The sequence below is a fragment of the Aotus nancymaae genome, unplaced genomic scaffold (genome assembly GCF_030222135.1).
Source record: "Aotus nancymaae isolate 86718 unplaced genomic scaffold, 86718_ANA_hifiasm-v0.15.2.pri h1tg000089l, whole genome shotgun sequence".
NCBI lineage: Eukaryota > Metazoa > Chordata > Mammalia > Primates > Aotidae > Aotus > Aotus nancymaae.
In genome coordinates this window covers 23,361,590-23,432,698 of record NW_026988504.1, presented here as the reverse complement: position 1 = coordinate 23,432,698, position 71,109 = coordinate 23,361,590, and the positions used below count along the sequence as shown (strand labels likewise).

The 71,109-nt window shown below is 45.0% G+C and overlaps 1 protein-coding gene and 1 non-coding gene across 3 annotated transcripts; both read left to right on the top strand.

Annotated features, from left to right (window-relative positions):
• Positions 1-23,758: 23,758 nt before the first annotated feature.
• Positions 23,759-23,864, top strand: LOC135271775 (U6 spliceosomal RNA). Its single transcript, XR_010339902.1, has one exon. It is a non-coding gene; the product is annotated as a U6 spliceosomal RNA (small nuclear RNA).
• Positions 23,865-31,967: 8,103 nt separating this feature from the next.
• On the top strand, positions 31,968-68,699 carry DHX8 (DEAH-box helicase 8). Of its 2 annotated transcripts, none has more exons than XM_021673678.2 (23): positions 31,968-32,265; positions 35,289-35,374; positions 35,931-36,003; positions 36,772-36,851; positions 37,923-38,032; positions 38,430-38,771; positions 39,146-39,290; positions 39,384-39,587; positions 41,573-41,660; positions 45,168-45,265; positions 46,574-46,721; positions 50,536-50,717; positions 53,036-53,230; positions 53,535-53,720; positions 53,843-54,053; positions 54,665-54,846; positions 58,624-58,764; positions 62,117-62,272; positions 65,191-65,328; positions 65,813-65,941; positions 66,418-66,614; positions 67,098-67,277; positions 67,999-68,699. In XM_021673678.2, the coding sequence occupies exons 1-23, from the start codon at positions 32,118-32,120 to the stop codon at positions 68,216-68,218; spliced, it is 3,639 nt and encodes a 1,212-aa protein (XP_021529353.2). In that variant the 5' UTR covers positions 31,968-32,117; the 3' UTR covers positions 68,219-68,699. The 2 variants fall into 2 exon arrangements, with proteins under 2 accessions (XP_021529353.2, XP_021529352.2); XM_021673677.2 differs by having other exon boundaries at positions 38,424-38,771.
• The last annotated feature ends 2,410 nt before the right edge of the window (positions 68,700-71,109 follow it).

Here is a 71,109-nt window from a genome sequence, read left to right as displayed (position 1 = left end):
TGCTGTCTTGGGGATTTTTGCCCCCTGCAGTCTGGTGCCCTGGTGCCAGTGCTCAGGGAATGAATGTAGTGCTGGGTCACTTCCGGTAAAAATTATTGAGCAGTTTTCTGTGTGGACATCAGGCCTGTGTTGAGACAACAGCTCTGCCAGCTTGAGCTTGTTCCATGAATAATTTACTGCCGGAGAAATGGGAGTTAAATGAGCCAGGAGGTGTATTTTGCATGAACTTTGGGGGTACCTCTGACAGCAATTCATGTAATTTGTCCAGGGAGACACTAAAGCTGTCTGAATTCTAATGTCCTGCCTACCACAGTGACCCTTTGGATCCATTTTATTACCATGGTTGGCTTTGATTTATATTTATTTTATTGCTTTGGTTTCTCTTCTGAACTCATGACCAGAGTGCTGGTGCATGTGGAAAATACTCTGTGAGGAATTAGGTTCCCAGGTATGCTTGTACAAGGAAACAGCCGCAGCTGTGGGTTTTCTCAGCTTGACAGGATTGGGACGTCTTGCGGCAAAACTGCCCTTTTCTAAGTGACTGGCTACTGTGCATGTTCAGGGCCAGCACCATGGATGTATGACCTGTGCAGTTGAGCAGGGCCCCATGTTTAAAATGACCCCCTGCTTGATTTAACACTCTACTGTTACCATTCAGGCAAGATAGTTTCGCTCTTGTTGCCCAGGCTGGAGTGTAGCGGCACGATCTCAGCTCACTGCAACCTCTGCTCCCGGGTTCAAGTGATTCTCCTGCCTCAGCCTCCCAAGTAGTTGGCATTACAGGTGCTGGCCACCATGCCTGGCTAATTGTTGTATTTTTCAATAGAGATGGGGTTTCAACATGTTGGCCAGGCTGGTCTCGAACTCCTGACCTCAGGTGATCCACTCGCCTCTGCCACCCAAAGTGCTGGGATTACAGGCATAAGCCACTGTGCCCAGCCTGGTGAACTTTAAACTGCTTTTTTTTTTTTTTTTTTTTTTGAGACGGAGTCTTGCTCTGTCACCCAGGCTGGAGTGCAGTGGCGTGATCTCCGCTCACCACAACCTCCGCCTCCTGGGTTCAAGTGATTCTCCTTCCTCAGCCTCCAGGGTAGCAGGAATTACAGGCGTGTGCCACCACGCCCAGCTACTCTTTTGATTACAGCTGGGATTACAGGCACCCGCTACCACGCCTGGCTAATTTTTGTATTTTTAGTAGAGACAGGGTTTCACCATGTTGGCCCGGCTGGTCTCAAACTCCTGACCTCAGGTGATCTGCCCACATCGGCCTCCCAAACTTCTAGGATTACAGGCATGAGCCACCACGCTCAGCTGGAGTCACACATTTTATACTGGTTCCTGAAAATTCTGTAACCAGCCCTGAGTGCATGCCGTGGTCCCCATTCCCAGTTCTTTATGTTGAATCTAGGTGATCTGCCAAGTTAATTCTGTCCTTTCTGGGGCCATCCCAAAATCCATAAAGGAGGCTACGGCAACTCTGTCCAAGTGTCTCAGGCCCACCAGCCAAGACATCTGAAAACACACATAAATCAAATGTTTGTTTAAAAAAAAATCAGTTGCTGCCAGGCTCAGTGGCTCATGCCTGTAATCCCAGCACTTTGGGAGGCCAAGGCGGGTATAAGAAACATGGCTGTGCTTTGGTCAAGAATAGGCTGAGGCAGAACGTTTACATCCTGCGTGATTCAGTGAGGTTTGTAGCACAGGCATATAACTCCGCATATTATCACAGCCATATAGCCATAACATGGGAAGGCCATCCCTTGTCCCTATGCAGCTGTTGTCTTCAAAGGTATAATTGCCCTGCTGACACTGTACAGGTACTCACATCCAGAGAAAAAGAGTCAAAGCTGTCCATCTTGCGGATGGACAGGAGGGAGCCAGGACACAACTTGTCTGGTTCATGCCCAGAGAGAGAAAGAGTTAAGCTGCTAACCCTGAAGGCAAGGGAAAGCCAGCCGTGCAGCTGCATGTTTTAGCTGCCGTACTAAGCAGCTGAGACAGGGAGGACAGTGTGAGAAAGTTGTTAACGAAAACTGCTGCTGAATAAGATTATCTTTCACCTGCTTACGGCCCCCCCGAGTATGTATGTATGTATGTATGTATGTATGTATGTATGTATGTATTTCTTTCTCTTTCTTTCTTTTCCTTTCTTTCTTTCTTTCTTTCTTTCTTTCTTTTTTGTAGGTAGATGATCCTTCTAACATGCTGCTGGAGTATTCTTTCTGCTCATCCATTCACTCCCCTTGAACCTCAGCATGACAATTGGCGTAGTCATAGACCTAACAGCGGGCAGATCACCTGAGCTCAGGAGTTCAAGACCAGCCTAATCGCTGGGCGTGGTGGCTCATGCCTGTAATGCCTGCACTTTGGGACGCTGAGGCGGGCGGATCATGAAGTCAGGAGTATGAGACTAGCCTAGCCAACGTGGTGAAACGTTGTCTCTACTAAAAATACAAAAATTAGCCAGGCACAGTGGCGGGCACCTATAATCCCAGCTACTTGGGAGGCTGAGTCAGGAGAATCTCTGGAACCTGGGAGGTGGAGGTTGCAGTGAGCTGAGATCGCACCATTGCACTCCAGCCTGGGTGACAACCTGAGGCAAGAGAATCACTTGAACCCAGGAGGCGGAGGTTGCAGTGAGCCGAGATCATGACACTGCACTCCAGCCTGGGCAATAAGAGTGAGACTCCATCTCAAAAAAAAAAAAAAAAAAAAAAAAGACTACCTTGTCCAAGATGGTGAAACCCCGTCTCTACCAAAAAGAAACAAAAATTAGGCCTGGTGTGGTGGCTCAGATCTGTAATCCCAGCACTTTGAGAGGTCAAGGCGGGTCGATGACGAGATCAGGAGTTTGAGACCAGCCTGGCCAACATGGTGAAACCCCGTCTGTACTAAAAATACAAAAATTAACCAGGCATGGTGGAGGGTAATCCCAGCTACTTGGGAGGCTGAGGCAGGAGAATCACTTGAACCTGGGAGGCGGAGGTTGCAGTGAGCCAAGACCGAGCCATTGCACTCCAGCCTGGGCAACAGAGCAAGACTCCATCACAAAAAAAAAAAAAAAAAAAAAGATAGAAAAATTAGCCAGGTGTGGTGCATGCCTGTAGTTCCAGCTACTCAAGAGGCTGAGGTGAGAGGATCGCTTGAACCCGAGACGTGAAAGTTACAGTGGTTGTAGTGAGCTGAGATCGTACCACTGCACTCCAACCTGGGCAACAGAGTGAGACCCTGTCCCCCCCGAAAAAAAAGAAAGAAAGAAAAGAAAAAATCAGTTTAGTGTAGATATATTTCAAAATTCAAAAGGTACAGAAGGCCAGCCTAGGCAACATGGCAAACCCCCCTACTCTACAAAAAATACAAAAATTAGCTGAGCATCCAGGCTCAGCTGATCCTCCCACCTCAGCTTCCCAGCTACTTGAGAAGCCGAGGTGGGAGGATCACCTGAGCCCGGAGATCGAGGCTGCAGCGAGCTGTGATCGCACCATTGCACTCCAGCCTAGGTGTAGGCTGGTGCTCCCCTATTGTTCCCTAGTTTTCTTGTTCCTTTTCTGCAAAAGCAAGCACTGCTACCCATCTCTGGGCAACTTGCAGAAAGTCTATGCTTTGATGAAATATATGTACATATCTGCATATTTATTGTTCTTTACCAGATGGCGGGATAAGTTGTACACTATTTTGAACCTTCCTCTTTTCACCTAACTATGCATTATGGAAAGAATTCTGAGTCTTCGTAGAAACCTACCTCATTATTTCTTTGGTAACAATTTCCTGTTGTTGGATTTACCATAATGCACTTCATGGGTCCCTTATTGATGGACACTTAGGTTATTCCCTAACCTTTTCTTCTACAAGCAATGCTCTTAGAATAGGCTTGCCAGATTGAGCAAATTAAAATACAGCCTGCCCAGTTTTGAATTTGAGATTCAGTTTTTTAATTTGAAATTTCAATTTTGAATTTGAAATGCAGATAACAAGGAACACAGTAGAACCCCCTTATCTGTAGTGTCACTTTCTGGGATTTCAGTTACCCATGGTCAACAGCAGTCTGAAAACATTAAATGGAAAATTCCAGAAAGAAACAACTCATAATTTTTAAATTACATGCTGTTCTGACTAGTGTGATGAAATCTCACCTTCCCACTGTGGCCTGCCTGGGACTTAAGTCACCCCTTTATCCAGTGTATCCATGCTGTATATGCTGTCGGTCTGTTAGTCACTTTGTAGCTGTCTGGGTTATCAGATTGTCTATTTCAGTATTGCAGTGCTTGTGTTCCAATAACCCTTATTTTACTTAATGATCCCAAAGTGCAAGAGTAGTGATGCTGGCATATTGTCCTAATTGTTCTACTTTATTACTGGTGTTGTTAATCTCTCCTACTGTACCTAATTTAGAAATTAAACTTTATCAAAGGCATGCATGGGGAAAAAAACATAGCATATAGAGGGTTTGCTACTATCTGCAGTTTCAGGCATTTACTTGGGGTCTTGGAAAGTATCCCCCCAAGATAACAGGGGACTACTGTAATTCCTTAGTATAAACGTGTTTCATACTTATGACCCAAGAGGGTAGGATATTTGAGGTGTAGTCATACTAAACAAAATGTTGCTGTTTATCTGAAATTCAAATTTAGCAGAGAGACCTATATTTTATCTGGCAACCCTATCCTAGAACAAAGCCTGTATACAGTAGGGGCTCAGTACAAATTTATTGAGACAGAGTGCTGTGGCTCAAAACCTTTGGGCAATTTGTGGGGCTGAAGTGGGAGAATTGCTTGAGCCTAGGAGTTCCAGACCAGCCTGGGCAACAAAGTGAGGCCCGTCTCTATACCAAATTAGAATAAAAAATTAGCCGGGTATGCTGGCATATGCCTGTAGTCCCAGCTACTTGGGAGGCTGAAGTGGGAGGATTGCTTGAACTCAGGAGTTTGAGGCTACAGTGAGCTATGATTGCACACCTGCACTCCAGCTTGGGCAATAGAGACCCTGTCTCTAGAAGAAAAAAATAAAAATGAATGAATCTGCTGGGCATGGTGGCTCATGTCTCTAATCCCAGCACTTTGGGAGGCTGAGGCGGGTGGATCATGAGGTCAAGAGATCGAGACCATCCTGGCCAACATGGTGAAACCCTGTCTCTACTAAAAATACAAAAATTAGCTGGGCACGGTGGTGCGCGCCTGTAGTCCCAGCTAGTCGGGAGGCTGAGGCAGGAGAATTGCTTGAACCCAGGAGGTGGAGGTTGCAGTGAGCCGAGATTGCACCCTGCACTCCAGCCTGATGCCTGGCGACGGAGTGAGACTCTGTCTCAAAAAAAAAATCCCTCTCTTGAATGAAAGCCCATAAAGGCAGCTACTTTGTTATGTCCTCTGCTCTTCTGCTTTATCCTCAGTGTTTCGTAGGCATTTGTTCAGTATCTGAACAAATGCTGTAGTGAATGTCATCTTCATGAATGCTTCATTTGGCCCATGGGAGAATATGTTTGTAGAATAAATTCATTTGTTTGAATGCCTGATGGATTCTGCAAATTTGCCCCTCCACAGGCCTCCAATACTTCTTAGCCAAGTTGTTCAATTGTATTCCTGCTGTCACCTAAAGTCATTTAACCTTTGGGGAACTTCCTCCCTAAGGCTACCCTAAATGGGGTTCAGAAAGGAACTGAAAGTGTCAACCCCATTATACCACCCCTTTTTGCCTCCTCCATCATTCCACGCCAGGAAATGAGGAATTTTAGATGCAAATGGCAGGACATAACATCTGGCTCATCAGAGCCCCAGACTGTCTTGTCCCCAGAGAGGCCAAGGAGCCCAGTGGGCTCTGCGGCTCCTGATGATGAATGGTTTGTGTGGGTTGAGCCATCCCAGAGGCTCACTCGGTTCATTGTCCACCTGACTCCAGATTTACAATCTGTCACCAGCCCAGGACGATTTAATCATCCTAATGAGTCTGTAACTGAGTGCATGCTTCACCACCTCCCAAGGGAAAGCTGGTTCTCCTTCTTTCCTTAGCCAACCCCAGCACATGTGGTCTCTGTTTGCCAACCACAGAGATGTGGGTGGAGGAGGAGCTGAGGTTACATGGAGCAGAGGGGACACAGGGTTCAGCCTTTTGAACTAGGAATTGAGAAGCTTGGATCTGAGTCCCTATTTCACCACTTCCTGTATTAGCTTGATGACCTTGGACAAGTTACTTAACCTCTCTGAGCATCAGTTTCCTCTGTACATTGTTTAGTGGACAGCATGGATACACTGGACAAAGGGGTGACTTAAGTCCCAGGCAGGACACAGCAGGAAGGTGTGAGATTTCATCACACTATTCAGAACAGCACGTAATTTAAAAATTATGAGTTATTTCTGGAATTTTCCATTTATTTTACTACATTTATTTCTGTAGTAAAATGGGGCTAATAGCCCTGAACTATTATCTTATGGGTTCATCATGAAATGAAATCAATAACTTAAGGGGAAAAGGGTGTATAAGTTATGAAGCATTCTTTAATTCTTTTTTTTTTTTTTTTTTTGAGATGGAGTTTCGATCCTGTTGCTCAGGCTGGAGTGGTGCAATGGCGCAATCTCAGCTCACTGCAGCCTCCGCCTCACGGGTTTCAGTGATTCTTCTGCCTCAGCCTCCGGAGTAGCTGGGATTACAGGCATGTGCCACCATGCCCGGCTAATTAGTAGAGACAGGGTTTCTCCATATTGGTCAGGCTGGTCTTGAACTCCTGACCTCAGGTGATCCGCCTGTTTTGGCCTCCCAAAGTGCTGGGATTACAGGTGTGAACCACCACGCCTGCAAAGCATTCTATGTAAAATACTTTGGGGTTGAGAGTGTGGATGGCAGATGGTCTTAATTGGCTTCTAAGTTATTGTTATTATTGTTATTATTATTTGTACTAGCGTGGCTTCAAAATTTCTTCTTCTTTTTCCCGAAGATGGAGTTTCGCTCTTGTTGCCTAGGCTGGAGTAGTACTATGGTGCTATCTCGGCTCACTGCAACCTCTGCCTCCTGGGTTCAAGCTATTCTCTGCCTCAACCTCCAGAGTAGCTGGGATTACAGGCATGCGCCACCACACTGGACTAATTTTTGAATTTTTAGTAGAGATGGGGTTTCACCATGTTGGTCATGCTGGTCTCGAATTCCTGACCTCAGATGATTACCTGCTTGGACTACCGAAGTGCTGGGATTACAGGCGTGAGCCACCACACCCAGTCCAAAATTTCTATCCAGTAGGGCATAAAGGGTGACAATATGGAGGGTAGGAGGGGGCTTGGTGTTTACAAAAGATTGGGGAACAGTATTAATCAATAGCGCCCATCAAAGTCAGGGGGCGGGGCTGGTTGATTACAGGAGTCCAAGCCTCTCTAAATCATGTTTTGGTGATCCCATTGTCTCTTCCCAGGACTAGGAATTGGGGTCCTGCTCCACTGGGAGAAGCCTCTTTCTCTATGTAGAAGCCTCTCTTCAAGCTGTTGATGGAAACAGGCATTACTAACTCCATTAGCTTCTGAAAACCTGCTATTCTAAGGAGGCAGCTGTCCAACCTAATTTAAGATGGGGCTTCTCCTACATTCTCTTGCACTTTAAGAAGCCAGTTTTCTCAGCACCCTTGGGGAAGGGAGAGTCTTCCCAGAAGTGGCTGGGAAGCAGAGGAAGTGCTGAGCCCTGGGGCGCGGGAGGGTGGGTCATTCTTACATCAGTGAATGTTGAAGAGAAGGTCCTGACCCACCCCGTCCCTGCCTGCCAGCTCCGGGGTGTGGCTCTGAACTCCTTTTTCCCTCTAAAGTAAATGGAAAGGTGGCAAATCACAGTGGTGTGTGTGTGTGTGTGTGTGTGTGTGTGTGTGTGTGTGTGTGTGTGTCTGTGAGAGAGAGACGGAGAGAGAGAGAGATGCAAAAAGCATCACTGACCTGGCCTAGAGGGGCCCCTTTCTGGTAGTACCACTGAGTTTTATCATTGTGTGAAATGCCAGCGAGCTGCAAATTAAGAATAACTCTCAACGTGTCCTTTCAGTGTAAATTACCCCCAAAAGCATCATGTTACACCTTTGCAGAGCGGCTGCTGGCTGTCCTGTGGAGATGCCTTTGCCAGTTGTTGGGCCTCACACCCAGAGGTGGAAAATACACAAGACTGAAAATGGGTTTGTCTAGACTGCTTAGGGGGTGGGAGGAATTCCCGGGGTGGGAGGAATTCCCTAAGTGGAGAAAACAAACTAATGAAAGCAGATCTAACCCAGCTTATCTCACATTGTTCCGCACCTGGGGGCAGAAAAAAAGTCAGGGCTCTAACAAAGCAGAGAAGTGAGAGGCCGCGTTTGGATGCTGGAAAAACTTAGTATACCTATTATAGCACGTGCCTGGTTGCCTCTACTCCAGAAAGGGAAAGGTAACACGCCCAGCAGAGGAAGCCTCTGTAGTTTGGAGAGGGATGACTGGCTCCCAGCATGGCAGGCGGCAGCACACAGGTATTTCCTCACCGGCACTCTCACTTCCCTGGGAGTATGGGATTAGAGAACTGTTCTGCCCCTTTCAGGGTTCTGTCCCAGCCACAGGAACTAGGTAAGTAAAAGGAAGGGAAAACTTTCCCCCTCCCAGCACCCCCAGATCCTTCTGTCCAACTACAGTTTGAAAGTTTGGGGACCTGGGCTGGGAGCAGTGGTTCATGCCTGTAATCCCAGCACTTTGGGAGGCCTAGGCAGGAGGATTGCTTGAGTTCAGGAGTTCAAGACCAGCCTCAGCAACATAGCGAGATCTGGTCTCTATTAAAAATAAAAATAAATTAGCCAGGTGTGGTGGTGCGTGCCTGTAGCCCCAGCTACTTGGGAGGCCGAGGAGGAAGCATTACTTGGGAGATCAAGGCTGTAGTGAGCTATGATCATGCCACTGCAGTCCAGCCTAGGCGACAGAGTTAGACTCTGTATCCAAAAAAAAGGTTAGGAGCAGTGGCTCATACCTGTAATCCTGGCACTTTGGGAGGCCAAGGCGGGTGGATCACAAGATCAGGAGTTCAAGACCAGCCTGGCCAAAATGTTGAAACTCTGTCTCTACTAAAAACACAAAAACTGGCTGGGCATGTATTCCCTGTATTCCCAGCTACTCAGGAAGCTGAGGCAGGAGAGAGAATGGCTTAAACCCGGGAGGCTGAGGTTGCAGTGAGCCGAGATCATACCACTGCACTCCAGCCTGGAAAACAGAGCGAGACTCCTTCTCAAACAAACAAACAAACAAAAGTTTGGGGGACCTGTGAATTTTTCCACTAAGTGTGAGTTCTGCGAAGCTTTGCTTAAGCTCCACTAGCCTTCTCTTTTTTTTTTTTCTGAGATGGAGTCTTGTTCTGTTGCCCAGGCTAGAGTGCAGTGGTGTGATCTTGGCTCACTGCAACCTCCATCTCCTGGGTTCAAGTGATTCTCCTGTCTCAGCCTCCTGAGTAGCTGGGACTATAGGCATGCACCACCACACCCGGCTACTTTTTGTATTTTTAGTAGAGATGGGGTTTCACCTATTGGTTAGGCTGGTCTCAAACTCCTGACCTCAAGTAATCTTACCACCTCAGCCTCCCAAAGTTCTGGGCTTATAGATGCGAGCCACCGCACCCGGCCCACTAGCCTCCTTTCTATTTCTGGAAGCTGCCTTCCTGCCTCAGGGCCTTTGCACCTGCTGTTCTCCTTACCAGGCTCTTGGAGAGGCTCCCCTTCAGCTAAAGTCCCTTTCTCAAAGAAGCATTCTCTGGCCCTGCTTCTAAAATACGATTCCCATCTCCAACCCCACAACTTCTGTCATCTCTAGGAGCTGGAACATAAGGTCCAGCGAGCAGGGATCTCTGTCAGGTTTTGCTCATTGATGCATCTCCAACACCTAGCACAGTGCCCAGCCCATTGTTGACACTTACTACAGCTTGTTTGAATTAATGTTGGATGAATGAATGAATGAATGAATGGCCATAGCCATTACTGCTATTGTCAGGGCTCAGAAAGTGATACTCCCAATATATGGTGCTTTGGCATGCTGAGCACTTTGAATGAAAGGAGACGAAGGCCTCAGAGGCAAAGTCTCCTGACTTTCTCCTCCCCTCCTGCCTTGCACCCCTTTTTCTCCCCTGAAGTGAGCCATAGGATCAGAACTTCTCTTCCCTATGGCAGCTCATAGAAGCTAGAACCCTTCTCTCCCAAAGCAAGATGTAAAACTTAGAAAGGTCACTCTCTTTCTCCTACCCAGAAAACCCTCATTCCAGAGATGTCCTGTCTCATACAAACTGGGGAGGGAAGGGAGAAGAAATGCTACACAGAGAGGCCAAGAAGAATCTACACGGACAGATCTTGCTGGGCTTTCTCCGTCAATTGCTAAAGATCATACTCTTTTTTATTTTTTTTGAGACAGTATCTCATTTTATTGCCTAGGTTAGAGTGTAGTGGCACGATCATGGCTTGCTACAGCCTCAACTTCCTGGACTCAAGGAATACTCTCACCTAAGCCCTCTGAGTAGCTGGGACTACAGGCATATACCACCATGTCTAGCTAATTAAAAAAATTTTTTTTGGATAGGTGCAAAGGCTCATGCCTGTAATCCAAGCAATTTGGGAGGCTGAGGCAGGTGGATCATGAGGTTAGGAGTTTGAGACCAGCCTGGCAAACATGGTGAAACCACATCTCTACTAAAAATAAAAAAATTAGCTGGGCAGGGTGGCAGTGACTGTAATCCCAGCTACTCAGGAGGCTGAGGCAGGAGAATTGCTTGAACCCAGAAGGCAGAGGTTGCAGTGAGCCAAGATCCCGCCACTGCACTCTAGCGTGGGTGACAGAGCAAGACTCCATCTCAATAAATAAATAAATAAATAAATAAACAAAAATTTTTTTTAATAATTTTTTTTTTTTTTGGGTAGAGACCAGAATCTTACTATGTTGCCCAGGCTGGTCTTGAACTCCTGGGATTAAGCAATCCCCTTGCCTCAGCCTCCCAAAATACTGGGAATACAGACATGAGTCACCACTCCTGGTTAGATCATACCCTTTCATGCAATCACTTCTACATGGCTGTCCATTCTTCATAGAATCTAAGTGTCAAATTGTTTTCCCTGGGTCTATGGGTCATTATTTCTGAAGGCAACTTTGATTAAATTCATTTGTTATTCTTTTGATTAAAAGAAAAGTTTGATTAAATTCATTTGTTATTCTTTTCTCTTGTTAATCTGTCTTTTGTTTTGAATGTCAGCCATGACCCTTATGATAGAAGGTGAGGAAAGATATCACACCTTTCCGTCCCATACTACCAAACACCATCCTGTTTACTTATTGATCTGTGGCCAGATTGGAAGCTCTATGAGAGCAGAGATATTTCTGTCTTGTTTTCCAATGCTTATCATCAGTGCCTGCAAGAAAAGTGCCTGAAACATAAAAGATTCTCAGTGTTTGTTGAATGAATGGTCCTGTTCAGGGACCATGTTTGTCACAGATAGATGGGTCCAGATTAAAGATAATATTCTCTTTAGAAAAAAAAAGAGGGTCTGGGTGTGGTGGCTCACGCCTGTAATCCCAGCACTTTGGGAGGCTGAGGCCGGTGGATCACAAAATCAGGAGTTCAAGACCAGCCTGGCCAATATGGTGAAACCCCATCTCTACTAAAAATATAAAAAATCAGTTGAGTTTGGTGGCACATGCCTGAGTCCCAGCTGCTCGGGAGGCTGAGGCAGGAGAATTGCTTGAACACAGGAGGCGGAGGTTGTACTGATGCAAGATCGCCACTGCACTCCAGCCTGGGCGACAGAGCGAGACTTCGTCTCAAAAAAAGAAAAAAAAGGAGGAAAATGTTGATGCACAGATAGATTGGGGTTGTGGCAGAACTATTCCCATTTTTCTATACTACAGCATGGATTTAGGGTTTCTATGGCTAAAATTAAAAAAAAATAGCTTATATATGTTTGGGAATATATGAAGTTCTGGATAATGGAGTTTTCTGGTTAAAGGAGGGTCAACAAAAATCTTTTTTTTTCATGCCAGATTCGATGGCTCATGCCTGTAATCCTAGCACTTTGGAAAGCTAAGGTGGATGGATCACCTGAGGTCAGGAGCTCGAGACCAGCCTGGCCAACATGGTGAAACCCCGTCTCTACTAAAAAACACAAAAAATTAGCTGCGTGTGGTGGTGGACGCCTGTAATCCCAGGTAGCTGGGAGGCTGAGGCAGGAGAATTGCTTGAACCTGGGAGCCAGAGGTTGCAGTGAGCTGAGATCATGCCATTGCACTCCAGCCTGGGCAACAAGGGTGAAACTTCATCCCCCAAAAAACAAAAACAAAACCAAAAAAACCAAAGAAACCTCTTCTTTTAGAATGCTTGTTGTAGTTGTTTTTGTTTTTTTTTTTTAAGAGACAGGGTCTTGCCATGTTGCCCAGGCTGGAGTGCAGTGGCTATTCACAGGCACGATCCCACTACTGATCAGCACGGGAGTTTTGACCTGCTCCATTTCCGACCTGGGCTGATTCACCCCTCCTTAGGCAACCTGATGGTCCCCCGCTCCCGGGAGGTCACCATATTGATGCCGAACTCAGTGCAGACACCCGATCGTCATAGTGCACTACAGCCCAGAACTCCTGGGCTGTATACTTCTTGATTCAGGATCAAGGGGCTTGCTTCGGAGTGATTATGTTTAGCATCAGCAATGATATACATGATATACATGACAGCAAATATGTGCAAGTTATTTGGGCCAATATCATAGCGACATCTAAGACTAAACCTGGACTCTACATTTGGGGAGAACAAAGTATTGGCTTGTTCAGCTTTTGTATTTTCAGTTAAAAGGGAAGTACTAAAACCAAAAAAAATTTTTTGTTAAAGATACACATTGAAATGTGTCTGGTCAAGAGATTTTATTTTTTTTTAAGAGATAGGGTCTCAGCCAGGCGTGGTGGCTCACGCCTGTAATCCCAGCACTTTGGGAGGGTGAGGCAGGTGCATCACCTGAGATCAGGGGTTTGAGGTCAGCCTGACCAACATAGTGAAACCCTGTCTCTACTAAAAATACAAAAATTAACCGGGCATGGTGGCGAGTAACTGTAATCACAGCTACTCAGGAGGCTGAGTCAGGAGAATCACTTGAACCTGGGAGGCAGAGTTTGCAGTGAGCAGAGACGGGGCCATTGCACTCCTGACTGGGCAACAAGAGCAAAACCCCATCTCCAGAAAAAAAAAAAGAGAGATTGAGAGAGAGACAGGGTCTAACTCTGCCACCCAGGCTGGAGTGCAGTAACACGATCACAACTCACTGCAGCCTTGAACTCTTGGCCTTAAGCAATCCTCCAGCCTCAGCCTCCAGAATAGCTAGGATTATTGATGTGAGCCACTTCACCCAGCTGATAACAGGGATTTTATTGAACATTTGGATTATGCTTTGATATTGTAAAATTTTGAATCAGTAATAGTGGGTGACATATGTCATGCAGATACTATGTGCCAGACACGATCCTGAGCTGTTTACATTTATTAACTCATTTAATTCTCACAATAATCCTGTGTAGGTACTGCTGTTATCTCCCTTTTACAGATGAGAAAACTGAGGCTCAGGGAAGTTAAGTAACTTGTCCAAGTTTACACAGTTAGGAAATAGCAGAATCAGTATTTGAATCCAGGAAGGCAGGACTAGGTGGGGTGGGGGCAGTTCGGACATTGGCTTCTCCACAGCTCTGCCTCCTTCAGCCACCACATTTCAAAAAAAAAAGAATTTGAATCCAATTTCCAGAGCCTACATTATGCTCTTCTGCTGACGGTGACCAACTTGTCCCAGTTTGCACAAGACTTCCCCGATTTGGCCACTGAAGATCCTGTGTCCTGGGAACCCAGTCAGTCCTAGGCAACCCAAGATGGTTGGTTACTTTGGTCTCTCAAATACAACTCTTCAGTGTCAGCTGTTTTGTAAATAAAGCCATCTAGCTTGTGTGGCATTCACTTCGCTGCTCATTAACACAAGACAAGGGGGTTGTGAAAATGACCTTGTTAGGCTCTTGCTATTAAAGCAATGTTTGGAAATCACATATGGATAATATATAGAAAAAAATCTGTGCAGAGGACAAAAACAGGAGCCAAGGAAAATATTTCCAAATGAACAATAAATGGTGAGTGAGAAAGAATAGAATTGGCAAAGAACTGGGTGTGAGGGGGCAAGGACAGCTGGAAATACCAGAAATAATGATGGTGATGGCGGTGTCATCTCTCACACTGGCTGAGTGTTAGGTGCTAAGTTCTGTCTAATCACTTCACCAGCGTTAATACATTTAATCCTCAGGCAGCATGTGAGGTAAGCACTACCTACTATTATTTTACTGTGTAGGTGACACAATTGAGGCTTAAAGAAGTTAGGTGAGGCAAATCCTTGTAGCAGGAAAGGAAGCAGCCAGCCTCAGCAGGAGATTACTTTAAAAAGCGCCAAGTGCTGGGGCCGGATGCGGTGGTTCACACCTACAATTCCAACACTTTGGGAGGGCGAGGTGGGTGGATCAGGAGTTCGAGACCAGCCTGGCCAACATGATGAAACCCTGTCTCTACTAAAAATATAAAAAATTAGCCAGGCATGGTGATGGGCACCTGTAATCCCAGCTACTCCAGAGGCTGAGGCAGAAGAATTGCTTGAACCAGGGAGGTAGAGGTTGCCATAAGCCGAGATCGCACCACTGCACTCCAGCCTGGGCAACAACAGCGAAACTCCATCTCAAAAAAAAAAAAAAAAGAGAGAGAGAGAGAAAGCACCAGGAAAAGGGATGTGGACTCAAGTTTGTTCTTGGCTCAAAAAGCTTTTTCAAAATGTTGCCTGCTTGTTCCAGAATTTCTGAAAACAGGCACACTTTTTCTAGGCCTATAATCTTCTCAAATTTGAACTGGAAATCAGGATAAGGACTGAGTATCAGCCTACCCCTTTCACTTACCAAACGATTACTTTTCTGTAATCGGTAAGCTTCTTCCTCTTCTTTTTCTTTTGAGACGGAGTCTTGCTGTGACTCCCGGGCTGGAGTGCAATTTCGTGATCTCAGCTTATTGCAATCTCTGCTCCCCGGTTCAAGTGATTCTCCTGCCTCGGCCTCCTGAGTAGCTGGGACTACAGGCACGTGCCACCATGCCCTGCTAATTTTTGTATTTTTAGTAGAGACAGGGGTTTCATCATATTGGCCAGGCTGGTCTCGAAATCCTGACCTCAAGTGAATCGCTCACCTTGGCCTCCCAAAGTGCAAGCATTACAGGCGTGAGCCACCGCTCCCGGCCCAATAAACATCTTTTGCCTGCAGAGCTTGCCACATGTTCCAGGTTTTTCTGAGTTAGTAGGAGTCGAGCATCTCCTGAGTGACTTGGCCATACAAGTGGATGTTAATGAGTGACTGGAGAAAATATGGAAACAGCTGCCCCCGTTGGATATCCCAGTGTGCAGGAGAAGCTGTGCTGATATCTGTGCTCAGGCCTCTTCGGAATGCCATTATAATTTTATGCACCAAGGTGTACTATTGTAAGTGTTTCAGTTACCCTTAAGAGCTTGCAATTAATTTTGATTTGTCCTGGTCTTTTACAAAAGAGTTACAAATGACTCCCTTCCTAGTGTTCTACAAAAGTCTTTCCTTTTAAAATAGCTGGGTGCAGTGGCTTACACCTGTAATCCCAGCACTTTAGGAGGCCAAGGCCGGCGGATCACCTGAGGTCAGGAGTTTGAGACCAGCCCGGCTAACATGGTGAAACCCCATTTCTACTAAAAATACAAAAAATTAGCTGGGCATGGTGGCGTGTGCCTGTAATCCCAGCTACTTGGAAGTCTGAGGCAGGAAAATAGCTTGAACCCAGGAGGCGGAGGTTGCAGTGAGCCGAGGTCAGGTTTTCACTCCAGCCTGGGCAACAGGAGCAAAATTCCAGCTTGGGCAACAAGAGCAAAACTCCATTTCCAAAAAAAAGAAAAAAAAATTGAGCTGGGCATGGTGGTGCATGCCTGCAATCCCAGCTACTTGAGAGTCTGAGGCAGGAAAATAGCTTGAACCCAGGAGGTGGAGGTTGTGGTGAGTTAAGATCATGTCATTGCACTCCAGCCTGGGCGACAAGAGGGAAACTCTGTCTCATAAAAAAAAAAAAAAAAAAAAAAAAAAAAGCCAGGTGCGATGGCTCAGGCATGTAATCCCAGCACTTTGGGAGACTGAGGCAGGCAGATCACCTGAGGTTGGGAGTTCAAGACCAGCCTGACCAACATGGAGAAATCTCATCTCTATTAAAAATACAAAACTAGCTGGGCATGGTGGCAGGTGCCTGTAATCCCAACTACTCGGGAGGCTGAGGCAGGAGAATCACTTGAACCTAGGAGGCAGAGATTGCAGTGAGTGGAGATCCATCATGACCTCTAGCCTGGGCAACAAGAGCGAAACTGCCTCAAAAGAAAAAAAAATATCACCCTATAACACGGACATGTGGTCCTAGAGCCTGTGTAATTTTAGTCTGGAGTCCTGCTAGCAATAAAAAGCTTTGCCCTCATTATAAATGGTCAACTTGGCCTTCTGATTTCTAAGTTCCTCTCTTGATGATTTTGGCAAGTATCAATAAAATATCTGGAGACTACTCACCAATGTAGTCTGGACTGATATGATTTAAAATCCAGTCTCTTCACTTGAGGTTTAAGTAGTCAACCAAAGTTTAGCTGTCCTAAGAAGCTCTGCTTGAAAATCCTTTCCTGGCCGGGCATGGTGGCTCAAGCCTGTAATGCCAGCACATGAGGAGGTCAAGGCTGGAGGATTGCTAGAGCCCAGAAGTTTGAGAGTAGCCTGGACAACATAGTGAGACTGTTTCCACAAAAGTTTAAAAAATCCTTTCCAAGGCTGGGCGTGGTGGCTTACACCTGTAATCCCAGTACTTTGTGAGGCTGAGGCGGGTGGATCGTTTGAGGTTAGGAGTTCGACACCAGCCTGACCAACAAAGTGAAACTCTGTCTCTAATAAAAATACAAAATTAGCCGGACGTAGTGGTGCACACACCTGTAATCCCAACTACTCAGGAGGCTGAGGCAGGAGAATTGCTTGAACCCAGGAGGGAGAGGTTGCAGTGAGCTGAGATGGCTCCAGTGTACTCCAGCCCGGGTGACAAAGCAAGACTGTCTCACCAGCCAGGCGCGGTGGCTCACGCCTGTAATCCCAGCACTTTGGGAGGCCGAGGCGGGTGGATCATGAGGTCAAGAAATTGAGACCATCCTGGTCAACATGGTGAAACCCCGTCTCTACTAAAAATACAAAAAATTAGCTGGGCATGGTGGCGCGTGCCTGTAATCCCAGCTACTCAGGAGGCTGAGGCAGGAGAATTGCCTGAACCCAGGAGGCTGAGGTTGCGGTGAGCTGAGATCGCGCCATTGCACTCCAGCCTGGGTAACAAGAGCGAAACTCCATCTCAAAAAAAAAAAAAAAAAAGACTGTCTCACCAAAAAAAAAAAAAAAATCCTTTCCAGAATGTTCTCATCTTTCCTAGTACTTATTCTCGGTGGATGTTCTAAGAATGTCTATTAAATGAATTAATTGCCATAATGTGACTTACTTCCTCTATAGATTATAAAAAGAAAGCTCTTCCCAGCCAGGCACAGTGGTGCACGCTTGTAATACCAGCACTTTGGGAGGCCAAGGTGGGCAGATCACTTGAGCCCAGGAGTTTGAGACCAGTCTAGGAAACATAGTGAGACCCTGTCTCAGCCAAACGCAGTGGCTCATGCCTGTAATCCCAGCACTTTGGGAGGCCGAGGTGGGTGGATCACAAGGTCAGGAGATCGAGGCCATCCTGGTCAACACAGTAAAAGCCCATCTCTTAAAAAAAAAAAAGAGAGAGAGAGAGAGGGAGAGACCCTGTCTTTAAGAAAAAATGCAAAAATTAGTCAGGCTGTTTATTCATGTTGTCCAAAAAAAAAAAAAATTAGTCAGGCATGGTGGCGCACACCTGTAGTTTCAGGTACTCCAGAGGCTGAGGTGGGAGGATTGCTTGAGCCCAGGAGGCAAAGGTTGCAGTGCGCTCCGACCACCACTGCACTCCAACTTGGGTGACAGGCAAGACTCTGTCTAAAAAAGAAGAAGAAGAAGGAGGAGGAGGAGGAGGAAGAAGAAGAAGAAGAAGGCTTTTCGAGGTTGCATTGAGCTGTGATTGTACCACTGCACTCCAACTTGGGCAACAGAGCAAGACCCCTGCCTCAAAAAAAAAAAGGCTTTTTGCCACTGTTAAATCTTCCACAGCTCCTAGCACATACTGGGTGCTCAGTTGCTTTTCTCATTTGCTTGCTTGCTTGCTTGTATGACCAAATGCCTAGAGTCACCCTGCAACCTGGGAAACATTTGAGTTCTCATTTTTCCCAGAGCTGAGAGGGAGCCCAGACTGGTCGTGGCCAACCTGGAAGAGTCTGTTCAAAGGAGCAAATCATCTCCCCATGAGCATTATTCTATTTGTTTCCTCAGTATTGGGTCTGGTTGGAATCTAGCCAGGAGCTCAGATGGTCCAAGATAGATTTGAGTTAGATGTTCACACCCAGCAGATTCTGCCTGCCCAGGGAACAGGAGCATCTGTCAGGTGCCAGGAAAGTCAATGACAGATGTCTCCCTGTGGGTGCAGGGAGCACTTCTGTAACTTCAGCTGAAGGAGATTCCCCAAGCGACAGCACTGCCTCCGCCCCCATTTACATTTTGATCTAATTTCTGCATGTGATATCAGAACTGATATTCTTCTGGTGGCAAGGGAATAAAGCAATGACAGGTCTGAATCATCTTCATGTGCTCAGCAGGAGAAATCACGTTTTTCTACCGCTGGAATTGCCTACTAATAGAAGGGCAGGGTTTTCACCTCTGTGGGTTTCAGGCAATGGAATGTCCTGCTGCCTCCTCAAATTAGCTTCACATGCCACCGAGAGTAGCAAAAGGAGCTTGGGGCTGCGTGTCCGATTCATAAATTATTTGCTAGCTCCTGTGGTATTCATTTTTTTTTTCTTGAGCGTTTTTATGCTCGAGCCATAGGTTTCGGATACAGCTTGCTTGAGAAGCAAGACCTTTCAATGCTGGAAGATCTAATCATTTCTAGGGTCAGCAAGCATTTATTTGAAGAATTTTCTGCCCCCTTATTAGCTGTGTCACATCGGATGAGTCACTTCATGCCACAGAGCCACATTTGTTCATACATCATATGGTCACTGAGCATCCAAAGAACATGGAATGAAGGAAGGAGTTTGCTCTGCCCCTGGCACTGTGGCAACCGTTTTTTCATAGTTTTCTGTAAAATGTAGTTGATACTATACCTGCTCTTTGTCCCTCTGGGATTGCCGTGAGATTAAAACAAGATAACGTGGGAAAGTACATTGGGAGCAGCAAAGCATATAACCATGTAGAGGCCTGTTACCTTTGCCTTAATTCAGATTTTCCACATTCTCTCATTCTCCCAAGTATGTACGAGCTTGCCTGGGTGTGGCTTTGTGGGGCTGATTATTCACCATACCCCATCCAAGTTCAGTGTAGACACACAGCTGGGAGTGTAACATTTCCTTCTGAACCCATGCCCCTAGGTGTACGTGTCATCTTGAAATGTACACCACCAGTAAGAACATCAGTTTCCCACATGCTGTAGAAGATTGAGGCTGAAATGGGCATGAGTCATGTGAAGTTGAAGGGCTGGGTTTGGTGCCTTTGTGATGTTCATTCCCATATTGTCAGGGGTAAGATCTGAGTGATTACATGAAACTTGGTCTCCTGCAGCGAAAACAGCATGGGTTCAGGAGTCAGATTCACCGATCCAGGCCTCTTTGCTCTGCCAGTTAGTAGTTGTATAAAGATGGCTTGGCCCAGTTTGAGCAAAAAGAACGTAGTGGTAAGATTCTAGAGCATCTAGAATAAGGGATAACTGGAGTGAGGACTAAAATGTCCCCAGGATACTCCCTCCTGGTTTTCTTTGCACTCCCCTCCCCGCACCCCTGACATGTTCTCCCCTCCCCTCCCCTCCCCTCCCCTTCCTTCTTTTTTATGGAGTTTCACTCTTGTTGTCCAGGCTGGAGTGCAATGGCACAATCTCAGCTCATCACAACCTCTACCTCCCAGGTTCAAGCAATTCCCCTTCCTCAGCCTCCCAAGTAACTGGGATTACAGGCATGTGCCACCACATGCAGCTAATTTTGTAGTTTTTTTTTTTAAGTAGAGACAGGTTTCTCCAGGTTGATCAGACTGGTCTTGAACTCCTGACCTCAGGTGATTCACCCACCTCGGCCTCCCAAAGTGCTGGAATTACAGGCGTGAGCCACCACGCCTGGCCTGGCTTTATTCTTTCAGTCCAGTGTTTTCCCCAGAGAGGGGATCATGGCTTTTGGTATCTCTTGTGTCTCATGGACTTAGCTTCACTATTGAAGAAGGCCTTGTCTCTTCCCTCAATTCCAGTTTCAAAAATCCTGGGGCTGAGTGTGGTGGTTTTTCCTTGTAATCCCAGAGCTTTGGGAGATCAAGCTGAGGGGATTGCTCGAGCCCAGGAGTCCAAGGCTACAGTGAGCTAGGATCGTGGCACTGCATTCCAGCCTGAGTGACAGAGTGAGTCCCTGTCTCAAAAACAAAACAGAACAGAAACAAAAGCAAACTTATCTGAATAATATTATTACAGAACTGAAAAAAGACCAAAAATCTAGTGTAAGTATATAAGAACATAATTGAATGTGAAATTTTTCTGTTTTATGTAAATTATGCTTAAAGCTAATAAAGGGGAAGGTGAAATGTAGAAAATTATAAAGAATTTAAGAAAAAAATCAGGAACTTAAAGATATAACAAACCAATACATTAAAATAAATATAATTATATATGCAATTTATAATATACAAGAGTGTGTGGAATTAGTCTTTCTTTTATATTTACAGAAATAGCTGAATGGCACCCAAAGAGCAAATTTCTCTGTGTTCTAGAGGAAGAAAGTTATCATAAGGAGAAATTATAATAACTTTGAGCACTGTCTCCTGAGTAGCCAAGGGAACAGTTTCTTGATCACAAACCCAGTCGACATTTACAGATAGCTGTGAAAGACTAGATCAGGCCTTGGCAACTGGGGGCAATATGGCTCTTAGAAGGAACTGAAGGATATAGTTCAAGGCTTAAACAGCCCTGCTCAAATTTGCCTCTTAAAAGCAGTCAAAATTGAGGCCCCATCATTTGAGGTCTGGCCAAATGGCCTTGCCGCCTCACCTGTCTCTCCACCTCCCTGTATCTTCTTGTAGTTTCTATCTACTTTGTAGGGTCATGGTAATAATGGTCAAAGTATCTAGCCACATGCCCTAAGTAGGTACTCAATAAATACTGCTTCATTTTCTTTCTCCTATGGCTCTACATAACGTTTTTTAAAAAATCATGAGCACAGCCGGGTGCGTTGGCTCACACTTGTACCCAGCACTTTGGGAGACTGAGGAGAGCAGATCACGAGGTCAGGAGTTCAAGACCAGCCTGGCCAACATAGTGAAACCCCGTCTCTATTAAAAATACAAAAATTAGCCCGGCATGGTGGCACACGCCTATAGTCCTAGCTACTCAGGAGGCTGAGGCAGGAGAATCACTTGAACCCAAGAGGTGGAGGTTGTGGTTAGCTGAGATCAAGCCACTGCACTTCAGCCCAGGCAACAGAGTGAGACTCCATCTCAAAAAAAAAAAAAAAAGAAATCATGAGCACACAAGGTTGGCTATAGACATTTCATTGTAAGAGCTGGCTACATGGCTCAAATATTGGCTGTGGTACCCTCTGATTTGTTTAAACGGGATCCCATAGTGATTCTCAATTTGAACTGAGCAAGCGCAATTTGAAATATATCTTAGTATTCTAAATGCTTTCCTGGCCCATAAGGAATCAGGCAGGCTACAGCATGTTTGGATAAAGATTCACATCTAACCCATGAACATATATAAAATGCTTATATTAGTTTTCTTGTATTACACAGGCACAGGGACAAAATTATAGTGTATGGTATGCCAAAGGCTCAAAATAGCAGGACAGTTATTTAAATTGCAGTTTAGAATTCCTCAAATCACTACCTTTTCCTAAGAAGTCCATATCCTCATGACATTGTAAGCCCAATAAAGAAAGGAGGAAATACAGTATCTATCATCTGAATGTGCAGACCCCCTTCATATGGCAGAACATTTGTAACTAGCCACGTGGCTTTGGGCAAACCACTTGATGTCTTCAATTTGAAAAACATTTGCATACCTACCTCATGCAAGGCTTTGAGATGGACTTCTGGGGGATGACTCAGACATGCTTTTAAAAAGAAGGGCCTGCTGGGTATGGACTTTCAGTAGAGTTAAGTACAGAATCTGCAATAGTTCTAGAAGCAGAATGGTATATTCGGGAATGGGAATAAGCAAGTGGTCTGATTTGGTTGAAGTATATGGGGCGTGCAGACTGCAGGGGACTAAGGTTGTTAGGGGGCTACTTATTGGGAGGAGAGATCATCAGGCGGGGAGACATCACAGATTTGGAGTCTAGGTGATTTGGAAAATGGGTTGCCTTTTTTTTTTTTTTTTTTTGAGATGGAGTCACCCAGACTGGAGTGCAGCAGCACAATCTTGGCTCACTGCAATCCCTGCCTCTGGATTCAAGTGATTCTCCTGCCTCAGCCTCCCAATTAGCTGGGATTACAGGTGCCCACCACTACGCCTGGCTAATTTTTGTATTTTTAGTAGAGATGGGTTTTCACCATGTTGGCTAGGCCGGTCTTGAACTTCTGACCTCAGGTGATCTGCCCACCTCAGCCTCCCAAAGTACTGAGATTACAGGCAGGAGCCACCACTCCTGGTTTTAAATGTACTAAAGATCCTAGGTTTTAAGATCCTAGTTGAACATTCAGCTGGAGTGTCCAAAAGGTAACTGAAATGTAGGATTGGATCTTGGGAGTGTTTCAGAGGGTGGACATATAGATCTGAGAGCTGCTGAAAGTGAAAGTTGAACCTGATTGGGTCTACTTAACGAGGATGTAGGTTCAGTTAATGCAATCGTGACACCCAAATAATGCTAAGCTTAAACCAGACAGAGGGTATTTTTTTTTCTCTTTCACATAATTTAAGAGTAAGCAGTCTAGGGTTGGCATGGTGGCTCTGGGATGTCAGAGACCCAAGTTCCTCCTATCTTTTTGCCCCACCAAACCCAGGGTCATGCCTTTGCTCACATTTTCCAAGATGGCTTAACACTACTGTATCTGTACTTCCAGCCAGTGGGAAGGAGAAAATGAGTTAAAAATGTGACCTAGGGCTGGGCGCGGTGGCTAACGCCTGTAATCCCAGCACTTTGGGAGGCCGAGGCGGGTGGATCACGAGGTCAAGAGATCGAGACCATCCTGGTCAACACGGTGAAACCCTGTCTCTACTAAAAATACAAAAAATTAGCTGGGCATGGTGGCGCGTGCCTGTAGTCCCAGCTACTCAGGAGGCTGAGGCAGGAGAATTGCCTAAACCCAGGAGGCGGAGGTTGCGGTGAGCCAAGATCGCGCCATTGCACTCCAGCCTGGGTAACAAGAGCGAAATTCCGTCTCAAAAAAAAAAAAAAAAAAAAAAAGTGTGACCTGGAAGTACTGTAGAACTAGAAACCTGGTCTTTAGCTAAACTCACTCTAAACCCACAATAAAGATTACATTTCCAGTCTCCCTTAAAATGGCCAATCAGAGGCGAACCAAATACATATAAGCAACTTTTAGATCCATTCTACAAACATCTTTTGAATAGCGTTATGTCCTTCCATACTGAGTCACAGAGAACAGTGCTGTGAAAGCCAAAGGCAAGGAGAGCGCTCACTTCAGCAGCACATTTACTAAAATTGGAACCACACAGGAAGATGAGCATGGCCCTTGTGCAGAGATGACGTGCAAATTTGTGAAGTGTTGCATATTTTTTAAAGAAAGGCTGGGCGCAATGGCTCACGCCTGTAATCCCCACACTTTGGGAGGCTGAGGTGGGAGGATAGCTTGAGCCCAGGAGTTCAAGACCAGCCTGAGCAACACAGCAAGACCTCATCGCTATAAAAAAACAATTTTTTTTTGGCCGGGCGTGGTGGCTCACACCTGTAATCCCAGCACTTTGGGAGGCCGAGGCGGGCAGATCAGGAGGTCAAGAGATCAAGACCATCCTGGCCAACATAGTGAAACCTCGTCTACTAAAAATACAAAAATTAGCCGGGCGTGGTGGTGCGTGCCTATAGTCCCAGGAGACTCACTTGAACTCGGGAGGCAGAGATTGCAGAGAGCTGAGATCATGCCACTACACTCCAGGCTGGGAACAGAGTGAGACTGTCTCCAAAAAAAAAAAAAAAAAAAGATAAGAAGATGCAGGCAACGAGGCCAAGGCCATGAGTGCAGGTGCTGAGGCTGTCAAGGCCTCATAAAGCCCAAGGAGGTTAAGCCCAAGATTTCAAAGAGTGTCAGTCACAAGCTTGAACCACTTGCCTACATTGCCCACCCCAAGCTTGGGAAGTGTGCTCGTGCCCGCATTGCCAAGGGGCTCAGGCTGTGCCAGCCAAAGGCCAAGGCCAAGGATGAAACCAAGGCCCAGGCTGCAGCTCCAGCTTCCAGCTCGGGCTCCCAAAGGTGCCCAGGCCCCTACAAAGGCTTCAGAGTAGTTATCACCATCTGCCAACATGAAGACAGAAGGACTGGTGTGACCCCCACCCCTCGGGCTGCCATCCACATGGTGCTAGGGTCCTCCTGTGCTATTTGTACAAATAAACCTGAGGCAGAAAAAAAAAAAAAAGAAAAAGAAAAAGAAGAGTAAGCTACGTCAGAGGGAATTTCATAGATTGAGATTTAGAAATCGAGCCACTTTAAATAATGATAGAATCTAATGTGTGAGTTTGTTTATATTATCTCTTAAACCCCTTCCAACTCTAAAACTCTATGAGAAATATGAATGAGTGAATACTGCACTTACATCCAATCCAAATGGCCGACAGTGTGACCCCAATCAATCCTTGTTACATGTGAAATCCCATCAAGTCCAAGTCTATCCCCATAGACTTGGATTATTTTAGGAATTTCTGCACATGCTCAATGATGAGGATAATCAATCATTATTGGACCTCTATGTCTTTCAAAAATAATTTTTTTTATTGAGACAGGATCTCACTCTGTTACCCATGCTGGAGTGCAGTGATGCCATTATAGCTCACTGCAGCCTCAAACTCCTGGGCTCAAGCAATTCTCCAGCTTCAGCCTCCTAAATAGGTGAGACTACAGACATGAGCCAGATGCCCAGCTAATTTCTAAATTTTTTGTAGAGTTAGAGGTGGGGACTTACTATGTTGCCCAAGCTGGTCTTGAACTCCTGGCCTCAGGGGACCCTCCTGCCTCAGCCTCCCGAAGGGCTGGGAACAGCCGGGTGTGGTGGTTCATACCTGTAATTCCAGCACTTTGGGAGGTCAAGGTGTGTGGATCCCTTCAGCCCAGCAGTTTGAGACCAACCTGGGCAATGTGGATTCCATCTGTACAAAAAATTCAAAAGTTAGCCAAGCATGATGGCCCATGCCTGTAGCCCCAGCTACTCAGGAGGCTGAGGGAGGAGGATTGCTTGAGCCCAGGAGGTAGAGGTTGCAGTGAGTCATGATTGTGCCACTGGACTTCAGACTGGGACAGAGCAAGACTCTGTCTCTAAATAAATAAATAATAAAACAAAGTGCTAGAATTACGGGCATGAGCTACCATGCCCAGCAAAACTTTTAATATAAATTCTACTCACACCAGTATTTGAGAGTGGGCTGTGGAAGTTATGTAAGATCAGAGTCTGTGTCACGTAAAAGCAAATATATGACTAAGAAGGAAAAAAAATCTTTGCTCCACACATATCCATGTGATAGAGGTTCATCCTCACTTCCCCCTTTCCCCTCCCTCAACCAATTTGCAATTAAAAAAAGAAGGTAAAATGATGATGTCTTGGAACAAATTACTTTGTTTGAAAGAGAACCACAGGTTGGTGTTTATGGCAGGACTCAGACCTGGCACACTACTATGAGGCAGAGAGGACGCTTGTTAAGAACTTGTGATCATAATTGAACCAGGCAGGGGAGCCTGGGCCCCTGAACTCTGTCTCTTTATACTGCGTTTTGAAAGCAGAGCTTGGCTCTCTAATTGCCCCATATGCTGGTTTTATTTGGTGGCTCAGCTGGGTGGAGTGAACTCTGGGAAGAGATGCATTCATTTTCGGTTACCTCACCAGATTGCTAATTTTCACTCTGAAGGCATAAATCACCATAATTACCATAATCCCAAGACGAAGGGGCTGCTTTTCTGACACAAGGGCAGCAGCTATGGACACCGCCAGTGCGGTCCTACCTAAGAGCTGGGGAAAGAGCTGCAGATGGCTGGCTCTGCCGGGACACTGAGATTTGGGATAGAGGGAGTGCTGGGAACTCATTCTCCTTTACCTGGGAGAAATGGAGTTCCTGGAGGAGCCACTTCTGTGTTAGTGGCAAGCCTGCAGCTTCAGACAGAGCTTTGGCCCTGGGCTCGCTCGCTGCACAGCCCACACTGCACAGCTGTTGACATGCTTGACTTGTGAACAGAACGTCAGAACTTCAGTTCCTCGTCTCTCATCTTTTCCCATCAACTCATTCCTTGTTTTGGCTTGCTTTTTGTTTTTGCATTTCTCCTGAGGAAATCCTTATAAATTCCTGAATAAATTACCTCAAACAGAAACCAGAGGCTACAAAAATCCCTGGTCCCCTGGAGCAGAGGGTAAATATCATTAGAGAAGGGGGAAAAAAAAGCCCAATGTAACTTGTCACTTTGTCATTCATACTTATAATCTTGATTAAAATGGTTTTTTTTTTCTTTTTTTTTTTTAAATAGAGTCTTGCTCTGTCACCCTGGCTGGGGTGCAATGGTGCGATCTTGGCTCACTGCAACCTCCGCCTCTTGGGTTCAAGCAATTCTCCTTCCTCAGCCTCCTGAGTAGCTGGAATTAAAAGTGTGTGCCACCATGCCCAGCTAATTTTTGTATGTTTAGTGCAGATGAGGTTTCACCATGTTGGTCAGGCCGATTTCGAAGTCCTGACCTCGTGATCTGTCCGCCTCAGCCTCCCAAAGTGCTGGAATTACAGGCGTGAACCACTGCACCCGGCCCGTTTCCTTTTTATTTTATATTTATATTTATTTATTTATTTTTTTTTTAAACTATTCACCTGGGTGCAGGTGGGCTAAGGCCGAAAAGGGTGTTAGCCTATTTTTTTAAAAAATAGAGATGGGGCCTCGCTATATAGTCCAGGCTGGTCTCCAACTTCTGGCCTCAAGCAATCCTCCCACTTTGGCCTCCCAAAGTGCTGGGATTGCAGGTGTGAGCCACTATGCCCGGCCAATGTTTTTTGTTTGTTTGGTTTTTGGGTTTTGTTTTTTTTGAGACAGTCTCCTGTTGCCCAGGCTGGAGTGCAGTGGTGTGATCTTGGCTCACTGCAAACTCCACCTCTCGGGTTCAAGAAATTCTCCTGCCTCAGCCTCCTGAGGAGCTGGGATTACAGGTGCCTGCCATCATGTCCAGCTAATTTTTGTATTTTTTTAGTAGAGATGTGGTTTCACCACATTGGCCAGATTGGTCTTGAACTCCTGACCTCAGGTGATCTGCCCACCTCGGTCTCCCAAAGTGCTGAGATTGCAGGTGTGAGCCACTGCGCCCAGCCCAATGTTTTTCTTTTTAAATAAAATCAACCTAAACTAAGTCTAAGAAATACCAACTAGATCCTGAATCAAGGTCACTTAAAAGATGAATAACTGATAAATAAATATGAAAAAATTCCTTACCATTCCCGCAGAAGATGAAGAGGCCGAGATGAAGGGATAACATTTTTCTGACAAGTTCACATCATAACAGTGTCTGGGTACCTGGCTTTGTGCTTGCTTTTGCCCGACATTTTAAAGACTCTTAACACAAGAGAAAAATAATAATAAATAAAAATTTTAAAAAAAATGCAAGAGAAGGGGAAACTTGACTATACCAAAAAAGAAAAAAAATCTGCTTAGGTGGAACTTTTTTTTGCCTAATACTATCAGGCCTTGGAGAATTTAGAACCTAAAGCATCTGTTATTGCCGTTGGCAGGTTGATGACCTAAGAAGAGAGGGAATTGTAGACCACGAATGTTTTGTGCAAAATGGAGACCGTGCTTGGGCATTGGAAAATAAGGCAGACAAATAACAGATTGCAACAGGATACACTGCCCTATGAAGTGGCCTTGCCCGGCAACCCCAACCTGCCTGCCCTCAGATGATGGGGAACAGACCAGCTTTGTGTTTTTGTTTGTTTTCTGTCTTCCAATCATCTGCCCCCATGTTTAGGCAGCAGAGAGACCTAAGTTATAAACACAGCTCTGCCAGGAGCTCTCTTGGCTGAGCACGGCATTTAGAGTATTCTAGTTCTTCCTTGATGCGTTTCACTTTTTTTTTTTTTTTTTTTTTTTTTGAGACAGAGTCTCACTATGTTGCCCAGGCTGGAGTGCAGTGGCATGATCTCGGCTCACTGCAACCTCTGCCTCCTGGGTTCAAGTGATTCTCTTGCCTCAGCCACCCGAATAGCTGGGACTACAGGCATGCGCCACCACACTCAGCTAATTTTAGTCAAGATGGGGTTTCACCATGTTAGCCAGGCTGGTCTCCACCTCCTGATCTCTGGTGATCTGCCTGCCTCAGCCTCCCAAAGTGCTGGGATTACAGGTGTGAGCCACCCTACCCGGCCTAATAAGGAAAATTAATTGTAACTGATATTATATTGAAAAATATTATATCCAAAGGACAGTTAGGATACATTTACTTTTGCGCTGAGTTCGATTCACAGTCTCTTATGGGAAGGAAGAGTAGAAGGATTCCATGTGCATCTGTGTTTGGGCTGTCAAGTTATCTGTATCTACATAATTATTTGTTTTCCTTTGGCTTCAGAGAAATTTTTGGTGTTACAAGAAATATGTATATCGTGTAAAAACTGTCACTTCTTAAAATGTGTAGTTAATAGCACATGTAAATAAAATGTAATGTTTTGCTGTTAATATTTACTATTGATATACGTTCAATAATTCCCAAACAATTCTAATATTTAGTATGAATTAATTCTAGTATTTATTGCTACTACTGCTACTATATGTTATGGTTCCATAGCCCATTTTCTGACAGAGTTTTAAAAACAAAACAAACTCCAGTCCGGGCACGGTGGCTCACACCTATAATCCCAGCACTTTGGGAGGCCGAGGCGGAGGGATCACCTGAGGTTGGGAGTTCAAGACCAGCCTGGGCAACATGGAGAAACCCTGTCTGTACTAAAAATACAAAATTAGCTGGGCATAGGGATACATGCCTGTAATCCCAGCTACTTGGGAGGCTGAGGTCGGAGAATTGCTTGAACCCAGGAGATGGAGGTTGTGGTGAGCCGAGATCACGCCATTGCACTCCAGTTTGAGAAACAAGAACAGAATAGGCCGGGCGCGGTGGCTCACGCCTGTAATCCCAGCACTTTGGGAGGCCGAGGCGGGTGGATCACGAGGTCAAGAGATCGAGACCATCCTGGTCAACATGGTGAAACCCCGTCTCTACTAAAAATACAAAAATTAGCTGGGCATGGTGGCACGGCCTACAGTCCCAGCTACTCTGGAGGCTGAGGCAGGAGAACTGCTTGAACCCAGGAGGCGGAGGTTGCGGTGAACTGAGATCGCGCCATTGCACTCCAGCCTGGGTAACAAGAGCGAAACTCCGTCTCAAAAAAAAAAAAAAAGAGCGGAACTCCATCTAAAAAACAAAAACAAACAAACAAACAAAACTCCCTATCTGTTCCTCCTTCCAGTTAAATATTGGAGGAAAGCAGAATAGAAATATGATTTTTTTAAAGGGAAAGAAGCATAGAGAATCAACATCAAATAGAATAAGCCCTTGACATTGTAACTCCAAGCTGGCAAGTTGAGCACGTTAGAGTTTTCCATTCCATTCATGGGGAGAAAGAGGAAGCGAGAGGGGAGGAGTGGGAAGAATTCAGAGGTTACAGTACTGATTCCTTAGGAACCTGGACACACGGAGCTCCTGGAGGCAGTGAGAACAATTGCTGGAGTTTTCTCTACCTGTCATTTTTCAGTCCATGGTGAGATGTTGAAGAAACAGAGTCCAAAGTTGCATCACTGTAAAAAATGTTGCCAAAGTGAAAAGCAGGAGTCTGATTTCCTCCTTTTGATTGATTGGAGAGTCATTCAATTTAGGGTGTTTCTGTTTCCTTATTCATCACACAGAGCACTGGGGTGTGGGGAAAATTGCCATCCCACATTGGAGTTGCCACAAAGGAAAAAAGGACCTGGAGCAGAAGTTGGGACACCTGAGCTTATGATCTTGGATTTACAGCACAGCCGATATTTGGGAGAATAAGGTTTTTTGTTGTTGTTGTTTTTGGTTTTTTGGTTTTTCTTTTTTGAGACAGTCTCACTCTGTCACCCAGGCTAGAGTGCAATGGTGAGATCTCTGCTCACCGCAACATCCACCTCCCGGGTTCAAGCGATCCTCCCACCTCAGCCTCCCTAGTAGCTGGGACTACAGGCACATACCACCACAGCCAGCTAATTTTTGTATTTTTAGTACAGATGGGGGTTTCACCATGTTGGCCAGGCTGGTCTTGAACTCCTGACCTCAAGTCATCCGCCTGCCTCAGCCTCCCAAACTGCCGGGATTACAGAGGTGAGCCACTGCGTCTGTCCCCTGAAGGAATAAGTTCTGGGAGGACTCAGGAAAACTGGGGATTGAAAAGCAGGTTTTCACAAGAGTGGAGCCGGCTGGCTCTGAGGGTTTCCAGACTAAGGGGATCTGTGCTTGACAGACCACAGACCAGCTCCACTCTGACCATCTTCTCAACCTTGTGATTTGTTTTTTGAGACAGACTCACATTCTGTCACCCAGGCTGGAGTGCAGTGGTGCAATTTCAGCTCACTGCAACCTCCGCCTCCCGGGTTCAAGTGATTCTCGTGCCTCAGCCTCCTGAGTAGCTGGGACTACAGACGCCCGCCATCACCATGCCCGAAGAATTTTTCTATTTTTTTCTTTTGTTAAATGTTTTGAGACGGAGTTTTTGCTCTTGTTGCCCAGGCTGGAGTCCAAGGGCGCAATCTCGGCTTACTACAACCTCCACCTCCCGGGTTCAAGCGATTCTTCTGCCTCAGCCTCTAAAGTAGCTGGGATTACAGGCATGCGCCACCACGCCCAGCTCATTTTGTATTTTTAGTAGAGACGGCGGTTTCTCCATGCTGGTCAGATAGGTCTCGAACTCCCGACCTCAGGTGATCCACCTGCCTCGGCCTCCGAAAGTGCTGGGATTACAGGCGTGAGCCACTGCGCCCGGCCAATATTTCTATTTTTAGTAGAGATGAGGTTTTGCCACATTGGTCAGGGTGGTCTGGAACTCCTGACCTCAAGTGATCCACCAGCCTAGGCCTCCCAAAGTACTGGCATTACAGGCGTGAGCCATTGCACCCAGCCTAGCCTTGTGATATTAACAGTAACTGACATTTGTGGTGTGCCGACTGTGTGTCACACTCCTTCCAGTTATTATTCCATTTAGGGTAGAGCAACATTATTCTATTTTGCAGGGGAGAAAACTAAGGCCCAGAGATTAATTTGCCCAAGTACCCAGCTGGACAGTGGACGTGCCAGTTTCCTCGTGTGTTTGCCTGGGGCTTATCAAAGATCGCTTGAGATCGGACGACAGGAACCACAAAGAAGTGAAGCCGGGAATTTGCGGATCCACAGTAAAGCAAGTTTGTCTTTTCTTCCAGACGTGCATTAAGATTCCTTTTTCAAGGGTTCTAAAGCGCAGGCGCAGGCTGGCACCTCTTGTGCAGGCCACGGTCGCCCTCTGCCGGCAGGAGTGCGCTGAGTCAACGTTTCCGGGCCTGAGGGCGGTGGAGATTTTTCTTGCCTATAGAGGGCGCGGTTTGGCGTGCAGAGTAACCCTCTCTAGCCGTCCCTTCCTTAAGCACTTCCTGTCTGATCTCTATGATCCATCCAGTTGCTCCTTGATTAGTTCCTTAGGTTTTCAATTTACCGTAAACAAAGGCGACGCGCGTCGACCTGGAAGTGAAAGCCGGAACCCGGCCGGAGTAGCTCCGTGCTCTGGCTGTGAGGAAGGAGGTCCGGGGCAAGCTGCAGCCATGGCTGTGGCTGTAGCCATGGCGGGATCCATGATCGGGTCGGAGCCAGGCCCCGCGGAAGAACTTGCTAAACTTGAGTACCTGTCTTTGGTGTCTAAGGTTTGCACTGAGCTGGACAATCACTTGGGGATCAACGACAAGGACTTAGGTGAGCCCTGGGAGGTCCCTGTGGCCTCAGTTTGGGATTGAGGGAAGCGGAAGGAGAAAGAAAGGTGGTTGATGGACCGAAAATACGTTCGTGTGAGTCTGTGGAGGCAGCTGGCCCTGGGGGTTTCCAGACTAAGGGGATCTGTGCTTGACAGACCACAGACAGCCCCGGGCACAGGGAACCGCGGCAGTGGCCTCGGCTTGAGAGCCCTCGAGAAACTTTAGAAACTTTCCCAGAGCTGTCGGTGAAGGCTGGGCCGGTCAACTCTGCTTGGTTTTTGTTGTTGTTGTTGTTGTTGTTTTGGTTTTTTGTTTTTTCCCAGCCTCAATTAAACATCTTTAACAACAGCAGCAGGTGCTGCGATGACGATAATGTTGGCTGACGTTTATTGGGTGCCCACTGTGTGCCAGATGTGATGCTCAGCTCTTATATTGACATCTTTTTTGGTCTTCACGCCTCTCTGTGACATAGTACTAGTCTGTGTTCTTGACCATTCTTTCTGTACTCTTTTTTGAGACAGGGTCTCGCTCTGTTGCCCAGGCTGAAGTGCAGTGCATGATCTCAGCTCACTGCAGCCTCGATCTCCTGGGCTCAAGCAGTCCTCCCACCCCAGCCTCCCGGGTAGCTGGGACTACAGGCATGCCCTACCAAGCGTGGCTAATTTTTAAATTTTTTGTAGAGACGAGGGTCTCACTATATTGCCCAGGCTGGTCTCGAACTTCAGGGCTCAAGCAGTCCTCTTGCCTCGGCTTCCCAAAGTGCTGGGATTATAGGCGTGAGCCACTGCGTCCTCTACTGTCTTAAATACCAGTCACTATTCGGGGCAAACTACATCTGAGGAACCCAAACTGAGGAATTAGAAAATGCTAGGGTCCTAGATCTAAGGCCATAGACAGATGGAGCCCTTATGAAGGTAAAAGGGAATGGATGGGATAAAGGGCAACCATGGAGGGATTGACCTTTGATAAGTACAGGGGTGCTTCCTCAGTTGTAACAGGAGTGAGGACAGAGAACATAGTTGCAGATTCAGATGAGTTTAGATACTGGTGGTAGGAAGATCCAGCCCAGTCTTCAGTTTTTTAAATGAAGATGAAGTCATCAATTGGAGGGATGGAAGGGAAGGGGCAGGTGACAGGAGGGGGTTAGGGAAGTTAGATGAGTGACCTTTGGTAAGATTCAGTTTCTCTGAAGCTGTTTTTCTCATCTGTCAAGTGGGAGGATGTGGTCACAGGGTCACCATGTAGCACTTAGGAAGATGCCCTGCAGCCTGTATGTTTTAGTTTACTTTTCTCTTGCCTCCCAGTCAAGATGTGTCTGTCCTGTATATTTTTTCCTCAGTGTTCTTCTCCTTTAGTTGATAATGAGGTGATCATTTTGTCGGTTTTGCTATCTCATTAATATGTTTCCTTTATTCAGCAAATATTGAACTAGGGGGCTAGGAATACCACAGAGAACAAGACAGATTTCTGCTTTCAGGGAGCTTACCTTTCTCTGTTTTTGTTTTAACTCCTAATACCTTGGCCTTTTAGAGGAAACAAAAAAGTTACTAACATCTTCCGATGTTTAATTGTTTTGATGTTAACTTCATTTATGTACAAAAAATAGAGCAAGGTATAAACTCCGTTTTTTTTTTTGTTTGTTTGTTTGTTTGTTTGTTTGAGGTGGAGTTTTGCTTTTGTTGCCCAGGCAACAAGTTATCTAGATCTTTCATGTTATTTATTTATTTATTTACTTAGGATTGCATTCAAATGAAAGCATTAAAATTTTTTTGTAGGACCCATAGTATGAGGCTTATTATCTCAGTCTATGGTAAAATGCACTTCATTTCTTTTTTTCTTTTCTTTTTTTTTTTTTTTTTTTGCACACCCCCCCTCCCCCATGCACTTCTTTTCTGAAAGTCTCTTTTTTTTTGAGACAAAGTCTCACTTTGTCACCCAGGCTGGAGTTCTGTGGTGCTGTCATGCCTCACTGCACCCTGGGCCTCTTGGACTTAAGCCATCCTTCCACTTCAGATTCCCGAGTAGCTGGGATTACAGACGCACACCACCACCCCTGGCTGATTTTTGTATTTTTTGTAGAGATGGGGTTTTGCCATGTTGCCCAAGCTGGTTTAAACTCCTGGGCTCAAGCTGTCTCCCCACCATGGCCTCCCAAACTGCTGGGATTACAGGTGTGAGCCTGTCGCTTAATTAATAAATAGCTCTAATATTAGAAGTTTCAGGAACTAGACTGGGAGCAGTGGCTCATGCCTGTAATCCCAGCACTTTGGGAGGCTAAGGCTGGAGGATTACCTGAGGAAAGGAGTTCAAGACCAGCCTGGCCAACATAGTGAAACCCTGTCTCTACTAAAAATACAAAAATTAGCCAGGCATGGCGGCAGGCGCCTGTAATCCCAGCTTCTAAGGAGGCTGAGGCAGGAGAATCGCTTGAACCTGAGAGATGGAGGTTGCAGTGAGCTGAGATCGTGCCACTGCACTCCAGCCAAAGCAAGACTGTCTCAAAAAAAGAAAAAAAAAATGTTTCAAGAACTAGGCAGGTTTGTTTAGAAAAATTTGGGGAACAAGTTAGTCTTTCATCAGTGTGGAGATTGCACCACCTAGCAGCTGCCTGGCCTTCATATACAGATTGGATCTGTCTTTCTGTTGTGTGCCTCTGTGTGTCTGTGTGCCTGCACGGGCTCATGCTTTTTGTTGTCACCTTTAGAGTCTAGTCTAGGTGCCATCATGTTCAGGTAGTAGTTTTGTGAGAAGAGGGTACGATGATGTGGGGCAAATAGTTGTTCCTAGTTTAAATACACTCAAGGGCTACGTGGAGCCATTTTGTAGTAATATCTTTCATTTGTATAAATTCACTAGAACAAGTGGATAATCTCAGCAGTCTAGATTTTCTTTCTTTACTCCTATCAGATGGCGGTCTTTGGTTTTTATGACTGTTGGATAACCTAATTAGTTTTGTTTGCAACATACTTGCAACTGATTTCTTGCTCATGTCTCTCTTTTCTGAATTCTGTTTCTTATTTGAAGCTGAATTTGTGATCAGTCTTGCTGAGAAAAATACCACCTTTGATACTTTTAAGGCTTCTCTCGTCAAAAATGGTGCAGAATTTACGGTATGTATACCTGGAGAAGGCAATCTGTAAATATTAATGTTTTAATGTCACTATCGAATTTAAGTTTTGATAGGATTTATATAGGATTTTGATACAGGAAGGAGACAATTTTACACGTATCAGTGAAGTAAACCATTAAATGTGTAATGTTTTCATGCCATTAAGCAGTGGTGATGTAAACAGATTTTCCATAATACCTCTCTAGGAAAACGGCAAGATTTTCACCAAGTTTTTGTAGGTATTTACATTCTTATGCTGTGAGTCAGAAAGTCAGAAATGACTCTTGGGGGTAGTTCTAAACCATGGGAAATAAAATGATGGCAGGGAGCCTAATAACTTTTATCCTCAAAGGGTACTAAGTATTGGCTTTCTCTGAGGCTACTATACTAGGTTCATGCTACACCAGGTTGACACTCTGTTTCCTTTATTGCAATTAGCTAAATTCAAGTGCATAGCAACCCTCCCCTAAAGGACATTCTTTGCCTTTTCCTTTTAGAAGTGTATTTAAGCACTGATCCAGGAGTTGACAGTTTTTGTTCTATGTTTCTTTTCAAAGGATTCTCTTATTAGTAACTTGCTGCGTCTCATACAAACCATGCGACCTCCAGCGAAGCCTTCCACTAGCAAAGGTAAGCAGAGCTTCCAGCTGAGCTGAGCTTCCAGAATGGTGTAGATTCTGAGCAGCCTGTAAATTGCATTTGTTTTCCTCTCAGCAGTTGCTGAGCAAGTAAATATTCTAGTAAGATTTGTAAAATGGACTGGGCGTAGTGGCTCACTGCTGGCCCAGCAGTTTGGGAAGCCAAGGTGGGAGGATCACTTGAGACCAGGAGTTTAAGACCAGCCTGGGCAACATAGAGAGACCTGGTCTCTACAAAAAAATTAAAAAAATATCCAGGCATGATGGCTCACCTCTGTAGTTCCAGCTGCCTGGGAGGCTAAGGCAGGAGTGTCGCTTGAGCCCAAAAAGGCAAAGCTGCAGTGAGCCATAGTTGCACCACTGTACTCCAGCCTGAGTGACAGAGTGTCTGTCCTCCTCCCCATTTCAAGAGGAAAAAAATTTTAAATGACTTAAGACAAAATCAAAATGATAAGATATAACCAAATGAATATTGCTACTCTCCTCTCTCTGCTCCGTTTCTAGATAGTTTGTGGTCAGTGTTTTTAGAAAATTAAATTACATTTGTAGTAAGGGGTATGATTAATAGTTTGTGGTCAATGTTTTTAGAAAATTAAATTACATTTGTAGTAAGGGGTATGATTAATATGTAGCAAAATGCAATGTTCTGTTTTTAGTTTGATACAAATCTAATGTTGAAGTTATTTTGTTAACCATTAATAATATTAAACATATCTTTTTTTTTAAACCCCTTCATGCTCTTTAATGAAATAAAATCCAGTTGTTAAACCTAAAACGGAAAAAGAAAAGCTGAAGGAACTCTTCCCAGTCCTTTGCCAACCGGACAACCCTTCTGTTCGGGTACTGATGCCATTTTGAGAATGTCTACTATAAGTGTGTATTCCCAACCCTTTTTCTTTGTCTCATTAGTAATTTTATTAATTTTAAGTTTGCCGTGGTAACTTATTTTTCAGAAAGTGTTTGATCCCTCCCTGAGCATGTACTATGTATTGAATATGTTAAGGGGTTCTGAGAATGATATTCAAGGGAAACGAGATTGGGAATTTGGGGAAGTAGTGATGGGGATATGAAATAAGGTTCTGGAACAGATGCCTGATGTGTGAAATTAGATTTTTTTTGCCCTGTTCCTTGCTAAAGGTCTAATTTTAAAGGCATTTTGGTTTTTAAATTTCATTTGAACAAATATTTTATTAGGTACTTACTTACTGTATGCCAAACACTGTTCTAAGTACCTGGGTAACAGCAGTGAATAGAACCAACAAGAGTTTCTGCCTTTGGAGATTATATGCTGGTTTTAGGGTAGGAAGCAGGAAATAAACATGTAAACATTCGGGTGGGGAGGAGATAGGCAAAAAACGCACAAGTATAACATAGCAGATAGCAATAAGGGCGACAAAATAAAGCTGCAGTCGGGGGAGGGAAAAAGAGAGTGTAGAGGGAAAGTTGCTTTTTTTTTTTTTCTGTGCCTCCCTCAAAAGAGAGTTGCTTTTTAAATTTTCTAATATCTGTTTTCTATTTATAACCATCACTTGCGTTCTTTTATGGCAGAGATGATTAATATCTAACTGCCTTTCGAAGAATCGCCTGAACCCAGGAGGCTGAGGTTTCAGTGAGCCAAGATCGTGCCACTGCCCTCCAGCCTGGGCGACAGAGTGAGACTCCATCTCAAAAAAAGAAAAAAAACCTAACTGCTTTTCATATAATTGTATTAAGGACAAAGGGGATTTGTCAAATGTAGCAGTGATTCTCAAGAGCCTTTGTCCATTTCTTCTGTATCTATCTCAAATCAAGCTGGAAATCTCTGTCCCTCTTCTGTTTCCCTCACATAGTGGTTAGTGATTTGTAGATGTACCTGAAGTACAAACAGATAGATTCTTGAGTGGTTTTCTTCCTTCTCCTCTACCTGTGCAGACCATGTTGGATGAAGATGATGTGAAAGTTGCTGTGGATGTCCTGAAAGAATTGGAAGCTTTAATGCCCAGCGCAGCAGGCCAGGAGAAGCAAAGAGACACTGAGCATCGGTTTGTCCTTACTGTCATGTCCTTTGGAAGTTTAGGGTACTGTGACAGTTGAATTTTGTGGACCAGCCAAGCAAAATTGTGGGCAAGTTTGTAGAACCTGGACTGGTCATATATCATATTGTTGGGTCTGTTTTTATTGCTCCCTGCTAAGAGTATGTAGCAAATACTAGGATGTTCAGAAGAGAGAAATCAGGGTTGAAACAGGCTGAATATGTTTGTGCCTTGATTCTTTATTGACCTCTAGGGGTGCCATAGTTACTGAAACTCTAATTCAGTTCAACACCTAGTGGGCACCTACCATGTACATTACACTGTACTGGGTGCTTGGGGTTGCAAAGATGAAGCTGGATTGGTTTTTTCTTTTTTAAACAGGTGCTTATTGATTTGTTAGGGACAGGACAAAGAAGAAGAAGCGGAGTCGAAGCCGAGATCGAGACCGAGATCGGGAACGAAATCGAGATAGAGACCACAAGCGGAGACACCGATCCCGCTCACGATCACGCTCCAGGGCCCGAGAGAGGAACAAAGCCAAGTCTAGACACCGGTCCAGGAGCAGGAGTCAGAGTCCCCCCAAAGACCGGAAGGACCGGGACAAATACGGAGAGAGGAATCTGGATAGATGGCGGGATAAGCATGTGGACCGCCCTCCCCCAGAAGAGCCCACCATTGGGGACATTTATAATGGCAAAGTTACCAGCATCATGCAGTTTGGTTGCTTTGTGCAGCTGGAAGGACTAAGGTAATGGCTGGTGCTCTTCTGTTCACACCAGTGATGGGCAGAATTTCTTTTTATCACTGAGGATTTTCACATTCTAAAAAGTTATTTTGATTAATGATACTTTAGAAATTGACTCTTTTGAAATGTTACATTTATTCCTTTCTGTGTCTTCAGGAGATCTGTCCTTGTGCTTGTTGAGACAAGTAGAATTTCTCTCCGCACCCCATGTCTCCCCGTGGGGAGAGTGATAATACTATTTTATTGTTTGACCACCTTCATGGTACTTTTCTCTTGAGGTCAAGACCATTTTCTTTTGTTAGTTCCAACAAGGGTAGAAACTGGTTGGGGGAAAAGTATTTTTTGGTATGTTCCAGATGTGTCTGACTCTCCCTCAGAAAGCGGTGGGAAGGCCTGGTACACATCTCTGAGCTCCGGCGGGAAGGTCGTGTGGCCAATGTAGCTGATGTGGTGAGCAAAGGCCAGAGGGTCAAAGTCAAAGTGCTGTCCTTCACTGGGACCAAGACCAGCCTGAGCATGAAGGTAGGTGAGATGGTCAGCCTGTTCTTACATCTGATGGCCAAGGGAATGGAAGAGGACAGCAAGTGTGCTAGCTCCCTTGTTTTTGTGCCTTAGGATGTGGATCAAGAGACTGGAGAAGATCTAAACCCAAATAGACGACGAAATCTTGTTGGGGAGACCAATGAGGAGACCTCAATGCGGAATCCTGATAGACCCACTCACCTGTCCCTTGTCAGTGCCCCTGAAGTAGAGGATGACTCACTGGAACGCAAGCGCCTCACCCGAATCTCTGATCCAGAGAAGTGGGAGATCAAACAGGTTGGCGCCCTTACCTTTCATGGCCAGATAGTCATTCAGTATGTAGCATGGTGCTTAGGGGTGTGTGCCCTGGAGCATGATGGCCTGGGATGACTTTTGGCTACTATTAGTCTGTTTTCACACTGCTGTTAAAGACATACCTGTGACTGGGCCATTTACTAAAGAGGTTTATTGGATTTAAAACTCCACGTGGCTGGGGAGGAAGGTGAATCAATCATGGAGGAAGGTGAAAGGCATGTCTCACATGGCAGCAGACAAGAGAAGAGAGCTTGTGCAGGGAAACTCCCCCTTTTTAAAACCCTCAGATCTCGTGAGACTTACCCACTATCATGAGAACAGCATAGGAAAGAGCTGCCCCATGATTCAGTTACCTCCCACTGGGTCCCTCCCACAACACATGGAAATTCAAGATGAGATTTGGGTGGGGACACAGCCAAACCTTGTCAGCCACTTATTAGCTGTATAATCCTTAACTAAGCTACTCTACCTCGTTGTGCCTCAGTACCCTCATCTGTAAAACAGGACCAGTGTTGGTGGTGTGAAGATTAAATGAGAGTTAAAAGAGGTGAAACTCTTAGGTTAGTGCCTGGCATATGGTAATTGCTATGTAAGTCTTCATTATTGTTTTTATCTTTCTTCACTAAATGTCATAACCATGGTATGTCAAGTACCATGAAGAGCTAGGGCTATAAAGACGAATATATCATGGTTCCTATGCTTAAGGAACTCAAAGTCTAGCAGAGGAGACAGATCTAAACAAATAATTGTGAGGGGTTACATATTTTTTATTTTATTTTATTTTTGAGACAAGGTCTTGTTTGCTCTGTCACCCAGGCTGGAGTGCAGTGACATGACCACGGCCCCCTGCAGCCTCAACCTTCCAGGTTCAGGCTATCCTCCCACCTCAGCCTCCCAAGTGGCTGCGACCCCAGGCACATGCCACCATGCCCGGCTAATTTTTTAATTTTTTGCAGAGACAGTCTTGCTGTTACCAGGGCTGGTCTCAAACTCCTGGGCTCCAAGTGATCCTCTTGTCTCAGCCTCCCAAAATGTTGAGATTACAGGCATGAGCTGCCATGTCTGCCTACATATTACATAATAAGAAATGTACCAGCATGCTGTGGAAACAAGGGAAAGAGCAGATAACTTCCTGGGGGTGACACTTTTGAGCTTACACTTTTCAGCACTATGTTGGAGAACCACCCCCATAACCCTGGAATGGGATGGATGACATTTGAGGTCCTGACGTCGTGGGTCAGAGGAGAAAAAAATTGGGTTTCCAGCTGGGCACGGTGGCTCACGCCTGTAATCCCAGCACTTTAGGAGGCCAAGGCGGGCAGATCACGAGGTCCAGAGATTGAGACCATCCTGGCCAACATGGTGAAACACCCATCTCTACTTAAATACAAAAAATTAGCTGGGCGTAGTGGTGTGTGCCTGTAGTCCCAGCTATTAGTGAGGCTGAGGCAGGGGAATTGCTTGAACCAGGAGGCGGAGGTTGCAGTGAGCCGAGATTGTGCCACTGCACTCTAGCCTAGCGATAGAGCAAGACTCCGTCTCAAAAAAAAAAAATTGGGTTTCCTATATGAAACCTCTGTAATTAACTCTCCTAGAAAAGAAGAGTTTTGGCTGGGCATGTGGCTCACACCTGTAATCCCAGCACTTTGGGAAGCCAAGGCAGGAGGATTGCTTGAGGCCAGCACTTTGAGACCACCCTGGGCAAATAGTGAGACCCTGTTGCTAGAACAAATTTAAAAGTTAGCCAGGTATTGTGGTGTGCACCGGTAGTCTCAGCTATTCAGGAGAATGAGGCAGGAGAATTGCTTGAGCCCAGGAGTTTGAGGTTGCAGTAAGCTTTGATCAGGCCACCGCACTTCAATGTAGGTGACAGAGCAAGATCCTATTTCAAAAAAACAAAACCAAAAACAATGAAAAAAGTTTTGATCTTAGCAGATTACAAATGCTACCTTCTCTTCTTTGGCTAGATGATTGCTGCCAATGTCCTTTCCAAGGAAGAGTTTCCAGACTTTGATGAAGAGACTGGCATTCTCCCTAAGGTGGATGATGAAGAAGGTAACTAGTCAGTTGGATTGAGAAAGATAATTGGCAAGTTGAGCCATTGTATTTTGTGGTTTGCTTGTACTTTAGTGGCTACTAATCATTTGTTCTTTGGGTCTCACTACTCATCTCTCAAAAAAAAAAAAAAAGGATCTCACCACGATGGAAGCAAGAAATTCATTTTTCTGACAAATGCTTATGTCTTATTATATTTGTTGCTTATACTAAGCTCTCAGGGCCAGGCATGGTGGCTCACACCTGTACTCTCAGCACACTGGGAGGCTGAGGCGGGCAGATCACCTGAGGTGGGCAGATCAAGTGAGGTCAGGAGTTTGAAACCACTCTGGCCAACATGGTGAAACCCTGTCTCTACCAAAAATACAAAAATTAGCTGGGCGTGGTGCTAGGCGCCTGTAATCCCAGCTACTCAGGAGGCTGAGGCAGGAGAATTGCTTGAACCTGGGAGATGGAGGTTGCAGTGAGCTGAGATCGCACCACTGCACTCCAACCTGGGTGACAGAGTGAGACTGTCTCAAAACAAAAACAAAAACAAAACGCTTTCAGGTTATAAAAAGTTAAAATTGTATTTTTGAGAGTAAATTTGATCTCATATTCTTAGTAATTATTCTGAAAACCCTGGATTCACCTAGGTAACCTCTGAGTTGCCCTGGAAACAACTTTTAACTCAGCCCATAATGACTTTTTTGAAATTATAAAATCTTATAATAGAATTCTATAATTTATATTATAATAGTGAGCACCTATGAACCCATCTTAAGAAGCTGAATTTGGAAGCACCTCTGAAGCCCCTCCATGCTCCCCTCTGCTTAGATCTTCTTTCTCCCTCCTCGGAGTGACCACCATCCCAAATTTGTGTTAATCGCTCTCTTGCTTTTCTTTAGAGTTTTACCATCTGCATATCTATCCCTAAACATTATATTGTGTGGTCTATTTTTGAACTTAACTCATATTTCTTTTTTTTGACATATTTTTGATATTTATCTGTTACTGGTATTTCACTCATTTCCATTGTTATAGAGTGTTTTTATACATAAATTGTCTATAATTTATCCACTTTTGGTAGACATATGAGTTGTTTCTTGGTTTTTTGTTAATCTTTGTGAATAACAGTATTTTGAAATTGCTATATTGTCTCTCAGTGCTTATGTGCAAAACGTCCTTTTTTTGCGAAATACGTAGAATTACTGGCAAGGCCAAGTGTTATGGCTCACCCCTGTAATCCTAGCACTTTGGGAAGCTGACTGAGATGACAGGATTGCTTGAGCCTAGAAGTTTGAGACCAGCCCTGGCAACATAGCTAGGCCCTATCTTTACAATAATAATAATAATAATAATAAATTAACCAGGTGTAGTGATATGTGCCTGTACTCCCAGCTACTAGAGAGGCTGAAGAGAGAGGATTGCCTGAGCCTGAGAGGTAGGTCAAAGGTACAGTGAGCTATTGTCATGCCACTGTGCTGTAGCCTGGGCAACAGAGCAAGACCCTGTCTTTTTTTAAAAAAAATTACTGGATAGTAAGAAATGTGTGTGTTTGACTCTACTGGGCAGTTCCAAATTTTTTGCTATTGGTTTCTGTACTGTTTATACTTTTGCCATAAGCTTAATCAAATTCCATTTGGTGTTGTTCAATTGTCCAACTAATTTTTTGCAAATTTATTATGGGTTAAGGATTATTCCATAATGAAGTTGGATGGCAAATGCCTTAGTACCATTTAGAATGTCAGGAGATCATTTTATCACAGGCTTAACTTCTTTTGAAAGTAGGTCTGGGCTGGGTGCAGTGGCTTACACCTATAATCCCAGCACTTTGGGAGGCCAAGGTGGGCGAATCACCTGAGGTTGGGAGTTCGAGACCAGCCTGACCAACATGGAGAAACCCTGTCTCTACTAAAATAATACAAAATTAGCCGAGCATGGTAGCATATGCCTGTAATCCCAGCTACTCGAGAGGCTGAAGCAGAATTGCTTGAATTCAGGAGGCAGAGGTTGCGGTGAGCCAAGATCGCGCCATGGCACTCCAGCCCCTGGGCAACATGAGTGAAACTCTGTCTCAAAAAAAAAAAGGGGTGATCAGTTCTTGGTCTGGAGCACAAATACCCTAGAAATGGCTGGTGGTGGGGAGAATAGTCACTTGGGTTGGAGTTTTACTTGCATCGCTGTTTTTTTGACCTGGGAAGCTGTCTTTTTGAGATGGAGGTTTATCCTTGTTGCCCAGGTTAGAGTACAGTGGTGCGGTCTTGGCTCACTGCAACCTCTGCCTGCTGGATTCAGGTGATCCTCCTGCCTCAGCCTCCTGAGTAGCTGGGATTGCAGGCACCCACCACCATGCCCGGCTAATTTTTTTGTATTTTTAGTAGAGATGGGGTTTCACCATGTTAGCCAGGCTGGTCTGGAACTCCTGACTTCAGGTTATCCACCTGCGTTGGCCTCCCAAAGTGCTAGGATTACAGGTGAAAGCCACCATGCCCAGCATTTTTGTTTGTTTTTGAGATGGAGTCTTGCTCTGTCATCCAGGTTGGAAGGCAGTGGCGCGATCTAGGCTCACTGCAACCTCCGCCTCCCAGGTTCAAGCAATTCTCCTGCCTCAGCCTCCTGAGTAGCTGTGATTACAGGCACGTGTCACCATGCTCGACTTATTTTTGTATTTTTAGTAGAGACGGGTTTCACCATGTTGGTCTGGCTGGTCTCGAATCCTGACCTCGTGATCCGTCCTCCTCAGCCTCCCAAAGTGTTGGGATTACAGGCGTGAGCCACGGCACCCAGACATTTTTTTTTTTTTTTTAATTATTATTATTATTATTATTTTTTTTTTTTGAGATGGAGTTTCGCTCTCGTTACCCAGGCTGGAGTGCAATGGCGCGATCTCGGCTCACCGCAACCTCCGCCTCCTGGGTTCAGGCAATTCTCCTGCCTCAGCCTCCTGAGTAGCTGGGATTACAGGCACGCGCCTCCATGCTCAGCTAATTTTTTTCTATTAGTAGAGACGGGGTTTCACAATGTTGACCAGGATGGTCTCGATCTCTTGACCCCGTGATCCACCCGCCTCGGCCTCCCAAAGTGCTGGGATTACAGGCTTGAGCCACCGCGCCCGACTTTTTTTTTTTTTTTTTTTTTTAAGACAGAGTCTCACTCTGTTACCTAGGCTGGAGTGCAGTGGCTCGATCTCAGCTCAGTGCAACCTCTGCCTCCCAGGTTCAAGCTATTCTCCTGCCTCAGCCTCCTGGGACTACAGGTGCCTGCTCCCAAGCCTGGATAATTTCTGGATTTTTAGTAGATACGGAGTTTCACTATGTTGGCCAGGCTGGTCTCAAACTCTTGACCTCAAGTGATCCTCCTGCCTTGGCCTCCCAAAGTGCTGAGATTGCAGGCATGAGCCACTGTGCCCCACGAGGGGAAGCTATTACTGATAAAGATTGCTGGTGCTATGGAAATTAATTGTTTCCATGAAAATTGTTATTCCCTCTTGTTTATGACTAATTCTTCTTTTGGGGGAACTTTTAGATGAGGACCTTGAGATTGAATTGGTTGAAGAAGAGCCTCCATTCCTGAGAGGGCACACTAAGCAAAGCATGGACATGAGCCCCATTAAAATCGTCAAGGTGAGAATTGCTGGACCTTTAACCTGGAAATGTCACGTGGACTTCTTTTTCTAAAGTAACGGGTCAGGTTATTAAATCTGCGTAAGTAGAACTTGGGCCACAGAAAGTCTTATTGGCTGTCAGCTAGGATCTAGAATAGTTTTGTTTTAAATGGAGGTTGGGTTGGCTTTATTGCTTTTGCCTGTTTAATTCTTTTGTGCTCCTTTTGTGTGTTTTGGGTGGAAGCAGAGATAGACAGAATGCTTAATCTACCATCCTTGCCTTTGCCTGGGTTCCTTACAGCTTGAATGTTGCAGATTGAAAGGCGATTTTGAAGGATTTACTTGAGCAGTTGGGATTGGCCACCATAGAAAGCTGGAGCATTGGGTGTTGGGGAGGGCAGAGCTGCGAGGGGAATGTGAACTCGAATCCATAGAACAGTAAAAATTTTAGGTATGGAAAAGGGTTTATTAAAGGTCTCCCAGCCCAGCACATATGTAATGCTTATAATCCATGCATATAATTCTTCTGCAGTGTTCTTCTTATGTGGTCATCTCATAGCTGCATGACATTGTTAGTGACAGGGAATTCACCAGCCCTTCAGGAGGTACATTTCATCATTAGATGGATCTGATCGCTAGTTCTTCTTTAGGCTGACCTAAAACCTTGCTCACTAAAGCGTCCACATTGGTCTTGATTTTGGATCCTGGGGTCATATAGAAAAATTCTGATCCTGGCCAGGCACGGTGGCTCATGCCTGTAATCCCAGCACTTTGGGAGGCCGAGACGGGTGGATCACGGGGTCAAGAGATCGAGACCATCCTGGTCAACATGGTGAAACCCCGTCTCTACTAAAAATACGAAAAAATTAGCTGGGCATGGTAGCGCACGCCTGTAGTCCCAGCTACTCAGGAGGCTGAGGCAGGAGAATTGCCTGAACCCAGGAGGTGGAGGTTGCGGTGAGCCGAGATTGCGCAATTTGCACTCCAGCCTGGGTAACAAGAGTGAAACTCCGTCTCAAAAAAAAAAAAAGAAAAACAAAAAAAGAAAAATTCTGATCCCTTTCTTATGTCCTTCATACATTTAAAGGTAGCACATCATTCCTATCTCATCTTGAAACTAAACATCCAGTTCCTTCAATGATTTATCATTGTCCTTGTTCATTTTGTCTGAATATGCTACAGTATATCCATTTCTTTCATATAGTCTGTTACATTGGTAGGAACTTTATTCCAGGTGTGGTCTCATGTTTTAGGTTACAGGGGCTTAACATCTACATTTTATTTCCTGGACATTTAATTCATGTTGATTTTTCTTCTGTTGTATCAGAACCCAGATGGCTCCCTCTCCCAAGCAGCAATGATGCAAAGTGCCTTGGCCAAAGAAAGGCGAGAACTCAAGCAGGCCCAGCGGGAAGCTGAGATGGATTCTATTCCCATGGGGCTCAACAAACACTGGGTTGACCCTCTGCCCGATGGTAGGACCCTTGGAGGGGTGTATGGACCTTGTTTAAAAATATGAGCCTTCCAGAACACAGGGAGGGGACACTCCCAGCACCTACTAAAAATTCACCCTTGGGCCAGCATAGTGGCTCATGCCTGTAATCCCAGCACTTTGAGGGGCCAAGGCGGGTGGATCACCTGAGGTCAGGAGTTTGAGACCAGCCTGGCCAACATGGTGAAAACCCATCTCTAGTGAAAAAAATACAAAAATTAGCCGGGTGTGGTGGCACACACTTGTAATCCCAGCTACTTGGGAGACTGAGGCAGGAGAATTGCTTGAACCCAGCAGGCAGAGGTTGCATGAGCCAAGATCAGGCCACTGCATTCCAGCCTGGGTGATAGAATGAGACTCCGTCTCTAAAAAAATTTACCGTTGATTTTTCACTTCAGTTACAGCATGTCTGGTTTTTTTCTTAAACACGTGTTTAAAACCAAAAAAAATTTTTTTTTTTTTTTTTTTTTTTGAGACAGAGTCTCACTCTGTCACCAGGCTGGAGTGCAGTGGCGCGATCTTGGCTCACTGCAACCTCCACCTCCCAGGTTTAAGTGCCATGACCAGAGTTGTATTTCCAAAGGATGATTCAGAGTGCCCTGCAGAATGAGTTGGTTGGGGCACATGTGATGATTTAGGAAGGTTTTATAATAATTCAGAAGAGAGAGGATGGTGGCTTGAACATGGAGGGAGCAAAGAGGAGGGATGTACTTGAGAAAAGTGATTTGTTGAATGTAGAGTAACAGGAGTGGCCAAAGATGACTTCCAGGTTTCTGATATGAGCACTAGGATGAATGATGGGAACACCGGAGGAGAAATAGGTTTGTGGGAAAAGATGGGGAATTCAGTTTTGGACTTGTATCCAAGGTAACTAGAGGACATCTCAGGTTGAGTTATCCAGTGTAGAACTGAGTATAAGAGCTCAGAAGAAAGGTCTGGGCTGGAGACAGAAGTTTGAGAATTCTGTTAATTTAGATAACAGTTTGGCTGCATGTAATAGAGATTCAAAACAGTAGATTAGGCTTGGCATGTTGGCTCACGCCCGTAATCTCAACACTTTGGGAGGCTGAGGCAGGAAAATTGCTTGAGACCAGGGGTTCAAGACCAGTCTGGGCAACATGGTACGACCTTGTCTCTATTTTATTTTTTGAGATGGAGTCTTACTGTGTTGCCCCAGCTGGAGTGCAGTGGTACGATTTTGGCTCACTGCAACCTCTGCCTCCGGGGTTCAAGTGATTCTCCTGTCCTAGCCTCTGAGTAGCTAGGACTACAGGCATGCGCCACTATGCCTGGCTAATTTTTTCATATCTTTAGTAGAGACAGGGTTTCACCGTGTTGGTCAGGCTGGTCTTGAACTCCTGACCTCAAATGATCCGCCCATCTTGGCATCCCAAAGTGTTGGGATTACAGGTGAGCCACCGTGTCCGGCCCTTGTCTCTATTTTAAAATCAAATTTAAAAAAAATGACAAAATAAAAAAATACTAGATTAGAAATATTCATTCATTGTTTAACAATATCATCTTCCATTTCCTCAGAATAAACTCATTCATTCCCTTTTGCCCTTTAGTGACATGTTCTCTGTGACCCTTCTTTGGCCTCTGCCAAAGCACACTTATTTTGTTAGTAGGCATAAGTTATTTTTTCATAGCTGGCTTTTGGCATCAAATTTGTAAAATGTTTGCATATTCTAGAGCACCAGTAAAATTCTCTCATTATTTTTGCTCCTCACTCAAGCCATAATTCCAAGGCGAACCTTAAAAATAGACGCTAGGTCCGGGTGTGGTGGCTCACACCTGTAATCCCAACACTTTGGGAGGCTGAGGCAAGCAGATCGCTTAAATCCAGGAATTTGAAACCAGGCTGGGCAATGTGGTGAAGCCTCATCTCTGCAAAAAATACAAAAATTAGGCCCAGTGTGGTGGCTCATGCCTGTAATCCCAGTAGTTTTGGAGGCTGAGGCGGGTGGGTCATTTGAGGTCAGGAGTTGGAGACCAGCCTGACCAACACAGTGAAACCACCTCTACTAAAAATACAAAATTAACAGACGTGGTCGCGTGCACCTGTAATCCCAGCTACTAGGGAGGCTGAGGCAGGAGAATCACTTGAACCCAGAAGGCAGAGGTTGCAGTGAGCTGAGATCACGCCATTGCACTCCAACCTGGGCAACAAGAGCGAAACTCCATCTCAAAAAAAAAAAAATTAGCTAGGTGTGGTGGCATGCACCTGTAGTCCCAGCTACTGAGGAGGCTAAGGTGGGAGGATTGCTTGAGCCCAGAAGGTGGAGGTTGCAGTGAGCTGAGATCATGTCACTGCACTTCAGCCTGCTGGGCATCAGAGCCAGACCCTGTCTCAAAAAAAAAAAAAAAAAATTAATCTGAGAGAAGCCAGACACAACAGATCACATATTGTATGAAATATCCAGAATAGGTAAACCCATAGATATAGAAAGTAGACTAGTAGTTACCAAGGGGAAGGAAAAGGGGAAATGGGGAGTAACTGCTAATCAGTACAGAATTTCTGAGATGATGAAAATGTTCTAAAATTAGATAATGGGGTTGGCTGCACAACTTTATAAATATACAGTAAAACACTGAATTAGACACTTAAAAAGAGTGACATGGAGGCCAGGTGTGGTGGCCACATTTGTAATCCCAGTACTTTGGGAGGCCAAGGAGGGAGGATTCCTTGAGCCCAGGAATTTGAGGCTGCAGTGAGGTATGATTGCACCACTGCACTCCAGCCTGGGCAACAGAGTCTCAAAAAAGAAAAAAGAAGAGTGCGACATGGCATGTGAATTACATCTTGCTATAGCACTTATTTAAAAGGCAGAGAGTGCTGGGCATGGTGGCCATGCCTATAATTCCATTACTTTGGGTGGCTGAGGTGGGTGGATTGCTTGCTCCCAGGAGTTCAAGACCAGCCTGGCAACATAGAGAGATCTCCTCTCTTCAAAATTTAAAAATGAGGCAGAAGGACTACTTAAAACCAGGAGGTCAAGGCTGCAGTGAGCCAGGATTGTGCCACTGCACTCCCACTTGGATGACAGAACAAGACTCTGCCTCAAAAAAGAATTCCAGTGTCCAACAATCAGGTCTTCACTTCTCTGAACTAACCTTTCTTCTGACATCACGGGTGTGTAGCACCACTTGTTACAGTCTCTTTCCCACTCCCTGCTGCCCCTTCTATATTCTTTTCTTCACATTAATTTGTTTCTTTGAGTACTTTTGATCACGGATCACTGAATTGAAATGCTGCATGTGTAGTGCTTACCTGCCATTTTATTTTTTCCCTGATGCGGCCTGTTTTTTGTTTTTTTTTTTTAAATGGGGTTTCACCATGTTGGCCAGGCTGGTCTTGAACTCCTGACCTCAGATGATCCGCCCACCTTAGCCTCCCAAAGTGCTAGGATTACAGGCGTAAGCCACCGCGCCTGACTTTTTTTTTTTTTTTTTTTTAAGACAGAGTCTTGCTCTTGTCGCCCAGGCTGGAGTGCAATGGTGCGATTTTGGCTCACTACAACTTCTGCCTAGTAGGTTCAAGTGATTCTCCTGCCTTGGCCTCCTGAGTAGCTGGGATTACAGGTGCCCACCACCATGTGCAGCTAATTTTGTATTTTTAGTAGAGACAGGGTTTTACCATGTTGTCCAGGCTGGTCTCAAACTCCTAACCTCAGGTTATCCACCTATCTCAGCCTCCCAAAGTGCTGGGATTATAGGCATGAGCCACCGTGCCCAGCCTCCTGGTGCATCTTGAGGTAGCTTGAGGACAATCCTAAATTGCCTGTTTTCCTTTACAGCGGAAGGCAGACAGATTGCTGCCAACATGAGGGGTATTGGGATGATGCCCAATGATATTCCTGAGTGGAAGAAACATGCTTTTGGGGGCAACAAAGCCTCTTATGGGAAAAAGACCCAGATGTCAATTATTGAGCAGAGGGAGAGCCTGCCCATCTACAAACTGAAGGAGCAGTTGGTCCAGGTGAGAAGCCCTTTTATGATGTATTGGTGGGGAGTAGGGTTGTTTTCTAAAAGAAGGATGACATTTTAAAATTGAAACTAGCGGGACAAGTATGTGCCTACTTGAAGTGGATTTTCCAAAAGGGATAAGAAAAAAGGAGAAAACTTGCTTTTTTTTTTTTTTTTAAGATGGGGTTTCATCATGATGGCTGGTCTTGAACTCCTGACCTCAGGCGATCCACCCACCTCAGCCTCCCAAAGTGCTAGGATTACAGGCATGAGCCACCGCGCCCAGCCAAAGGAGAAAACTTTCTAAATACTTTTTAAAATAATGGGAGCAGGGATGTTAGCTTGTACCTATGATCCTAGCACATCAGGAGGCCAAGGCAGGAGGATCACTTCAGCCTGGGAGTTTGAAACTAGGCTGGGCAACATAGGGAGACCTCGTCTCTACAAAAAATAAAAAATTTACCTGAGTATGGTGGTCCTTGCCTGTAGTCCCAGCTACTCAGGAGACTGAGATAAGAGGACTGCTTGAGCCTGAGAGGTCAAGGCTGCAATGAACTGCAGTCACACCACTGCACTCCATCCTGGGTGACAGAGTGAGACTCTGTATCAAAAGTGTGTGTGTGTGTGTGTGTGTGTGTGTGTGTGTGTGTGTGTGTGTACAGACACACATACATATGTATATGTCCATATATTTTCTTTTTCCTGGGGACCCTAGAACAGTTCCAGGTGGGCAGAATATTGTGTTGCATGGACAAACAGCTCTGGTCAGTAGTTAAAAATGAGGAAGGCCGGGCATGGTGGTTCACGCCTATAACCCCAGCACTTTGGGAGGCCAAGGGGGGCGGATCACCTGAGGTCGGGAGTTCAAGACCAGCCTGACCAACAGGAAGAAACCCTGTGTCTACTAAAAATACAAAAAAATTAGCTGGGTGTGGTGGTGCATACCTGTAATCCCAGCTACTTGAGAGGCTGAGGTAGGAGAATTGCTTGAACCCCAGAGGTGGAGGTTGCGGTGAGCCACCATCGCACCATTGCACTCCAACCTGGGCGTAAGAGCAAAACTCCGTCTCAAAAAAAAAAAAAATGAGGATACTCAGCCAATAAAACTCATCTGGGCAAGGGCCATGCTTTGGTAGTTCACATTCTGGAATTCAGATTTTAAAACCACCGAGCCTTCCTTGAGGTAATCAGGTTTACTAGTTTCCAGCGAATCCTTTCAACAGTATCTTTTATGTATACAAGCAAGTACAGATAAAGGCACACATATTTTATATGCGTACTTTATGTGTTTATAGTTGGCAGTGATATTATATACACTGTCTTACATCTTGCTTTTTCCACTTAATGATATATCTCAGAGATTGTGTGTGTGTTTGTGTGTGTGTGTGCATGTGTGTGTGTGAGAGAGACAGAATTTCGCTTTGTGCATGCTGGAATACAGTGGCGTGATCTCAGCTCACTGCAACCTCTATCTCCTGGGCTCAAGTGATCTTCCCACCTCGGCCTCCCAAGTAGCTGGGACTGCAAGGTGTGCACCATCATGCTCAGCTAGTTTTTTGTATTTTGTAGAGATGAGGTCTCACTACATTGTCCAGGCTAGTCTTGAACTCCTGGACTTAAGCAATCCTCCCTCCTCAGCCTCCTAAAGAGCTAGGATTACAGGCATGAGCCACAGCACCTGGCCTTTTTTAAAAAAATAAATGCCAGGCCAGACGTGGTGGTTCACCCCTGTAATCCCAGCACTTTGGGAGGCCAAGGCGGGCAGATCACCTGAGGTCAGGAGTTTGAGACCAGCCTGGCCAACATGGTGGAACCCCATCTCTACTAAAAATACAAAAATTAACCAGGTGTACTGGTGGGTACCTGCAGTCCCAGCTACTTGGGAGGCTGAGGCAGGAGAATTGCTTGAACCCGAGAGGTGGAGGTTGCAATGAGCTGAGATCATGCCACTACACTCTAGCCTGGGTGACAGAATGAGACTTCATCTCAAAAAGAAAAAAAAAAAAAAGCTTTTTTTATGTGCCTTGTTATTTGGATCAGCTCTGGTTTATTTAACTAGTCCTGTATTCATAGAAATATAGTTGATTGTAATCCTTGGCTGTTACAAACAATATAGAAATAAGAAATAACTTCTGAGGAAAGATACTAGAAATTTGGGAGTTACAGTGGGAAGGAACACTTTTTATGTGTCTTTTAAATTTATTGTTGACTTCTTTAACCATATGTGTATGTCCCCCTTTTCTTCAGTGTTAGAATATAGTCATTAATTATTTTATTCCAAAGTAGCATGTGGCAAATTTTAATGACCATATTTATATTCTGTTGCTTTAGGCTGTCCATGACAATCAGATCCTGATTGTTATTGGTGAGACAGGATCTGGAAAGACAACACAGATCACACAGTACCTGGCAGAGGCAGGCTACACTTCCAGGGGCAAGATTGGGTGTACCCAGCCCAGAAGAGTGGCAGCAATGTCAGTGGCCAAAAGGGTGTCGGAGGAGTTTGGGTGTTGCTTAGGCCAAGAGGTAAGTAGATAGTGGAGTCACTCTAAAAATACCAGAAGCAAAGGCCCACATCTCCTAACCAATCAAATGGAAATATGAATAATACTGCCTTTTCTAAGGTTTCTCCTGAGGGAGAGAGGGTTCCCATTGTCATAATCAGTCTGTTCAGGGTATGGTCTAAGACATACCTTACTGTGAGGAAATTACTGTACATCTTGATCAAATTCTTAAGATTATGAGTAACAGTGACTGCGCTGAAATCTTGCCTGGTGATTGGGAAAGGGGACATTTGTATCCTAGGTTTTCCCCTTCTGTTCTGCTTTAGGTGGGCTACACCATTCGATTTGAGGACTGCACTAGCCCTGAAACAGTCATCAAGTACATGACAGATGGGATGTTGCTTAGGGAGTGCTTGATTGACCCTGACCTCACTCAGTATGCAATCATCATGTTGGACGAGGCACATGAGAGGACAATTCACACTGATGTGCTCTTTGGATTGTTGAAAAAGGTAACTAGATACTCTTTAATGACCCTTCTACCTGTTGGAAACCGAATTCTGGGAGTTGGATTTGAGTACCTGTGTCTTTTTGGGTAGTCCTTTTCAGTAAGCCACATTATATTTCTCTTTAGACAGTTCAGAAACGACAGGACATGAAGCTGATTGTCACCTCAGCCACCTTGGATGCCGTGAAGTTTTCTCAATACTTCTATGAAGCTCCCATTTTCACCATCCCAGGTCGAACATATCCAGTGGAAATACTGTACACAAAGGAACCTGAGACAGATTATCTGGATGCCAGCCTGATTACTGTTATGCAGATCCATTTAACAGAGCCACCAGGTGAAGAAGAAGCAATATTTTTCCTCTTAGGCCAAGAGTCCTCATATGAATATTTTTTTTGCTAATCTTTTTAGAAACACCTTCTAAATATTCATCTCTCTGCAAGCCTCAGGCTTGTATGTTTGAAATGGTGGTGGTAGCTGGGCATAGTGGCTCACGCCTGTAATCCCAGCACTTTGGGAGGCCAAGGCAGGTAGATCACAAGGTCAGGAGATTGAGACCATCCTGGCCAACATGGTGCAACCCCATCTCTACTTAAAATACAAAAATTAGCCAGATGTGGTGGCAGGTGCCTATAGTCTCAGCTACTGTGGAGGCTGAGGCAGGAGAATCACTTGAACTCGGGAGGGGGAAGTTGCAATGAGCCAAGATCGCACCACTGCATTCCAGCCTGGGTGACACAGGGAGACTCCATCATACACACACACAAAAGAATTGGTGGTGGTTATAATGTCATATTGTCATATAAACAAACTTCTGTTGTTTACTTACTGGTCAGAATATGAATGTATATTTTCTGTTATTTGAAGTTTTAGTAATATCACCATAGCCTTTGTATAGCACACACACACACAGTTAGAAGGTAAATTAATGCTTTATTCTCCTCATAGGTGATATTCTGGTCTTCCTGACTGGTCAGGAAGAGATTGATACTGCTTGCGAGATCCTGTATGAAAGAATGAAATCTCTGGGACCTGATGTTCCGGAGTTAATTATCCTCCCAGTGTACTCTGCTCTTCCCAGTGAGATGCAGACCCGAATCTTTGACCCAGCTCCACCAGGCAGCAGAAAGGTAACATAGGCAAAAGGAAGCTCCCATGTGCCCTGAAATCATGTGTTCTGTGCAGCTTGTCATAGTAGGGATTGCTTAGGGTGTATGCAAGTCTTGTTTGTTAGGTTTTAGAGACTGGTCCAACCAATTTGTTTAGGAATGAGGGTCTAGTATGTGACTTCTGCTCTTACTCCTCATCTCCTTCATTCGACAAATAGTTTTTGAGCATCTTCCAGACTCTGGGCTACACTTGGGAGCTGCATTATGAGAACAAGCCTCTATCTGCTGTGGGGCATCCCCAGTCAACAGACTTTCAGCATATAGTGTGAAAAGGCCACTCATGCTTGGATACCCAGGTGGGACCACCCAATCCTGTCTTCTTAGGGAAAATAAGGATCTAAGCTAGTCCTGGAGAGCTCACGAAAGGCAAGGGGACAAGCTTTCTGAGGACACAGAACTGTCTGTGATGGCCTGGAGGTGAGGAAGTGGGGCCAGTTCAGAGAATGGCATAGTTCCAGTGGCTGGAACCAAATATATGACTGTGTGTATGAGACAACAGAAAAGAAGACAGATGGATATAGGTATATTTTTAATAACAGCTTTATCGAGATATAATTTACATACCTTTCAATTAACTCCCCACCCCCTGCTTTTTTTTTTTTTTTTTTTTTGAGACAGGGTCTCTGTCACCTAGTCTGGAGTACAGAGGTGTGATCTTGGCTCACTGCAACCTTTGCCTCTAAGGCTCAAGTGATCCTCCTGCCTCAACCTCCTAAGCATGTGGGACTACAGGCGTAGTAGAAACATGGTTTTTGTAGAAACATGGTTTCGCTCTATTGCCCAGATTGGAGTTTACCCTTTTAAAGTGTACAATTCAATGGCTTTTAGTATACAGTTATTCCATGGTATGTGGGGATTGGTTCCAGGATCTCCAAGGATACCAAAATCCAATTATGCTCAAGTCTCTTATATAAAATACTGTAGTAGTTGCATGTAACCTATGCACATCTTCCTGTATGATACTTTAAACCATTTCTAGATTACCTATAATACCTTATATGGTGTAAATGCTATATAAGTAGCTGTTTTACTGTATTTTTTATTTGTATTATTTTTTATTGTATTTTTTTCCCCAAATATTTTTAATCTGCTATTGGTTGAATCCACAGATGGGGAACCAGCAGATACAGAGGGCTAACTGTATTCATAGAATTGTGCAGCCATCACCACAATTGTATTTAGAACAATTTTATCTCCCTAAAAAGAAATACTGTACCCTTTAGCAGTCACCTCCTACCCCCATTTACTCCTCTGCTCAGCCATTGGATACCACTAATCTATATTTCTATCTCTGTGGATTTGCCTATTCTAGACATTTCATATAAATGAAAGCATATATTTGTGGCTGGCTTATTTCCAGTGATTTTTCCAGACTTAGAGTTTATCAACATTGTAGTATGTATCAATACTTCATTTCTTTTTATTGCTGAATACTCTTCTATTGTATGGGCACAAAAAATTTTGTTTATCCATTTATCAGTTGATAGACATTGGAGCTGGGCACAGTGGCTCATGCCTGTAATTTCAGCAGTAAGGGAGGCTGAGGCAGTTGGATCACCTGAGATCAGGAGTTCAAGACCAGCTTGGCCAACGTGGTGAAACCCTGTCTCTACTGAAAATACAAAAATTAGCTGGGTGTGGTGACAGACGCCTATAATCCCAGCTCTGTGGGAGGCTGAGGCAGGAGAATACCCTGAATCCAGGAGGCAGAGGTTGCAGTGAGCTGAGATTGCACTCACTCCAGCCTGGGCAACGAGCAAAACTGTCTCAAAAAACAGAAAGAAAGAGATAGACATGGGAGTTGTTTCCACTTTTGGGCTATCATGAACAATGCTGCTGTGAACATTTATTTACAATTTTTTGTGTGAACCAGTTGCAGTGACTCATGCCTGTGATCCCAGAATTTTTTTTTTTTTTTTTGAGACCGAGTCTTGCAGTGGTGCAATCTCGGCTCACTGCAACCTCTGTCTCCCGGATTCAAGTGATTCTTCTGCCTCAGCCTCCTGAGTAGCTGGGATTACAGGCATGTGCCACAACGCCTGGCTGATTTTTATGTTTTTAGTAGAGAAGGGGTTTTGCCATGTTGGCCTGGCTGGTCTCGAACTCATGACCTCAGGTAATCCACCTGCCTCTGCCTCCTAAAGTGCTAGGATTACAGGTGTGAGCCACAACACCCAGCCATTCCCAGCATTTTTAGAGGCTAAGGTGGGACGATCCCTTGAGCCCAGAAGTTTAAGACCAGCCTGGGCAATATGGTTAAGACCCCTATCTCTACAAAAAATAAAAAATAAAAAATTAACCAGGCATGGTGGCGTGTGCCTATACTCAAGAGGCTGAGGTGGGAGGATCACTTGAGCCCAGGAGGGTAAAGGTGCCGTGAGCCATGGTCATACCACTGTGCTCCAGCTAGGGATACAGAGCAAACCAGACCCTGTCTCAGAAAACCAAGTTTTTGTGTGGACATATGTTTTCATTTCTCTTAGGCATATTACTAAGAGTAGAAGGCAGATGGACTTGGCCAGCACAGTGGCTCACACCTGTAATCTCAGTACTTTCAGAGGCTGAGGCAGGCGGATCACAGGGTCAGGAGTTCAAGACTAGGCTGGCCAACATAGTGAAACTCTGTCTCTACTAAAAATACAAAAATTAGCCAGGCGTGGTGGCATATGCTTGTAGACCCAGCTACTGGGGAGTCTGAGGCAGGAGAATTGCTTGAACCTGGGAGGCAGAGGTTGTAGTGAGCCGAGATTATACCATTGCACTTCACCCTGGGCAACAAGAGCAAAACTCCGTCTCAAAAAAAAAGTTAAAATGGACAAGACTTGGTGGGTATTAGCAGGTAAAGGGGAGAAGAGTGAGGGAAGTCAGGCATGACTCAGGTTTCTGGCTTGGGCAGCTGGATCGAAGATGGTGCTGAGGAGGGGAACATGGGAAGACAATCAGGCTTGAGTGGAAAGATGGTGAATTTCTCCCCTATTCTATTCCTAATAGTTGGAGTTCTTTCTAAGCAGGGCTTCTGTAGTTCTGTAGCAGGTAGAAGCCTTTCAGGGCCACTAAGATACTGGCATGATGCGTGCTATTCCAGTGCCTCCTAGTAATGATTTTTCCAAGCAATTGTGTTTTATTAGCTGAACCTCTGGGTGGAAGAACAGTGACAGTGTCAAGCTGAGACTAATAATCCTCCAGATCACATAGACTGCTACACACACACACAAACTGTGCAATTCCTGTGTCATCTCATGGTTCATTTTATGATCAGTTAAAAAAAAGCAGTCTCCCTGTTGTTCCACATACATATTCCACAGAATACAAGCAGCCCATTTTTTAGTCCAGATGTCTCGGTAGGGGAAAGAAAAATCTCATTTTGCATTGGCACATGTGATGCCAGGAAATCTCTGCTTTCCCAGGGTGCTAGAAAATTAAAATTGTAGTAATCAACATTGGATCTAGAAAATGAGATATACAGTAGCTATTTGTACCAAATGAAATTGGCTTTGATTGGTCTTAGCTTTTTCCCGTACCTCTCAGGTACCATCCCTTTTCCAACTTAACCCTTAAGCTGAAGGTACCTCCCTTCTGCCCGTTGGAGGCTGAGCTGCGATTAAGTGTCATTTTAACCATCCACAGAGGGAGATAGCCACATATTCCTTTGGGAAGATATCTGGGTTCAGAAGAACCATTTCATACCTCAGGACTGAGCCGGGCAGCTCACTGCAGCTTTGCCTCTGTTGCCTGCAGGTTGTGATTGCCACCAATATCGCAGAGACGTCGCTGACTATTGATGGCATCTACTACGTGGTGGACCCAGGATTCGTGAAGCAGAAAGTTTACAATTCCAAGACAGGAATTGACCAGCTTGTGGTGACGCCTATTTCTCAGGTATGGCAGCTTGTATCAACAGTTTTCCTAATAATCCTGGTTAGGGCCTTTCTGAAATGTTTTATCGTTATATATTTCAAACTTTATTGTTTTCAAAGATGAACTTTTATGATACTGGGTACTATAATGACACCAGGGAAGGGTTTTTTGTTCTTTGTTTTTGATCTTTTGTTACCTCCATGTCTGACCGATCCTTGAAGTTTTTAATCTTTAGAATAGTATTTCACCATTAAAATGCCCCCATGAGGCCAGACACCGTGGCTCACACCTATAATCCCAGCACTTTGGAATGCTGAAATGGGAGGATTGCTTGAGCCCAGGAGTTCTAGACTAGCCTGGGAAATATAGCAAGATCCTGCCACCACAAAAACATAAAAACAAATTAGCCTGGCATGGTGGCATGTGCCTGCAGTCCCAGCTAGTTAAGAGTCTAAGGTGGGACGATCACTTGAGCCCAGGAGTCCGAGGCTACAGTGAGCTAGGATAGCGCCACTGCACTCCAGCTGGGGTGACAGAGCAAGGTCCTGTCTCTAAAATAATTTCCTGCTTAGGCAGGAAATTACATTTAAAAATGAATTACCTGATCACTTTTTTGAGAGAAGTTTGGCAACAGTATATCCAAAATTTAAAGGTTCATTTCTTTAACCTAACTGTTCTGCTTCTAGGAATATATCTGAAAGTTAGAAATGATTAAATAAATGTCCAAAGGTAATGGAAAAGGATGTTCATTGAAGCATTGTTTATATCAGGGGAAACCTGGAAAAAATTCTAAATGTATTCCAAAAGGGAAGTAGTTTAATAAATTATGGTATATTCCTGCCATAGAACGTTGGTGGCATTAACATGGTGGCATGTATCTATCTTTAATGACATAAGCATGAAACTGTAATATTTTATTTGAAAAAGTGAGCCTACAAAACAGCATAAATGGTATAATTCAATTTTTGTTTAAAAATAGATGGTGTTTCAACCTTAGACTTCTCAGAAAAAAAAAAAAAAGATGGTGTGCATTTCTGCAGTGTGTGTGTAAGTGAGGTGTGCCCAAGATTGAAAGCATGTAGTCTAAATGTTAGCCAAGATTATTTCCGGGTGGCACTGCTAGGTCAAGTACAATTTCTTTTATACTTTTTATTATTTATTTATTTATTTAAGACGGGGTTTCACCATATTGGTCAGGCTGGTTTTGAACTCCGAACCTCAGGTGATCTGCCCGCCTCGGCCTCCCAAAGTGCTGGGATTACAGGCATGAGCCACCGCACTTGGCTTCTCTTATACTTTTATGTAGTCTTTCACAAAGGGTATGTATTACTTTCATAATTTGTAAAAGCCATAAGGCTATTTTTATTTTGAAACTTAAGTAATAATCATAGCTACCACTTACGGTGTACTTACCAAGTACCAGGTACTGTCCTAGATATGCACATTGACTCAGTGCATTCTCACATTGATCCTGTGTGGTAGATGTTATTTTCACAGATGAGGAGCCTGAGGCACAGAGGGGTTAGGTGACTTGCCTAACATCATGGAGCTAGTAGAGCCAAGATTTGAACCTGGGTAACCTGACTCCAGCTTGTGTGCTGTATACCACTTGTCAGGGTGGTGGTCATCAAAAAATTAGTTACACGTGCCTTTCGTGATCTGGAGAGAGACATCTATAGAATGCTGTGGAGTCCAGCCACTGTGCGTGATTGCTGCCTGGATTTGTGTGCTTAGTCGTCCTTTCATACTCCATCCTTTGGTTTGGAGCTGGCATAGTAATCTGTAAATCCTAGTACTGTTTGTAACAACAGATGGTTTTGTCAGAAAATGGCCCTCTTCAGATTGCTATTCATTGTTTCCTAGCAACCTATGGCTAAACTACATTAAAAAAAAAAAAACAGCGTTTTCTTTTCCCAGTACAGAAGTAGTATTACATTATTTTTGAAAAATAGAAGAAAAAAAATTTAATTACCCATCATCCTACTACGTCCACTGTTGTCATTTTGCTGTTTTTCTTTCCAGTCTTTTTTCATGTTTATTTCTTTCATGGTTACAATTTTAGTAGTCAAATAACTAGGCAGTTTTGTATTTTCTTTTGAGTATTTAATTTTCCTACTGGAATAATACATGTTCAATATTTGGTAAAGTCTAAAGAAAATAGACCTCATCTGCAAATCTGTCAGAGTTGGCCACTGTTCACATTTTAGGTTTTTTTCCCTTAGTCATTTCCTTCTAGTAGTTGATATATAAAGACTTTTTACAAAATTAACATTATATTGTTTTGTAACTTGCATTTTGCATTTAATGTGAGTGAACATTTTCTTCTGTTACTTAACATTGCAAACATGATTTTTATTTTTATTTAATTTTTTTAGAGTCAGGGTCAGTCTCTGTTGTTGCCAGGCTGTAGTGCAGTGGCATGATCACAGCTCACTGCAGCCAGCTTCGACCCCCTCAGGCTCAGTTGGTCCTCCCATCTGAACTTCCTGAATAGCTGGGACTACAGGCATGAGCCACCACACCAAGCTAATTTTTGTATTTTTTGTAGAGATGGAATTTCAACATGTTGCCCCGGCTGGTCCTGGGCTCAGGTGATCTCCCGCCTTGGCCTTCCAAAGTGCTGAGATTATAGGCATGAGTCACCACGCCTGGCCTGCAAACATAATTTTTAAAATGACTGTAGAGTCATTTGTATGATTGACATAATTTATTTATTTCACTTACATTTTTGGTCATAACTGTGGGGATGTGTTCTGTCATCTTGTTTTATGCTTTCTCTCTTTTTTTTTTTTTTTGAGACAGATTCTCGCTTTGTTGCCCAGGCTGGAGTGTAGTGTTGCAATCTTGGCTCACTGAAACCTCTGCCTCCTGGGTTCAAACAATTATCCTACTTCAGCCTCCTGAGTAGTTGGGATTACAAGCACACGCCACCATGCCTGGCTAATTTTTGTATTTTTAGTAGAGACAGGGTTTCACCACGTTGGTCAGGCTGGTCTTGAACTCCTGACCTCATGATCTGCCCGCCTTGGCTTCCCAAAGTGTTGGGATTACAGGTGTGAGCCACTGCACCCGGCTGCTTTCTCTTTTATATTGTGCCATACTATTTTGAAAATACATGTCTGAGATCTGTATAATATTTCTTTCATTAACCCTGCTTATATTGCCTCCCTTGAACAAACTTCCCTGAAGTGTTGAGTATGGAAAGGGAAAGATAAGAGCATTGGTAGTCTTGGAAATGGTCCCAAAGGAAGTGAAATCAACCCCATTTCTGATTTTGCCAGTTGCTAATTGTCCCCCTTTTAACAGAGATCCTGGGTAAAGCTGTTAAGCAGCGTTTAACAGATATGTTGCTTTTATATGCCCACCCCTCTAGGCTCAGGCAAAGCAACGAGCTGGCAGAGCTGGGAGAACAGGCCCAGGGAAGTGTTACAGGCTGTATACAGAACGTGCCTACCGAGATGAAATGCTCACCACCAACGTGCCGGAAATCCAGAGAACCAACTTAGCAAGCACGGTGCTGTCACTCAAGGTAGAAATCACTGTCTGGTTAGAATGGGTTGGTGAAAGAGTCCAATCCTGGCCTTTGTAAATGAATCTCAGTTTTATGAAGCTTGTTAAATACTTTAGTAACCTCATGGAACCAGTCCCTTTGAGTGAAATGCAAATGGCTGTGATAACCGCCTCACAGCAGGTCTGGGGCTAAGTTGGCATGTCTGCTGTGAACACACATTTTTTTCTTACTATAACAACCAGCAGGATATTAGGTTGTAAAAGGTTGTAGTTAGGAGCATTTTCTAAAAGAAAATTAGGAAAATATAATCAATGCCAAACTGTGGACAAACACACTTAACCTCAACCATTTTAGTGTTCAGATCCAATTCTGTTCCTTTAGAATGAGAGAAAAAAAACTCCCTCTTCAAAAACTTTGCAAGGAAACTGTCAGCACAGATTTCAGACTGGCTCTCAGGGACTTGGTTTTCATTCTGAATCATTGTTCTTCCTCTCTCAGTCCCCAGTGAGGACTTCATTCTCTTTTGGCAGGAGGAGCTATATGAGTAATTTCCCAGCTGATGGCATTTCCCCCGACACTGATGCTACCCTGGATCCCTGGCACTTTCTGGTGCAGAGTGCTCTATTGTCATTTATTATTTATTCCCTGTAAGAGAGGCTAACACAGAGCTTCGGAAAGAAAAAAGAAACCTGCTCCAGTCTCTGGAGTGCCAACAGAGAGGCATCTGTGGCTCAGACTTCAGCTCCAAACTGTGTGACTTTGGGCAAGTTTATTTACTTTGCCCTCTGCTCTGTGTTCTCCTCTGAAAAAGGGGCTGTTAATATTATTTGTTGGAGGCTGGGCGCAGTGGCTCATGCCTGTAATCCCAGCACTCTGGGAGGCCGAGATAGGCAGATCACTTGAGGTTGGGACTTCGAGACCACCCTGAGCAACATGAAGGAACCCCATCTCTACTAAAAATACAATGTTAGATGGACTTAGTGGTGCATGCTTATAATCCCAACTACTTGGGAGGCTGAGGCAGGAGAATCACTTGAACCCGGGCGGAGGTTGTGGTGAGCTGAGATCATGCCACTGTACTCCAGCCTGGGCAACAAGAGTGAAACTCTGTCTCAAAAAAAAAATAGTATTTGTTGGAAAGATAAGTGAGATAATGTAGGTGAAGATACTTGGCACAGCGCCTAGCTTGATGATTGCTAACATAATTCCTCATAGTTACTATTCACACAATAAACATGTATTGAACACCTGCTGTGTTTATGGTCACGATCACTTTATGAGAAAGAAATAGAAAGCTTAGGTCCTACCACATCACACTTTATACACACTTGAATCATCATCATTCAGTCGTTTCTTTTATTCATCAAATTAGCTAATAAATGTATTAAACACCTGCTACACGCCAGGCATGTAGATTGCACTGTTTTTTATGGTTTTGTGAACATAGTTCTCACCCAGTGTGAACTCTCTGAAGGCAGAGGCCATATCTTGGCCATCTTTATATTCCTCCCACCTAGCATGGTACGAGGTCCCTCACAGATATATAGTAGAAATGAGGTATGCAAGAGACAGGACAAGCTGGTAGACTATATTGTTATTATTCTTGTAAAATACATAACAAAATTTACGATTGTAACCTTTTTAAAGTGTACAATTCAGTGGCATTAAATACATTCACGATGTTGTGCAACCATCACCAACATCCATTTCCAGAACTTTTTCATTGTCCCAAACAGAAACGCTGTACTCCTTAAACAATAACTCCCCTTTACCCCCCCTCTCTATCCCTTGGTAACTACTATTCTACTTTCTTCCTCTATGAATTTGTCTATTCTAGATAACTTCATTTAAGTGGAATCATACAGTATTCTTTTGTATCTGGCTCGTTTCACTTAGAATAATGTTTTCCAGATTCATTCATGTTGTTTTCAAGGTTTATTCTTTTCTTTCATTCCTTTCTAAGGGTGACTAGTATTTTGTTGTATGTATATACCACATTTTGTTTATCCATTCATCAGCAGAAACATTTGGATTGTTTCTACCTTTTGACTATTATCAATAATGCTGAGTCTGCTTTTTTCTTTTTCTTTTTCTTTTTTTTTTTTTTAAGAAGGAGGCTTGCTCTGTTGCCAGGCTGGAGTGCAATGGCAGAATCTCAGCTTACTGCAACCTCTGCCTCCTGGGTTCAAGCAATTCTCCTGCCTCAGCCTCCCGAGTAGCTGGGACTACAGGCACATGCCACCATACCTGGCTAATTTTTGTATGTTTAGTAGACATGGGGTGTTACCATATTGGCCAGGCTAGTCTCGAACTCCTGACCTCGTGATATGCCCCCCTCAGCCTCCCAAAGTGCTGGGATTACAGATGTGAGCCACCATGCCCGGCCAAGACCAGCCCAGCCAACATGGTAAAACCCCATCACTACTGAAAATACGAAAATTAGCTGGACACTAGCCAGGCACGGTGGCTCACGCCTGTAATCCTAGCACTTTGGGAGGCCAAGGTGGGTGGATCATCTGAGGTCAGGAGTTCAAGACCAGCCTGGCCATCATGGTGAAACCCCATCTTTTTTTTAAAAAAAAAAAAAAAAGAAAAGAAAATTAGCTGGACATGATGGCAGGCGCCTGTGATCCCAGCTAGTTGGGATGCTGAGGCAGGAGAATTGCTTGAACTCGGGAGGTGGAAGGTGCATTGAGCTGAGATTGGGCCACTGTACTTCAGCCTGAGTGACAGAGTGAGACTCTGTCTCAGGTATGTCCTTTCTATTCTAATAGTCTGAGTTTTATGTGGCCCAGCCCTGGAAGTTACACCAATCTCACTGGTGGCTTCCTAATTTCAATTGAAGAAATGGGAAATAAAGTAACAAATAGCTTCCCCACATGCTAACACTGGCTAGACTGACCCTCTGTCACCTGCCTTCTTCCTTTCTGTTCTAGGCCATGGGTATCAATGACCTGCTGTCCTTTGATTTCATGGATGCCCCACCAATGGAAACTTTGATCACCGCCATGGAGCAGCTGTATACACTGGGGGCCCTGGACGACGAGGGCCTGCTCACTCGCTTGGGCCGCCGGGTAGGGGACAGACTTAACTTTCTGTGCTTTTGGGAAGATTCTCTGGTCAGCCTTTCACATCCTTTGGTCTGTACAAAATCAAGAGTTGAGACCGTGGATAAGCTTTGAGTAGAATTATCAATGCTTGTTTTTAACCTGAATTTCTCCACTATCACTTTAAACTGTTTTGTCTTTATAGAAAAAGGTGTTCACAGTTAATTTTGCCTCAGGATATATTAGTGAGTCTAGCCCTACTTAGAAAAGGCATCTACAAAATTCTCACCTACCCCAACAGTAGTTATGTGCTTGGTCACATACATCCCTTTGGATTTTATTTGGGAAAAGAATAAACAACAGCATTCTTCTGATAGAGAAAGGCATCCCACGGCATCATTATGCTTTGGGAAAATCTGTGTTGTTACCCATTTTGACCAAGGTCTTGCTATGATGAATCCAAAAGTGTCTTCCACAGGGAAGTAGTTGTCATTTTTCTTTCTCCCTCTAGATGGCAGAGTTTCCTCTGGAGCCAATGCTATGCAAAATGCTCATCATGTCCGTGCATCTGGGCTGCAGTGAGGAAATGCTGACCATTGTATCCATGCTGTCTGTGCAGAACGTCTTCTATAGGCCCAAGGTAGGAAGTTCACATCCAGGTTTAGATGGGGTGCTGTGAAGTTAGGGTAGTTGGCCTGTTGCCATTCCAATGCTGATGTGGAAATTTTTTTTTTTTGAGATAGAGTCTCACTCTGTCCCCCAGGCTGGAGTGCAGTGGCGCAGTCTTGCAGTCTCCGCCTCCCAGGTTCAGGCGATTTTCCTGCCTCAGCCTCCGGAGCAGCTGGGATTACAGGCATGCACCACCATGCCCTGCTAATTTTTGTATTTTTAGTAGAGATGGGGTTGCACCATGTTGGCCAGGCTGGTCTCAAACTCCTGGCCTCAAGTGATCCTCTTGCCTCAGCCTCCCAAAATTCTAGGATTATAGGCCTGAGCCATCATGCCTGGCCTGATGTGGACACTTTTGATAGGGCCTTGTAGGGCTCCCTAGAATTGCTTCATGTTCAGTTAGTAGCTGTTGGGTCGGAAATGATCCTCTGTCCCAATGCTTGGCAGGATAAACAAGCCCTTGCAGATCAGAAGAAGGCCAAATTCCACCAGACTGAAGGGGACCACCTCACCCTGCTAGCTGTGTACAACTCCTGGAAGAATAACAAGTTCTCCAACCCATGGTGCTATGAGAACTTTATCCAGGCTCGTTCCCTGCGCCGGGCCCAGGACATTCGCAAGCAGATGTTAGGCATAATGGACAGGTAAGCTGGAATCTGATGACTCCCCATGCTTGAGTTGAACCACCTTGAGTATCATGTCTGTTCATCTGTGTGTACCTATAAAGCTATGGGCACCTTTTCTCTTGCTCCTCACATAACCCTCTTCCTCCAGCTTTTCCATCTTTGTTATATTCCTTCTGCCCAAGCCAGGGTATGGCTGAGAATTACCTCAGAAAGTTCCTAAGAGGAAGATTATTTGTCAGTTGTTGAAGAAATGCTCTTAGTTTACAAGCCTCTGAAACATTATTACTCTGGAATTGAATTCCCTTCTAAACAAAGTATCTGCCTCTGAGTGCCTCTGTCTGCCCACTATGTAGAGCTGCCTCTGTAGTACACTTAGGGCTGGAAGGAAGGTCCTGGTGACTACTCTGGGCACCCCAAGATGGGGGTGTTGGGCACTGCCATTGTGGAAAATAAAACCTCTGAAAGCAGAGTGGGGTCACATCTTTTGTCCTATCTTGATAGACACAAGCTGGATGTTGTTTCCTGTGGCAAGTCCACAGTCCGAGTACAGAAGGCCATCTGCAGTGGGTTCTTCCGTAATGCTGCCAAGAAAGACCCGCAGGAGGGTTACCGGACGCTGATCGACCAGCAGGTGGTCTACATCCATCCTTCCAGTGCCCTCTTCAACAGACAGCCAGAATGGTAGGTGGATGTGTCCTAGGGTCTAGGGACAGAGAAAACCTGTAAATCTCCTGCATTTTGCGACTGTGTCTTCCCTACTCCCAGTACTTCCTGTTATAACACTGCTTGCATTTCTTGAGCAGCAGAAACCTGAATTAGGCACAATGTATCAAACCCTATGCGAGAATTAAAAAAATAGGGGTTGAAAAAAAATTTGTGGTTTGAAAAACTACCTAGAGATGTAGTTTTAAAGTAACATTTTTTTTTAAAAAAGGACTCTTTCTCTAGAACCCTAATATAAAACTGATTCAAAACCACCATGTTATCACAGTAGAAGGGTTAGAAATGTAGCTTCTTGCCTGTTTGGCCTTCCCCATCCCTTGTGGCAGTGTGTGAGACCCCTCTTCAGGGCCCTAGAATTCTGTGGAAACATTTTAATAAGCTACCCTATAGAGCAAGAAGCAGATTAGAGAAGGGATGTGACTGGCTCCATGTCACTTAACTAGTTAGAGCCAGAGCCAGGACTAGAACACATTCTCCTGAGACCTTTCTTGTGGTTAGAGGTGTGCGGGTGCTTCAGTATTGGGGTGTGGCTATCATAAACAATCTGCAGTCTTGTAGGGGTCAGGCGTGAGAGGTAAGAGGATAGAATGTAAGCTCAGCTGAGGCCTGCTAGGGATCAGGTTGACTGTAGAGTGGGACCTGCATCCAGAGGCTTGAGTTCTATCTCTCTCCCCCATAGGGTGGTATACCATGAGCTGGTGCTGACCACTAAGGAATACATGCGTGAGGTTACCACCATCGACCCCCGGTGGCTTGTAGAGTTTGCCCCAGCCTTCTTCAAGGTCTCCGACCCAACTAAGCTAAGCAAACAGAAGAAGCAGCAGCGTCTGGAACCCTTGTACAACCGCTATGAGGAACCCAATGCCTGGAGAATATCCCGGGCCTTCCGACGGCGCTGAAAGGCAAGCGTGTTCATTTGCCTCTCTGGCAGCAGTAGCCCGGGGCTTGGACTTATTCTCATTGATGACAGGCTGGTCCTGAAGATACAGCTGTCCTGTGACTGTCTTAACGGGGCATTTTCTCAACTTGACTCTCATTTCTTCCCTGCTGGTAAAATAGAAACAGGGATTTAGGCTTGGCTTTGGCAAGAGCCTCTAGCCCCCATCACCCCAAGTCCTTGGGGCCTGTTGGGAGCTCATAGCTAACACGGAGACACATTGCATCAACTTCAAGAAAGGGGCAACTTGTGCAGTCCCAGGATGGGAAAGGGGAGTGGGCGAGTGTCTGGTGTGAGGACATGGTGAGGGCGCTGATGCCCCAGCTGGCAGGAGCTACTGTGCTCGTCTAAAGTGTGTGCCCCAGGGCTTCCCACCCCTTCTCCAGCCCCTGTACTTTGGTTTGACCTCCATGGAAATATTTATTTTCTTAAGGAATCTAAAATGATTTTCTGTGACTGTTTCTTTTAGCTGAAAGGGTAGGATACTGGCCTGGGCTCAGGGTGAGGGAGATTTAGTATCTGTGCTCGGGTGTATATGATGAGAATCCCCTAAAACCAGAGCGCAGGGCCTCTTTGGGCTCAGAAATGATGTACAGCCCAGACCTCCAGCCTTGTCTTTCAGCATCAGTGGCCGTGCTGGGGGATTGCCCCATGATTAACCGCGTCCTCTCCACAGAGCACGTCAGTCTGGAGGCCTGAGTGGTTACAGATGCCACATATTAAACACAGGTTTCCCCTGCTCCCTCAACCTCCCACCACATTCACAACGTGCAGCATGTCCCATTTCCTTTTGAAACATACTAAGTAACAACGCAGCTTTTATTTTATTTTGTTTTTATTTTTTTCCCCTGAGGTCCTGGATGGACTTTAACAAAGGAATTTTATGGTCAAAACCTCTCTTTTCCCACCCCAAACAGAAAACAAACATAACACCTCTCCTCTCAGCTGGTCTGTGCTGCCTGGAATCTGTGCTCCAGGGCTTGTTCTGGTGGATTTTTCCTGGCACTTGGTTGGGGAATGGCCACCTCCTTGTGCCCCCCTCACAGCTCCTGAGGAGGCTTTTTTTTTCTTCCCATAGAGATGGGTTCTCACTATGTTCCCCAGGCTGCTCTCCAATTCCTGGCTTCAGGCAATCCTCCTGCCTCCGCCTCCCAAAGCGCTGGTATGACAGTGAGAGCCACTGTCCTCCGCACCGAGGAGGCTCCTTACCTGGAAGAACATCAGGCAGGTCTTGCCAGGCCAGGTTGTGGAACTTGTGGAAAGCTGGTCTGGACGTAGTACTTGTAGAGAAGCCGCTGGGAGATTGGGCACATCCTGTTATGGTGCTGCTTCTCCCATCCTTAGGTTATTAGCAAGTTCTGAAGTGATGTAAATGCTAGAACTGCTGTAGAACTGTATGCCAGAAACTAAAAGAGACTATACAACATTCCAGGATAGAAAGGAATGTATATTGTCACTGGGCAGCAAACCACACCCTAAAGACACAATTCAGAGAGTCCAAGGGAGAGGAATATAGGCCAGGCAACCTGCTGACTGCTGATCCCTGCCCCTTTGTTAAGCTCAGTGAGTGCCTCCTGATTCTGTCTGTGTGCCTTCGTAAGCCCAGGCCAGTCATCAAGGGGCAGGGCATTGTTGGGTGTTAACCTTGAAGCCTTCTGGGGAGAGACAGAGCAGGGACCTCAAATGAAGCCAAAGGGGAAACAGGGACTGGCATCCACCTCCCCAATCTCATTTTGTTTTGTTTTTATAAATTTGAGATAGGGTCTTGAGCCTAGGCTGGCGTCAAACTCCTGGGCTCAAGTTATCCTCCCGCCTCAGCCTCCCCAGTAGCTCGGACTATAGGTGCACACCACCACACCTGTCTCCCAGTCTTAATTCCAGCCTAAATCTTCCCCATTCAGAAACAAACTCCTGGATGTGGTGGCCCAGCCTGTCCCAACTGAGTGCCCAGCACTGACAGTGTTGGCACCTGGGGAGGGAGGCTTGGGTTTTAAGCTGAGGTTGAAAAGGAATGTTGAATGGGCCAAGGATAATGGCAGCAGGGTTGGTTATCTTTCTGGGTCAGGTGAGGAAAAAAGGATCCCCATTCTGTGGGTGTTTCTTGACCATCTCTACTCTAGAGCTGAGGTCATTTCTCTGCTATGACAGCATAGCTGGGGTCTGACCTTTTGACTATCAGGAAAGCAGTGTGGGGAGCTGAGCTGAGCCTGCTCTGTGGGAGAGGAGGGGGTCCTGTCCAGATGCAGAAGGGGAGCTTGCCTGCTGCTCTCACACAATGGAGCTCTTGTTTCTCTTCATTGAACCAGTATTTCCCAAGATTGAGTGACAGCCCAGGAGAGGATGTGGGTCTCATGCAGAGAGCTGGGATCTTTTTGGCCATTAAAGTATATTGTTCACCCCAACCCAGCGGGAAGCAGGCTCAAGAGTTGCTTTGCCTCTGCAGGTGCTGGGTGCGCTGCTTATGTATATGGGGGGACCGTCCCCATGGGGCATGTGTGAGCTCCGCTGCTGAGTCAGGCTCCTCAGTCCAGGTTTACTTCATCCTGCCTGGACGAGTTGGCTTTGACTGTCTACTGCAGCCCAAAGCACTTCCTCCCTGTGGGTGCTATAGCTGTCTCATTGGAGCAGTGCCCCTCCAAGTTTGAGGATTTGAACAAAGAACTGGGACTGGTGACTAGTTAATGAACAGTTCAGAGGGCAGAGGCAATCCTCTCAGCCTGTAGAGACCTCACTTTCCCTGGATGCTGCTTCTCATCTCAATCCCTCTCTCTTCGTGTGTGTACTCAGCCCTCAGGGTCTCCACCAGATTTTTACACCTTCTTCCCACCATGATAGCTTGGCTTTAATGTGGAA

Coding starts and splice junctions, on each gene's coding strand:
- DHX8 (XM_021673677.2), top strand. CDS start 32,118: ATGGCTGTGGCTGTAGCCATGGCGGGATCCATGATCGGGTCGGAGCCA. Junction 62,273..65,190: donor GCACGGTGCTGTCACTCAAG/GTAGAAATCACT, acceptor TTTCTGTTCTAG/GCCATGGGTATCAATGACCT. Junction 66,615..67,097: donor ATGTTAGGCATAATGGACAG/GTAAGCTGGAAT, acceptor CTATCTTGATAG/ACACAAGCTGGATGTTGTTT.